Raw genomic sequence first — 72089 nt, forward strand, 5'->3', positions numbered from 1 at the left:
TGGATAAATGGACCTTTTTTATTTCTTGGTAGAATGGATAAATGAAACATGAGGTATCGAGGTATCTCAAGTTTGAGGAAGTGACATTTGGGGTATTTTAAGTTTGAAAAGCAACTCTTTTGAGGTGTCTTATTGGATTAGTCCTACCCCAAAATGAATAAAATTTTAAATTTATCCTCTCAACCCCTCCCACCCTTAATCTTCCCTTCACCTCCACTTCCAACACTGACCCCATCCAGCACCACCGCCGCCTCACCCCATAGTTGACCAATCGATACCACCTAGTAGTAGTTAAAGGTTAGGAGGAAAGACTACTTGCATGAAGGTAAGATCGAAGAGTCCAACTCCAACAAGGGCGAACTCACCCTTAGAGAAGAATGCTAGAGTTTTATAGGTGAAGGGCAAGTACCTTCATCTTTGTCGATGGCAATGACTGTGTTTTGGGCCTTTTGACCCCTAAGATAATATGTTGAAGGAGAAATTTAAAAAGATGCTTCACTCGCTACCGTTGTGTATTGACCGATTAATTTGTGTGAGTTCCTCTTGGTGGTCGAAGATGAAGGATTAAGGGACAAAATGGTTAACAAAAATAAGTCTAGCACAGAAAATGAATGTGGGGACTGTTTTGTTTAGTCTGTTTTTTCGGAGAGGATTTCCCACTACACCAGTGGGAGAAGAAATCTACACGCCACATCAATAACGATGTGGAAAACTGTATAATCATGTAATTTTTCCTTATTGGTAACTCATAAGGCGATTAAACAGCTTCTAGCCTAATATGGGTAGTATTTGGGGAACCAAATCTTCTCCAGCGTACCAGCCCCTCCAGAGCGCATCTGATGGCTTGGCGCATCCAACGTGTTGGGTTGGATGGGTGATGAGGGGCTGGTGCGCTGGAGAGAATCCGGGTCCAGTATTTGGAGCCCCGGTCATGTGGCTCCCGAGCATGGTTTGAGGTATCGGATCGGATCGATCGATTTGGCTGGATCAGATTGGTATCAGCTAAGACCAATCCCGATACCGATTCGATCTAGCTGTACGAACAGGGATAAAAATATTTTAAAAAAATAGTTTTTTTTTTATTAGAAAACAAGAATAAAAGTGTCATATTTGCCCGAGTTTGGGCGATCCCGATCTGATCCAATCCGATGCAGCCCATTCCGAGATCTCGAACCATGCTCCCGAGTCATGAGTTCATGATTCATGACCGAGTCCAGATACCGATATATCGAATATTCCAAATATTGCATTTTTCTGCAATATTTCGGGTCCATCTCGGGGTATTTGGCCATATTTAGCAAACTTCATGACACTTATTTAAGCTAATAAACACATTTAAACCATAAAATTGTAAAAATGTGAATTCAAATTGGTGTTTTGGCTTGCACTTGATTGACATATGCACCTTAATGTATAAATAGTTAAATACATAGATTAATGAAATCCAACTTAAGTTACAAATTACAAGTGCTAAACTGCTAATAGTAGTTCGTGCTCCCGGATCAATCCCACTCATGCCTCGAGTCGACGCCATGTCTCTGTTGAATGACATATGACATTGTTTCGTATCTCGGTCATGTCGAGATTCACGAAATATCGCGATATATCGCCGATATTTCGCGAGATTTTATACCATGCCAGTGACACGAATCCGACAGCAACTAAAGCCAAATGAAGAAGACCTAGACACGCTTTAGTATCTTTCACTTTGCGACGCATCAATATATACAAGCTTTCTGCTTCCATTATTGAGAAAGAGAGAAAGAAAAGCCGAGAATCGATTCTCCACACTGCCTGCCTCTCTATCGTTTACAGTGGCTTGCCCCTAGTCTCCCTACCTTCTTCCCCGCTCACTTCCATACGTTACTTTTACGCCATTTCCATTCCATCCCTTCTAATAGCGAGAGCTCTGAAACTGAAAGTTCTTGTATGAACGCAAGATAATATGTACTCCAAATCTTCCTTTGTCCCTCCATTTTTTAGATTTTCGCGGAAATCGCCAATGATATTATAGAGTAAACCAATGTTCTTGCAGCTCATTTCTCTTTAAGCAAATAATTATATTCTGAGTACTGCTGTGATTTTTCTGTTCATTTGTCGATCGGTCATACTACTGTTACTCTGAGGGTCGAAAGGTTGACGAAGAACATGGCGATTCGTTCTTCAAGCTCCAGATTGTCACTTTTGGCCAATTTTTCGAGTGAGTTTGGTTCGACGGAACAATGGAACGGAAACTGGACCGTGGAGGTTAGATTACTGGGGAGAAGCCGAAATGGCATGAAGCCGCCGGTTTTGTTGATTTCATCTAAAGGCAAGAGCAAGATATGTTTCCCACGGAGAGACCGAAATAGGTTCGTAGTCAGCAGCATGTCGGAGATGCAGAGTGTGCCGGAGTCCGGTGATCCTGGGGTTACGGTTTTGCAACAGGGCGTGAATACGTCTTTAGGGAAGGACTCTAGGGTTCCTCAGACTAGCTTTTCTCTCGACACTGACAATGGAGGTGATGGGAAGTACTCCTTGGGTAGTACTAATGGTAACGGGAAAACTCCCTCTGGAGGTGGAGGAGGAGGAGCAGGAGGAAGTGGTGCTGGTGGTGGCGATGGCCATGGAGAGGATGATCATGAAGAAGAGGAGTTTGGGCCAGTGATGAAGTTTGAGGAAGTGATGAAAGAGGCTGAAGCTCGTGGGGTTAGTCTTCCTTCGGACATGTTACAAGCCGCTAAGACCGTGGGGATCCGCAAAGTTCTTCTTGACAGATACTTCGATTTGCAGGTGTAGATACTAATCAAATAATTTCGATACAATCGACTGTTGCATATATACACTTTTTGTTACTCTCTGTTTAATTATGTTTTATTCAATTGATTGCAGGGGTCATTTTGGCCTGTAGGCTTCGCCATGAGATCCTGCTCATTGCTTCGGAACCGAATGCTTGCTGATCCAGCTTTCCTTTTCAAAGTTGGAACAGAGGTTTGTTGGGGTTTATATGTGGTTCAGCTGTTACCGTGAAGTTTATTTCAATGTTAATGATGGAAGATGATGGAAGAATGGTTATCTCTGGTATTAGCAGAGTTTTGTGGTTCCATGAACAACTTTTGGATCACTCATGTAATCAATCTGCACCATTTAATTATTGGCCAACATTTTTCTCTGGCTATATTCCTTTAAATCATTAATTTTACTGACCTGATGTTGCAATCCTTAAAAAAATGAGGGGCCTATATCTAATGAATGGAGAAGCTGTTTAAGAACCATAAACAATTCCTGAGGAAGGTAGTCTATATGTAGGAGTGGAGGTACCTCCATTATTTATCCTGCCAGGAGTTGCCACATTTCTAGATCTAAAGCTGTTACTATTGATTTGTCGTGATGCAGATAGTCATCGACTCTTGTTGTGCAACATTTGCTGAAGTTCAAAAGCGAGGCAAGGATTTCTGGTCAGAGTTTGAGTTGTTCGTTGCAGATCTTTTAGTTGGCACGGTTGTGAACATTGCTTTAGTTGCTATGCTAGCACCCTATGCCCGTTTCGGGCAACCAACAGCGTCAAAAGGCTTCCTTGGATCCTTGCAAGCTGCTAATGCAGCCCTCCCTAGTAGGTTAGTATTCCATGCAAAGAGAAATTCATTCTGTTGGATTCCCAATAAAGAAAATTTGGATCTATGCTTTCAACTTTAACCATACCAGAGTAAATCCTTAGCTTTTACGCTTATATTTTATTGAAGGTGACATGCACTAAACAGTTGTGTTCTCTTTGTTCTTTTAGCTTGCCGCTTTGGATAATAGTCACAGTTAAACCCGTCTCATGTTTTTACCTTTTGTAGTGTTTTTGAAGCTGAAAGGCCAGGATGTAGATTTACAGTACAGCAAAGGATAGCAACATATTTTTGTAAGGTAATACATTTTCTTTGTTTGTATGAACTTGAATAATCAAATACTTCATCTCTTGGAACCTAACTTCAAGTGAAAAGCTTAAATTTTTAGTAATACTATATTAGTTCTCGAAGAGCAAATTTAGCTTCTCAGTAGCACCATGTTCTCTCTCTGTCCTCTCTAACTTTTTAGATTCACAAGTTGTTATATGGAAGTACTTAATATTCCTTTCCCATGAGCTATGGTTGATTTGCATATTCTGGATTCAGGGTGTGCTGTATGGATCAGTTGGGTTTGGTTGTGGTCTTATTGGACAAGGCATTGCAAATTTGATTATGACTGCAAAACGGTATATTTCTACCTGTCGCATCCTGTGTTTATTTGTATATTATTACTATTTGTTTGTGCCTGTTTATGAAAATATGGTAATGTGGCATTCAATCAGTGTAAGGGTTTATCTTTCGTTATTGTAACTTCACTTATGTATATACTAGTAAGATGAACATTTACTTTGGATTTCTTTAATATATGTTGTTAGGGTGTTAAGAACTGTATTGTACTGTCACAGGGGTATTGTTGAGATTAATGGTACTTTATTATGATTATTATGGTCAGAGGCATGTTTGTAATTGTGTACCTCCTTGGTAACTTGCAAAAATATATGTGAAAGAGATCAAGTAGGGTATCCAGTCTCCCTAGTGATCCGTCTCTTCTCTTCTTTCTTCCTTTTGCCTGTGACTCTTCTTTTTCTTATATCTATTTGCTGTTAGTATTGTTTCTGACTTTCTGATTTAGTAACAAGGATGAAGCCAAGATTTCTGCCAGGGGCATCATAGGTGAATGAGTAATGATATATGGTGCACAATTAAAATGGCACATAATAGGATCCATTTGTCAGATTAATAATAAATACAACTTACACAAATAATTATCTATTCTTTTAATGTACAAAAAATTGCAAATTATAAATGTAATGACTTCTTATCAATGTTTGATTTCATCTCGAAGTCATGGCATGTTTAGATAGATGTGGATTGTTCCATGTGTTAAAGCATAGTTGGAAAACCAGGTTTTGACTCGGGTGACTTGCTTGAGTCGAGTAGAAAAATGGGAGTGTGACAATATAAAAGAAGAAGAACCAGCCCTACACAAGGATCAATGGAAGAGAGAAGGCGGCGGCGAGTACTACTAGTAGTAGGGGTTTTTATTAATACACAAAATATAAGAAATATAGTGCTGCCCTTACTTACAATATCAACCCATAATCGACAAATATAACCCTACTAAGTAAAAGAATACCAAGAGTACCCCTATGGTACTACTTAAAACTCCCACCAAGCTTGGAAAATCCATCAAGAAAAGTAGGCTGAAACAAGGCTTTGGTGAACATATCACCCAATTGATTCCAAGAACCAACAAACGGGGTAACAGTCAAGGAAAGAAATATCTTGTCTGGTCACAATAAGAGAAGATGCTTATCTGTAAGCTCCTCACCATCATTCGCCTCATAATTCTGATGTGGATCCATTGGTGTATCAGCAGGTTTGCAGACAGAAGATCAAGCACATACTTCCTTTGAGAGAGACTAATGCCTGTACAACTCCTTACAACCTCAAAACCCATAAAATAGCTGAGGGTACCCAAATCTTTCATCTGAAAACACTGCCGTAGATAGGATTTGACCTCATAAATACTAGAATAGTCACCACCAGAAATAATGATAGCATCCACATTTATAACCAGCACTACCATTGTAGGAATCACATCGACAAACAGATACTGAACGATATGAGTAACATTGGGTAAGCCCACACTGAGTAACAACTGCGTTGTTTATCAAACCAAGCTTGAGAAGATTGCTTCAGACCATTAATTGCTTTATTAAGTTTGCATATTTTACTAGCACTCTCCCCCTGAGCAACATACCCAAGAGGTTGCTCCATGTATACGTCCTCAAGCAAGTCATCATAGAGAAGGGAATTTTTAATATTGAGCTTATGTAATGGCCAGTCAAGATTAACGACGAGAGAAATAAGAACTCGAACGTAATTTAGCCAAGCAACATGTGAAAAATTCTCAAAATAATCGACACTGTAAGTCTGAGTAAACCCTTTCCCTACCAATCGGGCCTTGAGCCACTCAACAGATTCATCAGGGTTGTACTTGATAGTATACACCCAACGACACTGCACTAACTCCTTACCTTGAGGGAGATCAACTAAGGTTCTTGTCTTCCGAGGGACTAGAGCATCTTTGTCCACATTCATAGCGGACTTCCATTTTGGATGAGACAACGCCTCATGATGGGTTTTTGGTACAAATTGCAAATAATGACAAAGTGAAGCTATGAAGTAAGGATGGAAGATGTGACACAGAAAGAAAGTTATCAATAGGATAAGTAACCAGAGCATTGTTGTCAAGGCGTTGCGTAGGGCATCCTAGCGCCTTGAGAACTAGTGTCGCCTTGCGTCTAGGTCCCCTCCAACGCCTTGGGTCATCTAGACACCGTGACAACTATGAACCTGAGACAGTTGGGTGCAGGGGCGAGAGTACCATTGTGTAAAGCGACTAACAAGTCATCAGGTGCAGAGGAATAAGCAGTTGGAGAATATGAAAAAGAAACTATAATAGGATCAAGAGGAGTTTGGAAAAATGACGATGGCCAAATCATGACCCTCAGCAGAAAAAGACTATGTACTCTCAAAGAAGGTAAGATCGGTACTCACAAACTGTTGAGGGGTAAAAAAAAATTTTGGGGAACTGGAGAGGTCCGGCTTTTCGCCGACTAATTCCCCTAGGGCTTGTGCACGACCCCGCAACACACACGAACCGGGAGATACTGGGGCCCCTATGTTCACCAGGGAGTTTCCTCTCAGGCGGGTGGCCCCAAGGGGGTAGGCGGAGTCGAACTCAGCAGAAAAAGACGGTGTACTCTTAAAGAAGGTAAGATTGGCACTCACAAACTGTTGAGGGGTAATTAGGTCATGACAACAATAACCCTTTTGAGCGTGCAAATATCCAAGAAAGCACACTTGACAACTCATGGAGATAATTTATCCATACCCGGTCATAAAATATGAACAAAACAAGTGTTATTGAGAATAGAGGAAGACATGTGATTAATTAACAAGTGATTAATGCAGCATCCCCCCAAATACTTTTAGGAACATTCATATGAAACAACAAGGAACAAAACATGGAACAAGCAATCTCTAACAAGTATATATTTTTCCGTTCAACGACACCATTCTGCTGAGGAGTATAATTGCAAGTTGTTTGATGTAAAATACTATGCTCAAAGTACTAAGAACAAATGACACGTTGAGTATATTCCAAAGCATTATTCGAGCGAAAAATTTTAAGAAGCACTAATTGAGTTTTTATTTCATTATAAATAAAGATTTAAAGACAGATAAAAACTCTGAACGATCTTTCAATAAATACTACCAAGTTAAGTGGGAATCATCTATGAAAGTAACAAAAAACATAACCCAGACTGACTCTAGACATGACAAGGACCCCCAATACTGAAGTGAACTAAAGAAAACAAAGATTGACTTCTAGAAACATTCCGTATAGGAAAGGAAGTACGGTAATGTTGTCCTAACTCACAGGCTTTACAATTGATATTGGAGATAGACTTGCACTCGGGAACTATTTTTTGAAGCTTAGAGAGAGACATGCCCTAAGCTTAGAGAGAGACATGCCCTAACCAATAATGCCAATCCAAAGGAGAGACACCACCAAAAGCAGTCCATGTAGCAGCAGAAACTAAATAACTATCAAGATAATATAAGCCACCCCTCTCATGCCCTCCACCAATCTTCTTCCCAGTCTGAATTTCCTGGAAGGCACAATAAGAAGGATAAAAAGAGTTAGAGCAATTTTGAGATTTTACCAGAAAATTTTCCTTTTATGTGGTTTTTTTCTTGAAACCAGAAAAAGTGATAATAAAAAAATAAAATTTATATTTTAAATATTTGAAGGTGCCCTTTCAGTGGGAAATTCACTTTTTGGAAGCGTATAAACAAACTTGTAATCAAATTACACTTTAAGGGGCTCTAAATGTATCATTGTCCCTGGGTTTAGGAGCATTGAAGGAAAATGAAGGAAAAATTATGAAGGTGTCTGGTGGAAAAGAGTTTCTGAGTGGGGTAAAAGAACTTGGGATCGTCGATCTCTTCCTTAAGGATTGGGATGAGTCGATGTCGGTCGATGGTGTGAAAACACTTCCTGATGTTGAACTCCAAAAACCAGGAGAGGTTCCCCACTCTTCTTTGATCCATCTTAGGGCCGAGTGGCAGCCTTGACCTGAGCGGAAGTGCGATGTGTCTGGAAACTTGGGATCGTAAATGGATTCGGGGCATTCTGATTGCCTCTTTCATGATCTTTTCTATAGGTAGAACCGTAGAACTACTGTGAGCGGTCTAAACTTCGACCCTTATTTCTTTCTTCATATTGTAAAGGGGAGCAAAGCCCATTTTTTGCTGCCTCTATTGATAGATCAAGGGCCCTCCTGCCATCGTTTCAGTGACTCATAGGGCTTCCCTCAGTTCAGACTGGTGTCGCCACCTCTCCCAGGACCGGAATGATTATCCCTGCCCGATGGGTCAACATCCATCCCTAAAAATTATGAAGGTCTTCTAGTGTCTGATCTACATCACGGATTGTAGTTAGGTAGAAAGTGAGAGCTCCTAAGGATCTTTGTCTCTTTCGTCTTTGTTCCTAGAGGTGGAAGGCAACTCTTCCTATACCTCATCTAGGTTTCAAACAAGGCATATGTGGGAGAGAGAGCAAAATGAGCTTTTCCCTGAAAAAGGATTTGATTGAGCTGGTTAATACTGTAAGTCTGTAACTTACAGTATAGCAGGGGTTGGTAATATTCTTTCTTATCATTTTTGATGCATTTGCTATGTATAGGGGGCAAGGAAAAAGGCCCTTCTGATGTTCAATACCCTTTCTTGTTACTAGCCAAATATGGCAAATTAAAAGAATTCCTTGATGTCGGATGCAACTGGAACTGTGGAAGTCTAGGTATATAATAATACAAAGATAATTGCTCTTAAATCCCCCCCCCCCCCCCCAAGAAAAAATAATTTTTTTGTGTTAAAATATACGCAGTCCAACTCAATATGCTTGTACTAAATGGTAAAAGAAGTCTATCAAGTCTGCTGTGTTCCTAGGAAAGCCTGGTCATCTGACCCAGAGAGCATGATCTGACAAAAAATTGGATTTCAAGTACTTATATAATATTTAATGATAAATTGGTGATCGAACCAATGGAAACTTTCATTACAGTCAAGAGAATCTATTGGCTTGCATAATGGCCCAGTCCTTTCTCCTTCTGATTCATAATACAAATGAAAGCCCCTTCTTTGCTTGCCAGAGCAGTGCCTGAGCTGCAACATTACCACCCCCTCGCCTGCATATAGTTGGCTAGGCGAAGAAAGAAGTGTAAGAAATGGTTTTTGAAGTTGAACTGGGTATCAAACTGAATTAGTTGGGCTGATTTTAGGTCCTCACCAGCAGGTCAATACAGTTAAGCCTAGATATAACCCCTTGTTCCTGTTTGTCTCTTACACTTGCCTGGGTTGGCATTGTTCCAAAACAGCTAGCAAGCTTGTGTCCAGTTAAATCTATTTCTTATGCCAGCCACTTCCAAAGCTAATCTAAGTATCCAACCGACAGTGGGATGATTCTCTGGATACTTTGCAGCCAGCTTACTTGGTCCAGTTCATTGACTATAGTTAGGTAACCCATGCAGAAATACTTCATACCTGTCAATGCCAGAGGAAACAAAAGATTTGAAGTTCTGCTAAGAAGCTATGCCAATAGAATATGTAGATAAAAGGGAGCATCTGGGAATTGGGGGCGCAGGACTTAATGCTAGTATGGAGCAACATATTGGGGCATATCTCATATACAGAGAAGATAAAGACTCACCATCAAATAGGCCCTACAAATGAGATGCCATAAATAGTATTTTCAGATAATTTTCAGCATGACTGTAGATTAACATTGAAGTTTTAATTATTCTTTCCTATGTCCTAGTAAAAGCCATGGTTGTATTCACCCGATTATTCTGATTGTTGGCCATGGCAACCTCTAGGTGGGCCCTGTGCTGGGCCCATCTAGGATCAATATCTTATGAACAAATCATAGTTATCATGGCGTCTAGGTAACCAAAGGCGTTGTAGGGGGTCCAGACGGAAGGTGACCAAGGTGCCTGAATGCATAGTCGATGCTTTGACAACTATGGAACAAATAATCTCTTGTATCTAATTTGAGAAAGCAATTTGGTTTCACAGATCATAAGAATTGCAACAAATACTGATTGTTAAAACCCCTAATACATGTGTACAGTGCATATTAACTCATATGTACATTTAACTTTTTCTTTTGGGGAAGCTTGAGCAACTCTGATATTCCTTTTTTTGGAAAATTACTCCCATAGAATCTCTGATATACTTTTTCTTGAGATGATTCCTTTCTGTATCTTTGATTTATGCAAACAGGAGCATAAGGAAATCTGAAGATGATATACCTGTGCCACCTCTCTTGAAAAGTGCTGCTCTTTGGGGTATGTTTTAACTCCAACTTTCATGATTCTATGTCTGGTTATACTTGTTGCACTCTGAAATTTGTTTTGTTGTCAATTAGTTGATGTGGACCTTATTGTCTGTAAGGTTGCAATGACTATTTCTGAAGTCATTTGTTCTTATGAGCTTTAGGTTCAGCTGTAAATTAAAAGTCATGCTGTGGATGCCTTCATTCGTTTGCTGCTTGTCTAACATCAACTTTCTTTATGTATTTTCTTGATGAAATCTTATCCTACAAATTTGGGGTTGGCTAAGTGAACCTGTTATGCTGCTTCCTGTGTCTTTTCTTGCAACTCTGACTGAACTTCTCTTTGGTGCTTCTTATCCTATTAACTTTCAACTTGCACCATGCCAATCCTTCTGACTGGTGTAGCCCTTGACCGTTGATGCTTATGAGCAGGGATCACGACTCTTATTTTTCTAAAACTTTTTGAGCATTGTGCCTCCAAAACTTGGTTGTTAGTTGTTACTGTTCACCTTTTCTTTTGGCAGTTACTACTTTGGATACTAATGTTGTGTTCCTTTTCTTTTCTTTTTTTTTTTAGGGGGGGGGGGTTGGAGGCTGGGGGAGGGGGAGGGCTAGATTCTAGTGTCTGATCATTAAATGGGTTGCATATTTGTGGCCTTTATTACTGCTATATGTGGTATCACCCCTTAAGTATGAAAAAACCATTGTTTTGTATGACGTAGGCATTATTTACGGATCAAAGCTGCACCTGAAGAGGCTCAACTGCTTAGTCATTGGTTCAACCATTCAATGGCTCAACAAGTTTGATAGAATTTGGAAGCCCAATTCACTCAAATGCCTATCCCAGCTGGTTCCTATTGCCTAAATCATAAGTAGGGCGAGGGTTAATGGGACTTCATTAGTCATCCACTCACCACTTTGACAACCTTGTCTCTTGGTTCTCACTGATGCGTTCATTGTTTTCCATTTTGATATATTCACCTCAGCAACATAATGCCTACTTTGCCTATCTCTTGCCTCTTTATTGCCCAACTTATGCTCTTTAAGGGACAACTGGTCTTCCGCCCCCAACCACCCTCTCCTCCCCTCACCTCAGCAACATAATGCCTACTTTGGGAGGGATGAGTAATCTTAAAAGGGCTTACTACAAATGCTGTAAATGTCCTTACAAAAATTGTTAGCTATATCCTAGACTAACAGAGTATACGTATAAAAGAACCTAGTTGGTGGGTTTCACATGTATTAATACTGTTTCTGCAGGAAATTTTCAGTTGGAGTTGTAAAATGAAACCACCTCTTTAACCTTCATAACCCCTGGATAAGCTGATTGGATTTAATTACCAAGAGCTCTGTTGTTCTGCTCCATCCATACTGATTTAAGTTTAGGGAATGGTCTACGAAGTCACTCTCCACCTGTCAAGATGCACTGTTACTTGACTCTTAGCTGTGAAAGAGGATTCTGAATTTCCGGACAAAGCTGCAAAGGTTCCAATATGGATGTATAGAATTACCCATCTATCTGTCCTTAGCAAAGTGCTTATTGTCAGGTGATGATAGGCCAGCTCATGCATCTCAACCATTTCTTCCTTGTAGTGAGTATTCGAGGTTGTAGTGGATCATATGCTGTTGCCTCAGTTATAACTAAAGGTCTAATTGGGTTTACAACGCCACCATGCACATAAATTGATGTTGTAAGTGCTAAGTGTTCCCACTTACTGAGCCTGAGTAATTCATTTTAGCAACTTGATAGTGGAATATTTGATTTTTTAACCTGAAATTTGACCATGGGTATCTGTTAGTTCTTTGGGGGAGCATTAACTGCTCTCCATCTGTTCTGCTCCACTAATTGGTTTCTCTTTAAACATTCAGGTGTTTTTCTTGGTGTTTCTTCTAATACCCGCTACCAGATTTTAAATGGCTTGGAACACCTTGTTGAAGTATCACCTTTGGCAAAGAAAGTCCCACCTGTTGCGATGGCATTCACCATCGGAGTGCGATTCGCTAACAATGTTTATGGCGGTATGCAGTTCATAGACTGGGCCAGATGGAGTGGGGTGCAATAATAAGTCATTTTATAGCTCTATTAAATTAATGCATTTACATAATTAAAAAAAAATGGAGAAATAAAAACTTCAGCATGCAGATCTGCAATTATTCGCACAAAAGCCTGTGTTAGTTCTTTTGAGGCCAACCACTGACATCATGAGGAGGGGTTTCTTATCAAACCAGAGATATGCCATCCAATTTTGTACTTGAGGTTGTTGTATCTTTATTTGGGGCTTCTTTTTCTCTTTACTAATCTGTATGAATGGTCAACGGTAAGAGTTGGCTAAATATTTGTTCTGCTATTGTTCGCAAGAATTTAAATTACTTAATGGCCCTTTATCATTAGGACCACTGGTACAGTGGGGAATTCTGGGGCAATACTTAGCTAAATTCGTGATTTCCAGTTTGTTTTGATTGGATTGTCGTTTACCATTATGACCCTCCCCAGACCCCACAATGGCAGGAGCCTCATGCACTGGGTGTGCCCTTTGTAGTCTAAGTAGGATGGCAAATATCTTTTTAAATTGGAGTTGGCTAAGGGGAATGTGGTCTTAGCCTCTATTCCTCTTAAGGGATCTGGTGGGTAAAGGTGTATGGCAGGTAAAGCTTCCTCTTTAGGGTTAGCAGAGGAGGTTTTACCATTGGTTAAATGGTTAAGGTAGGTGCAGCCTTCCAGGGTTCTCCTTGGTTTTAATTTTTCGGTTGTTTCAATTGGAACAGTGGATAAAGATTGAGAACATTGATATGCAACATTTCTAGGTTGTCTTACAAACTTGAGCATTCTAGGAACGTATATTTTTCCTCATTTCTGAGCGCGTGGAACCAACCGAAATAGTAAAAGTAAAGTGGTCGTAAGCAATTAAAATAGAAAAAAAAAATTCAAATTACACGAACTAACACAGTTGTAATTTGGTTTAGTCATGTAGATGTCATTATGTCAAATGAAAGATCGTGTGCACTGCTGTGACATTGACCAAGAAAGTCTTAACCATAATTTCCTGGGCTTACTGTAAATGAGCTAAATAAGCAGATCTCCCTTTTGACTTGAATTTACCTTATGAAGTGTGTACGGGCGTTCTCTATTGTTTGAAAATCAAATCACCAATTTCAAGTTGGCATTGGGATGAATCTATTATTATTATTATTATTATTGCCATTGGGTCTACTAATGTCCTTGGTCCCTATGTTGGAGATCGGTATCAGGGCCTATATTGGATACAAATCCAAAACGGCCAAACCGATCTAATCATAAAAAATTGCAAACCAATCCAGCCCAATAAGGATAGATACCTGGGCAATACAGACTTATACTTGGTCGATACAGACCAATATCAAACTGATCCGGGCTGATACAACCCCATATTGGCCAATACTAGGCTAATCTGGACCGATACAGGGTTTGATACTAAAAAGTGACATTTTTACGGCTTTCCAACTGATCCCAACTAATACGGACCAATATAGATCAGTATCGGTGCCGATTTGTATAACCATGGGGTAAATATTTGTTCTGGATAATTCGAGTTATTCCATTTTGCTTTAGTTAAAGAATCCTTTTCCATTTATAGGTTTGGTAGTCTAGTGGAATAGGTAGCATCTTTTGAATTGAAGTGGCAACGGTGAGTTGGGTAGTTATATGGATCAAAGAAAATCGAGACATGTAGAGAGCAGTACGAATCGGAATTGCTTAGCCACCACAAAACAAGCCCATGCCAAGTTGGAGTATGCACTCTAGTAGGGCAAAACCACAAACAGATCACACTATTGCCAACAATTCCCATTCAGTAATCCCTAATACTGTTAAGAGCTAATGAACCTGGATGTTCCCAGTCACTAATTGCAATACCAACCGTCCATGTCAACAAAATCTACAGTTGATGCTGTTGGTGTTACTGGAAGAATTTGAAATAGTTAAAAGCAGCTCAACCAGTGTATTTTTGTGATCCATTCCTCATCCAATGGCCACCAGCACTTGAATTCGATCCAGCAAACTGAGTATTCTTCAAAAGGGTGGCTGTCATTTGAGTTCAATCAATGGAAAGAGACTGCTTCAGTGAGTGGACACAACCATCTTTTGGCATCCACAACCTCGAACAAGATCAGCATGACCAGAACTTGTGTACATGGGTACCACAGTTTCCATAAAAAAGGAAAAGGCAAAAGAAAAGAAATACATGGCTTTTGCCGTGCCACACAACAGTTACCTTCAGACCCATAATTCTTCAAACTCCCCTACAATAATAATTCCACAAAACTACTAATACCTGTTAGATGGGCAACACCACCGACATACCATATTCGTATTTCCAAAACTTCGATGAAAGCTGAATACTCAAATCTTCACCAGGTTGCCCCAGGTTGTAGAGGAGAAACACTAGCTGCAATTGAATGGACTTGCCAACATTAGTATAAATACATATACAGCAGACAAATACTAAGATTACACAAACTTGAATTAAATGATAACACAAAACTTAGAAATGCAGTTAGATACCTACGAAAATTCCTTTACCAGAGGGCCAAAGGAAACTGCTTCAATTCTCAATAAATTATTTCCCTTCCAATGTTTTACAGGAAACCTCCTTAATTCTCAATCATCCATTTGACAAACACCACATTTTAACTCATTAGAAGACAGGGAAATTTGAATTAAAGAAAAAAGTACGGGTCTTCGGAGGTATCTGATATAGGAGGCAGACAGGGGGGCTTCCCCCCCCCCCCCCCACCTTTCTTTGGGTTGGGGGAGGGGGTCTCGTTGGGACCATGATTCGTAATTTCAAGATCAGATCGGCCGAGACCAATCCAATACACATGTATGAAAATGGGTAAAAAACAGCTTTTATGAAAAAAACGGGAACAGATGTGTAATATTTGGCCCAATTCTGGGGTGATTACCTATCTGATACACTGATCTGATCCCAATACTGAGATTATGAACCATGGTTGGGACTAAAGGACTACTATGGGTCTCTTACTCAAACAAGTGAATAACCAGCCATTGACTGCAAAACAATGGCGACATACTCACGACATTACAGTAAAACAAAAAAAAATATATATATATGCAACTCCAGTGCAACAGGAGAGAGAATTCACATCAAAACATGATTTCATCATTAAATGCTCAATACCCTGAAATTTGAAATCTGGAATGGGAAAAAATGAAGTTTACTCAACATATCATATCAACAATTCAAATGAGAAAGATGACATCATTGACTCTATATGGTTTCCATTTATATTCAATCCAAAATATATTTAAGTGGAATGGGCTCACAAGTCAGCTAGGCCTCTTAACGTACATTAATCAAAAAAGAAATCCCAAACCAATACATTTTAAAAATAAGGCCGCCCTTGAAATTAAATTACATCTTGATTGACTTTGCTGGTATCATCCATGTTAAGAGGTCTCTCTTCTCCATTCTGAGCCAAGAACACAATCATGAAGTGTTTTCTTCAATGTGTCTAAGTCCCCCCCCAGGTGTGTGCATGTATGAGAGAGTGAGTGAGTGGAAGGGCATAGCTGAGAGTGCAGCTTCCAACCATTGTATTACTGCTTTCGGTGTCCTGTGAGTGTGTGTGTGTGTGTGAGAGAGAGAGAGAGAGAGAGAGAGAGAGAGGTGAATGGTGTATCACCAACTTGGCACCTTGGTAAAACTGCTCTAAACATCCTCTTTAGGTTCCAAGGAAGAATCATCGTTCTCTTCCCAAGGGATCTGCAGCTGCTAGAATTAAGGTTTTCTATCTGAGACCCACAATTTGGGGCACCTTCTAGAGATGGGGATTTTCACCTGGAACTTGCTACTGAATGAAACTGGAGATGGGCAGTGAAGACAATCGGAAAGATCTAAATCCAAAGAGAGGACTTGCTGTGTATATATTATTATTATTATTATAAAGATTTATCAATGATAAATCGGATAAGGATACAGATAGAGTATAGAACACGACAATGACAAAGGGAGTCAGGCCCAACAGAACCCAAAAGAGGGACTACTCGGTCTCTATGGGGTCCACATAGAATTACATAAAGAATCCCCTACTGACCCCAGCCTTAGCAAGACGATCAGGTAAGGAGTTTTCTGAATGTAAACGGCAGGGGAAAGAAACATTTTCTTGGGAACACAGCTAACTAACCTTCCTTGGGAGGTGGAGGTAGCACCATAGTTGTCAAGGCGTCGCCTAGGCGACCTCTGCCTTATTGCAAGGCGCCTTGCACTGGTTTTTATTGGTATCGAACCCGGTTTGGCCCTTGTTAATGCCAAATATCATTAAAGTAAATGTATCATTTACTTAAGATATTATTCATAAATAAGCAAATACCATCTATTTGAATCCAATAAAATAGTTAAAAAATCAAATTCCAAAAGGATAAAAAATCAACCCCCCAATTCAAGAACAAAAACTAAATTTTCGACAATAGGTAAAATTTTCAATTTTCTAATGCTAGGGGTTTTTCTCAAATATAAAAATTCTATAAATCTTAATATGGTAAAACATTGCTAAAAACCATAAATGTGGTAAAATATTCATTTGTTTTGATATCTAAAAAAATATTTTCATTCAAAGCAATTTTGACAACATCCGCGCATACCAAATAAGGTTTGACCGTAACATAACTTCTTCAATATAAATCAGATTTAAGCAATTTTGGATTTGTTGGAAATCTGGTTTTGTACTCTACCTAATACTAAAAGCCTCATGTAAAAATAAAATCATCTGACTAGTCAAACTTCTTAGAGAACAGGAACATTTCTCTAAATCAAGAACAATTTAATTACTTATCGATAAGATCATATTTCTAAGAACAGTATAAACCAAATGTGAGACTAGTATAAACCAAATGTATGTTTGATTGTTTCAAACTTCCAATAGCTTGCTTCTTCCGTTCTGTGGTCTTCTAGCTCTATGTTGATTTTTGATGACTTGATGTGGCTTAATATTGATTTTTGATGACTTGATGTGACTTAATGTTGATTTTTTATGACTTGAGGAAGCTTAATGTTGATTTTTGATTACTTGAGGAGGCTTAATGTTGATTTTTGATGACTTGAGAAGGCTTAACGTTGATTTTTGATGATATAAGATAAATATTGTAGCATACTAAAATATTATAGCATACTAAATAATGTTAGAAAAGGGAAAATAAAAAATAACATTTGGGGGCGCCTTGTCGCCTAAATGCTTAGACACCCCTCCAACGCCTTGGGTCGCTTTGCCGCCTTGACAACTATGGGTAGCACCAGGGACCACCTTCAGCACTCTAAATCCAGTCAATAACCAGTCTAGAGTCACAATGTATAACAGAGTTTGATTCAGTTGCCCTGGCCTGGCTGAAACGTAAAGACCTCTTTGGAGACCTAAGCCAAGATGCACTCAGTCCAACCCCGATTTCTGGTCTAAAGGGGGCTGGCAGTTGATATAAGATGTAACCTTTTAGTTTATTTCATCATATTTGGGTGGGTAGATTACGTAGGAGTTCTTTTGGTAGCTTCTTTATTTGAGACATTGCCTAGTTTGTTTAGTTTCCATTTTTGAGTTAGTTTCTATAATATATTAGAAAAGTTTTCTTTATATTGATGTATTATGTTGGAGATTACAAATGAGAATGAATTGAAAGAAAATTTAGAGTTGCTTGCTGAGGTGTTGTGTGGTTTGTTAGCCAGTGGTGTGTCCCCCCCCCCCCCTCCTCTCTTCTTCTTCCCAAGGTGCGACCTCTCCTCTCTCCCTGTTTCTTCCTTTCTCCATTCTTCTTCCCAAGCTTCTCCTCTCTGTTGTATTATTACTCCATCAACCCCCGGTCTGCAACTAGCGATATTACCTGTCCCAAAGTTTGTTTAAAACTCTCCAGGGGGAAGTCAGTTTGATCTGAAACTTGGGGCATAAACCCTCCTTTCTTGGGCAATCAGAACCCTTGAGGACCAGCCCTGAAGGTGCTCTCTGTTGTGCGAACCAAACTGTTACCAGAATCTGGTCCTCCTTCCGCAGTGACTATTACAATTGACAACCGTGGATCTAATGGCGGTTGAATCACTCAAGAGTGTTGGATTTCAGAGAAGAGTGGGTTGGTAACTTACCTTTGGAGTTTCAAATCCATCAGAGATTGCTTGAGACCAGGTCTGGCTGTACTGCCTCCCTCTTTTTTATTGAGGAAGGAGAAAGGTAGTTTGTTAATTATATAACAGGGCCTGACTTTACAAATTTACATATAACCCCTGCTTTCTGAACTTTTACTTAAGATATCCCTAGCCTGATTCTATAACCAGAATTGCTTTAATCTTTAATTTTAATTCCAGATTTGTCCAAACTACTGTTTCATTATTCAAGAAAGGTCCTTATCTATTCTGAAATTTACAGAATTGCAACTGTTTTTGCTTACTCTTTCCTTAAAGGACTTTGAATCTCAGATTATTTACAGTTTTACCACTAACTTGCTCGATTGTGTTAATATTAGTTCGGGTGGACCCATAAGCAATCTGGATTGGGTTGTTTGGAACTCCAGGTTGCACCAATTTGTATCAGAGCTAAATTTCCTCCTACCTACCCTACATTATGGTGGCCAACAGTGAAGTTATTCAACAGCTCAATTCCCACAAGGAAGAAACCCGAACTGACATCACCAGTCTTATAGACCGGGTTAACAAACTCACCACCAGTGTAGATGGCCTAAACTCCAGAGTTACTTCTCTTCAAACCATGATGACGCCATTCCTGGCTTCTACTGACAAGTTGTCCACTTCAGATAAGGGAAAGGGTCCCATCCACTCTGGAACTCTTGCAACTCCGCAAAACAGGGTTCCTTTCATGCCCCATCACTACCGCCACCACATTATACACCACCATCACCACTCATTTTACACCACCACCACCATATGGAACTGGATGACATGATGATTCTTATGGAGCTGACAAAGGAGGTTGGACGTCCTAGATTTTTACAGGGATAATAACCGGAGCAGTACCTTGACTAGGCACATAGTTTGGAAATGTTTTTCAAATGGTACGGGTTGACTGAGGCTAGGTAGTTACTTTTTGCAGAGGCTAAATTGAAGTACATGACTCAGAGTCTGGTGGATCAAGTACCAGAAATAGAAACGGATCCAAGGCATCAGAGTAGTCACTATTTGGGCTGAGATGGGTGAAGATATGAACCAGAGGTTCCTACCGATTGACTATAAGAAACAAACATACCTCAAGTTTGCACAGCTGAGACAAGACAACACGACAGTTGAGGAGTACGTGGCAAAATTTTGTTACTTAGCCACTCAATCCGACTTTGAGTGGGACATAGAGCTATTGGTGGCTCAATTTCACTATGTCTTGCATACGCAAATCAGTGTTGCATTAGCAACCAGTCGACTGCCTAACATGGAGGATGCAATATAGGTGGTGTATCAAGTTGAAGAAAGTCTGAGTTTGTTGTTATCAGGTTGAAGAAAGTCTGAAGAGGACTTAAACTTGAAAGACTTCTACATACACTTTCTCCTGGGTTGATAGCACGAGCAAACAACCTTCTCAACTGGAGAAGTCGTTTAGCAGCCACAAGCTAGTGGTTCTTCCATGGCATCCTCACGGCCGAACTGCCCGTATTCTCCACCTCGGCATAGTTCCGACAGACCTCCTGTGATGCCAAAGGTTGCCATTCAGTGTAATATGTGTAAGGGGTATGGACATATTACTGCTCAGTGTCCCAACTGTTTGGAAGTTTGCATTAATAAGGACACTTTTATACTTATTACCTCGAAAGAGAAACCGACTCTTGAGACAATTAATTTGGACGCAGAGCATGAGCCAAGTGAAGTCAACGGCGATGATAGTAATGAGGAGCAACAACTTTTTTATGTTCTTTGTCCTGTTTTGAACACTCACAAGGTCTCTAAGGATGAAGATTGATGTTGTAGCACAATCTTCCAGACCCACTTGAAGTGCGAAGGTTAATTATGCAGCTTGGTGATTGACGGGGGTAGTTGCACTAATTAGGGGTGTCAACGGGCCAGGCTGGGCTGGGCTTGCACTAAACCCTAACCCAACCCTAGGAGCCTTAACCTAAACCCAAGCCCAGCCCGGCCCTGCCAGGGCCAACCATACCCTCAACCCAACCCAACCTTGGCAGGGTTTTCCCAACCTCGGCCCGGCCCTGTTGGCCTTGAATATCTTTGCCCATGAGCTTGTGGAAATAACAAAGCCCACTCAGTCTACCCACTTAACAAAGCCCAAGCTATAAAAAAACATAATATTTCAAAAACAGGTTGTTACTAGACTTGAACCTTCGACCAATTGGTCATGGTAAAAGAATTTTAACCGTTGTACCAAGAGCCTCTCTTTGTATATTTTTTAAATGTATAGTATATAATACAGGGTCAGGCTGGCCCTGCCAGGGTCGAGGCCTCAACCCAGACCCAACCTGGCCCTGCCAGGGCAAATAAAAACTAAACCCAGCCCGACCCTATATTAAACACAGGCCCGGCCTGGCCCTGTTTGGGCTCATGTCGGGTTCGGGTGGACCGGGTTTTTTTGACACCCCTAGCATTAATGTCATCTCTGAAGACGTTCATAAGCTTGGATTGCAAATAAAGCCACATCCAAATCCCTACAAAGTAGCACGGGTGTTTTTCCACCAATCCCAAAGAATACTGGTAGGTATTTGCTCACATACTCTATTGGTGAGTTAGTGGATATAGTACAATGTGACGACCTCCCTTTGTAGGTGTATCACATTCTTCTTAATAGACCATGGATACTTGATAAGAAGGCACAACATTGTGGGTATGTGAATACCTACTCTTCCAAGCACAACAACAATGAACTGGAGTCTCTTCACCTTAAGGATATTCCCAAAATTAAGCTCAAGAAGGTAGCAAGATCCTTCCTCCTCCAACATGGTGATTCAAATGGCCTCTTTGGTGCCCATACAAACTCGTTGGAATTGAGTTCTTCTCATAGCAGGCGAGCTGATGCAGTTACCCTAGCCTGGTAGGAACAGAATGACCCTCTTTGGAGACCTAAGCAAAGACACACCAGATCCAACCCTGTTTTCTGGTCTAAAGGGGCTGGTAGTTGATATAAGATGTAATATTTCAGTTTATTTCATCACATGGTGAGTAGATAACGTAGGAAGTTTTTTTTTTAATGGTAGCTTCTTTATATGAGACATTGCCTAGTTTGTTTATTTTCCATTTTTGAGTTGGTTTCTATTATTATGTTAGAAGTTTTCTTTATATTGATGTACTACATTGGAGATTATATATGAGAATGAAAATCGAAAGAAGGTTTGAGTTGCTTTCTATGGTGTTGCATAGCTTGTTAGCCAGTGGTGTGTTTTCCCTCCATTCTCTCTTCTGCTTCCCAAGGTCAACCTCTCCTGTATCCCAGTTTCTTCCTTTCCCCATTATTATTATTATTATTCCCTTCTTTACTTGTTCTACCTTCTCCTTATTTCTTCTTCCGAAGCTTTTCTTCCCTGTCATATTACCGCTCCATCCACCACTGTTCTGCAACTCATGATAGTACCAGCCAGTCCCAAAGTTTGTTTCAACCTCTCCCGTGGAAGTCGGTATGATCTGAAACTTGGGGCATAAACTCTCCTTCCTTGGACGATCAGAACCCTAAAGGACCAGGCCTGAAGGTTCTCTCTGTTGTGCGAACTAAACTGCTACCAGAATCTGGTCCTCCTCCTTCCGCCAACGACTACAACCAATTATTGTGGATCTAACGGGGGTTGAATCACCCGACAATATGTTGGATTTCAGAGAATAGTGTGTTAGTAACTTTGGGAGTTTCAAATCTATCAGAGATTGCTTGAGACAAGGTGATGGGGACATCATGCCGCACCACTACCGGAGACCATAGTTGTCATGGCGTCGCCATAGCGTCCTGGCGCCGGAGAGGGCTGCATGGCGACCTACGCCATGGCGACCCTCTTTGATTTCTTCTTCCGACTCTCTTTCCTCTTCGATTTCTTCTTCCCGTCTTCGATTTCTTCTTCCCTCTTCGATTTCTTCTTTCCCTCTTCAATTTCTTTCGATTTCTTCTTCGATTTCTTCTTCCTGTCTTCTTTCCCTCTTCGATTTCTTTCGATTTCTTCTTTCCCTCTTCGATTTCTTCTTCGATTTCTGAATTTTCTTCTTAAAACTTGAGAAACAATAGAGAAAAAATAAAACATGGCTTGAGTATACATCTATTAACACATTAAAAATAGAGAAAAAAAAAATAAAACATGGTCGACATGCTCGCCATGGCAACGCCATGGCGGGCGACATGTCGATATATCGACGTGACACCCCTCCACCGACTTGATCGCCGTGACGCCGTGACAACTATGCCGGAGACCCTTGTGCAAGCAGCACTACCAGAGGCACAGGAGACTACCACGGAGCCAGTTACTATGGTTCGATGATGCTTTTAGAGGCTACAGGCTAGCACGGGGCTGTTTAGACTCCTAGGGTTATTTTGGTCTTTTATCTTAGTACTTATATTAAATAAGTGAAGGGTGTTTTAGCACTTTTATTTATTTATTTCTGCAGTTTTTTTGTTTCAGTCTTGTAACTTAAGGGTAGTTTAGGCATATGACTATTTTAGTTTCTATTCAAGTGTATTGAAACTTTGTTTGCAAGCAACGAATGAAAAAAGAAAAGATTTGAAAGCAGTTCTGCGATTATCTCCCCCTCCTCCTTGCGGTTTCTCTTCCTCTCAAAGGTGCGATCTCTCTCTCCCTCTTATCTCTTCCTCTTCCTTTCTCTTCCCTTTCCCCCACGTCTCCCTTTTTCTCTTCTTTCTTGTTCCCCAGCTATTGTGGTACTTCTCTCCCCCACTCCCTGCTGCTGTCGTGGTTCCTTTCTTCCCCTCCCTGCTGCTGCTGCCAAAACCCCCATCCCTTCCTGTCCCTGTGCAACAGAGATAACCCAACCACCATCTCCACCACTCCCCTTCCATTCCCACAGTCGTAGTCCCCTTTTCCCTTCCCTGTCCTTGTAACTGAAGCATCCCCAGCCCCATTAAAAATTATTCCCTCCATTCCCCTCCTTCTCTGTTAGCCAAAACCCTTTGTTTCCCCTTCCTAAACCAGTCCCTAACCATCCCTACCCCATTTCCAGACTTCTCCTTGAAACCTTAACCCCAACCTAGCCCCTACAATCCACCCTTTCTTTAAACCCAGAAACAGAATTTTATTTTGATAATGTTTGCATGACTTCTGACTAATTTCAGACCTGAAACAGTATTTATTTTACGCTAGTTGTGCTGTTTTGGTATTGTGTATGTTTCTAATGCTTATTATCAATGGCTTCTTATCTTATATGGACTGCCATGCATGCCTACTGAACCCTTGAATGTAATGCCATGAATTTACTTGCCTAGCCTTGTGGAATTAACCATATAGGTTGCTAGAATTGATTCCTAAGACCTATTGGTGTTCATTCATGTGATTTCTATTGATGATTGCCATTAGTAAATTCTGTTCTTTTATGTCTGATGTTGAATGTGGCGTTGTCCGAATCCCAGCCCTTGCATTAAGTCCCCACTAGAGTGTTACACCTGTAATCCTGTCCTATTGTGGGATTCCCTAGCTTCTAGGGTTTGTCCTGCATCACAAGGTCTGGGTACTGCCTCCCTCTTCTTTATCGAGAGGAAGAAGAAAGGTAGTTTGTTAATTATATAACACAGCCTGACTTTACAAGTTTACAGATAACCCCTGCTTTCTGAACTTTACTTTAAGTTATCCCTAATCTGATTTTAATTCCAGATTTGTCCAAACTACTGTTTCCTTATTCAAGAAAGGTCCTTGCATATTCTGAATTTTACAGAATTGACAATGTTTTTGTTTACTCTTCCTTGACGGACTTTGAATCTCAGATTATTTACAGTTTTGCCATTAACTTGCTCGATTGAGTTGATATTAGTTCGGGTGGGCCCATAAACGATCCGGACGGGGTTCTTTGGAACCCCGAGTTGCACCAATTTAAGCCAACCTATAGAAAGAGAAATTTCCAAACCAGGAGCAGCCACCTTAATCTCAACTGTGATAGAATCAACAATACCAATAGGCCTAGAGAATACAAGAAAATATGCCCCTCATCCCTAATGACCCCACCTATACCTGCTGGTCCAGGGTTACCCAGGAAGCAGCAACCAAAATTTATAATGTAAGAACTCCCTCCCAAATAGACAACTAGGAGGAACTGATTCCACAGTAGGATCCCTATTTATCAACACCAGTAAGTTACAACATATAAATCAGCAATAGAAAAAATAGTAACACCTAACACCAAGGTGTTTCAACACAAAGGACTCTTGAGAATCTGAAACAGTACTTAAGGGTGAGATCTAACCACCAAAGAAACCAACAGTACTCATCTCTGGTCTATCACATGACATTGAACAAACAGAATTTCTGGAAAAAAGGTAATAAAAGAATTAGTAACTTAGTAACCCTGATGTAACTGAGACTTCCATTGAGTGTAGGTCTCTTAGGAGTGGACCACCCTTCAAAACCTCCGGCCAAACTAATGATGGGATGCTGAGATATGATAGAATCCCAGAATTAAAAAGTAGCTCAAAATTAGTAACAAAGAAACCCTGGAAGGGGATGGTCTTCCAGTCGGAGTAGATCTTCTAGGTTGAAATAAGTCCTCAAAATCCAAGCCTATTCCGATGGCTGGATGATGAAAAATATGGAGTTGCTAAATTAGAAAGTTAGGCTTCAAAGTGGTAACTCACTGAGCCCAGCTTATTCAGCCATCAGATGGAGCAGCAATTGCCAAAGAAGGAAGGCCTTTGGAAGGGCTTCAATCGGCCAAAAGAAGGGCTGGTTCTGGTGGTTGGATCTGCACTGTCTTGGGCTTGAAATTCTCTGCAGGAATCACCAACTCAATATGTAGCCGCAGGGTCTGATCTTTAATCACCAACTAGTAATCGATACTGTAACAGAAGGGAGAAGGCTATCTCCGCCAAGGGATTCTCACCCAAAGATCTCACCTCATTGCCTCGCACAGATTCTCATTGCGCAAAGCAAGAAAATTCTTCATTCATAAAATCGTGGGTTGAGCATTAAGGCTCTTACAAATATATAGAGTTTATCAGCAATAACAGAGACTAGAAAGAAAACTGAGAAGAATCCCACGCATGTTATGGGATATCTTGTACAATATGTAGTTAATAATAAAAGGAAAGAAAACAACTTAAATCTAAGTGACTGAAATCTGATTGTTGAAGTATGTGTCGAGCTCCGAGGGTTAGTGTATCTCGATTAGAATACTCGTAGTTCTAATCGAGATACCTAGCTCCTAGGTGTCTCACATAATGGTTGTAATTGTGTAATAGTCAGTACTAGTCCTAGTTCTAATTTGTAATTGTGAAAGTGATTTTCAAAACCAGAGGAAGTAAAAAAATCAAAGCTCAGCCATCACTTTCAAAACCATGAATGAGATTTCCAAAGGTATGCCGTACTTCTCCAACCTTGGAAGAAGTGAGAAACAGAAGAGAAGGAAACAAAAAACTAAAACAAAAAAACTTCAGCCTTTTTTTTTTCCCAAAACCAGAGAAAGTGAGAAATTTCAAAGCTTAGCTTTTAGCCGTCCTCTTCAAAAACCAAAAAGAAGAATTGAAATCTCAAAATTTAGCTTTTAGCCGTCCTTTTCCAAAACCAAAAAGAAGAATTCCCTTTTCTCTAACCAAAAAGACCAAGTCTCTCCAAAGAGCTTCCACCCGGCCTCTTTTATAGATTATAATTTTTAAAGATTTTTTTTTAATATTTAAAAGCTTTAACCCTTATACAACACCTCATGGTTTGAGAAACCAATAAGTGGATCCATGTAACCATAAATAAAATATTATGGTCCAATTAGATTCTCAGATTTAAGGATCCTTAGGTGGGTCCATGTCATTCGGATCTGCATTTTGCAAGTTTTAGAACCTGAATTTTGCCACCCCCCAGGTGATGATGACAACAAGACGAGAATTGGCAAAGTTTCTTCCTCAGGAAAGGCTAGACCAACTAACCAAACCCACCATGGCCCCGATTAGGTTCGGATAAGTTTTTTTATGCAAAATGTTCAATACTAGCCAAGGGTGCAGTAGCATTAATCAAAATGGCTGTCGAGAATTCCCCCCCGCACCAAATTAAGATTAATCACTTTGAGCATAATTAAAATTTTCTTTTTGACCCAAACTGGACCAAAATTTGCACCTTTGGATAGTACCCGAAAAGACGAATCCAACGGTATGTTGTACATCAAAATCCGACACCCGAGTATGAAACAACGCCCAAAACTAGCAAAATACTGATCCAAATGACATGGACCCACCTAAGGATCCATAAATCTAAGAATCTGATTGGACCACAATATTTTATGTATGCTTACATGGATCCATGGGCGCTTACATGGATCCGTATATTGGTTTCTTAAACCATGAGGTGTTGGATAGTAGCCAAAGCTTTTTAAATATCTAAAAAAATCTTTAAAAAATCTAATTTATAATAGAGGCTGGGTGGAAGCTCTCTAAAAGGACTTCTCTTTTTTGGTTTTGAGTTCTTAAAAGATCTTCAAAAAAAATTCCAACAAATCCAAGATTGCTTAAATCTGGTTTATATAGAAGGAGTCATATACCGGTCAAACTTAATTTGGTGTGTGCGAATGCTATCAAAATCGCTCTAAATGAAATTATTTTTTTTAGCATCAAAACAAATGAATATTTTACCGCACTTTTTATTTTGAGCAATGTTTTACCATATTAAGATTTATGGAATTTTTAGATTTGAGAAAAACCCCAGCATTAGAAAATTGAAAATTGCACCTACCACCGAAAATCCAATTTTGTTCTTGGACTGGGGGTTGATTTTTTTCCTTTCGGAATTTGACTTTTTAACTGTTTTTATTGGATTCAAATAGGGGGTATTTGTTTATTTATGAATAATATCTTAAGTAAATGATAATTTACTTAAATGATATTATTAGGCATAAATAAGTGTCTGTCTTGGTTTCTGGCATAAATAAGTATTTGTATAACAAGGTTTGCATAGATAGGTGTCTGTATACCAAGATTTCCCACCGAGATGACCAAAACCACCAAGTTCTCACCTCTCGATCGAGATCTCGCTCAAGTTGGGGTAAAATATCATCTCGACCTCCATCTCATGTTAAGGCATTGAAAAACAAGATTTTTGTCGAGATCTCGTGAGTTTTAGTACTCTAAGTCCATCACAATCAACTCAATCACCTCTGTAAAGGATCTCACCCATTCTCTAAACATTCTATTATAGTGAATGAGGATTTCTGGGAGACCTTTTCAGCTTCCAGATATCCAAGATCATAGTTGTCAAGGCGTTGCCTAGGCATCCAGGCACCTTACTCTCGCCTTGATTTCTAGTGTCACCTTGTTGGAGCCGTCTTGCCTTTTTACCCCCTTGGTCGCCTTGGTTCGCCTAGGCGCCTTGACAACTAAGTCCAAGATAGAGCTTGGGTTGAAAAGAATGTTGACCCAGATGATTGGAAGCTTTTGTTGCAGGGAGAAAAGCTCTATTTGAACAAAGTACTAGAGCTCATGATGCAGGAGCATTCAGATGAACCAATCAAGTGGTTTGGATATGCTCCACAGAGTATCGGTTAGTTTTGATCATTGGGAACATCGAATTATAGGAAATTGGGTTATTTTCATCATTGCTTTTTGAGGATACCTTTGGATGCATAAAACTTCTCTGCTTTGTATGATATCGGTGCCATTTGAATGGTTATTGACTTACCTACCAAATGAAACCAAGATCTCACAAGAAAGTTATGACCAACTTACTAATGGAGTTAATCCATAACAGGAATTATTAACTTGGAGTTCTATTTATTTAGGAAAGGAGTTGAGCACACTCAAGGGAGTTCCTATATTGTAACAACATTCATATTAGGAGTCAACTATTAAGGGAGTCTTTTTTACAGTTGTTTCAGGATTTCGTCTTACAATCAAAGTCAAAGCTCATTTTGGGATGGGTAGTCTTATACATAGGGTAGTAAACTACTTTTAGGAAAGGAGATGGTCATTTCCATCTTTCCATGGGGTGTGACGATCATTACGCGCATCCGTGTCTATGCGCAAGGGCGGCATGCACTGCATGACCGAATGGCGTTCTTTCTGTCATAATAATAATAATTGGTATAAGTGTAACAAACAATGGTCAAGCTTTCCTAAACCCAATCTTAAACATATTTAGAACTTGGATTATAACCCAACTGTTGAGTTATGTTACCCGATATTATAAGGGTAGTTTTGGTATTTTTCTGTATTTTTCTTCTTTTATTTCCCTATAGCTATCATGGTTAGCTATAAAGAGTTATTAATGTAATTTCATTGCTTTTATGAAAGTTATAAATACAAGGGCTGAATAATCACATCGATTATTCTAGCCATTCCCTCAATACTGTTTTGTTAACAAGGTATCAGAGCAGGCAGGGGTCACGGTATCGAGTCCCCCTGGGAGCGGGCAGGTGTTCAAAAACTATTTATCCACCCATGTCCCCCCTTTGGATAGTCCGCCGTGTTAGAGCTCCTGTATGATATACATATTGTTTCTCCCTTTCCTACAAAGTCTGCATTTTAGAGGAAGCGGTTCCAACATGGTATTAGAGCCAAATATTCTCTGATCTAGGTTTTCAAAACCCACCACCCTCCCTACGAATTTTTCTCTTCTTCTCTTCTTCTCTCTTTTTTGGTTCTCCTTCTCCCATCAGGGCAGCACTAATGAGGTGATCATTATGATCTAGCTGCTGCCCTCCACCCTACCTCTTTTTTTATGCCCCCTATTTTGGATCAATAGGTGCTGAGACTTGTCTGCGATTTGGAGATTTCATCTTTTTTTTGAAGAACAAACCTCTACAGATATTTTGGCTGCTTCTTCCGTTATGGGATCTTCATCAGCAACTGTTCTCAACATCTGTTCTCTTTAGCCGATTGATTGAAGATCCCCACCCCTTATCGATCTCTCTTCTCAGGGTTTTCTTCAAAACCCTGACACTAATCGATATCTAGGTTGGGTTGCTTGTTTCTGCTGCAACTACTTGGCATCCTTGCTGCCTTCATTCAGCTTCAATCCCAGCCTTCACATCTGGGATTTTTTGCTCCAATTCAGCCATCTTCTATTGGGGTTGCATTCCCCCCTTCTCGGTTTCAGATTTTTGGAGTTCTTTGGCTCGTTGCACCTTTTTTATCCTTTGTTGAAGGACTTGGTTGCCTGCTGCGATGACTGGATCTGATTCTTCTTCAACCTCTTCTGGGCTTGATGGCAAGCCCCAGACAGAATTTCTTCCCCTTGCTGCACCTATCAAACTTGATGGCTCCAACTACCTGAAGTGGTCTAGGTCTACCTATTTGACAATAGCTGGTCGTGGCCTTACTGGCCATATTCTTGGGACAACAAAAAAGCCAAAAGATGAGGGTTCTCAGCTTGACAAATGGTTGTCTAATGATGCAATGGTTATGTCCTACTTGATCCATTCTATGCAAGGGGACATCTCCGACAATTTCTCCTTCTGGACACAGCCCTTACTATATGGCATGGTGCCAAAGAGACTTATGGTCGCACTGGGAATGATTCACAGGTCTATGAGATTCGCAAGAAAGCTAATGCGACTACTCAACCGGAGCTCTCCGTCTCCAAATACTATGCTGCCCTCAGAAACCTGTGGCAGCAATTGGATCATTACTCCGACTATTAGCCCTCTACTGCTACTGATCTAGCTGCCTATCGCTAAAACGTTGACAAAATACGTGTCTATGATTTTTTGGCTGGCCTAAATATGGAGTTTGACCCTATTCAGGTGCAAGTGCTTGGCCAATCTCCTTTTCCCACACTAGAGCAGGCCTTTGCCTTGGTTCATAATGAGGAATCTCGTCGAGCTGCTATGTTGCATTCATCTGCTGTTGATCGCTCTGCCTTGCAGGCTGCTTCCAGTGCTCCTTCTATTACCACTACTGATGGTGGTACTGCTGCCCCCAAAGGGCCTGTCAAGTGTGAACACTGCAACAAGCTATATCATACTAAGGCTCAATGTTGGAAGCTCCATGGGAAGCCTGCTGATTTTGAAGAAAAGAAAGGCCGTGGGAAGTCTAAACCCAAGGCTCATCTAGCTGATTCTCCCACCACTGCTGCTGCTGCCCCTTCCTCTAACATTGGGCTTACTCAAGATGAGCTCCTAGCTTTCCGTCGCATGCTCCAGGCCTCTTCCGTTGCCCCTACTACGGCATCTGCACCTGCTGCCCATCCTGGTTCTCACTTTACCTCAGATATTCCAGTCCGTAGTCTGTGTGCATCGGCTGTATCCAGTCCTTGGATTATAGACTTCGGTGCCACTGACCACATGACTGGCTCCTCCCATATGTTTCGCCTTTACTCTCCATCTTCTGGCAAAGACAGTGTTCGAGTGGCTAATGGTTCCCATTCTCCTATTAATGGAAAGGGTTCCATATGCTGCTCTCCTACCCTTTCCTTAAAATCTGTTTTGCATGTTCCCTCCTTTTTTACCAACCTCCTCTCTATTAGTAGTCTTACTAGAGATCTGAACTGCAAACTAACATTTTTCCCTTCTCATTGTGTCATACAGGATCTGGAGACGGGACGCACGATTGGGGGTGGTAAGATGCAAGGTGGACTCTACTTACTTGACATAGGTCCGCCTTCTACTTTGCATTATGCTTCCTCTTCAGATCATCATTTACAGTCCACCTCGTCACATGAACTTCATCTCTGGCACTGTCGGCTTGGTCACCCATCCCTTAGTACTTTAGCTCTTTTGCTTCCCACTTTATCAAGCAATGTAATAGGAATGAGTTTTTACGTGAGGCTTGTGTTTTGGCCAAACAGACTCGTTCCAGTTATTCTTCATTAAATAAAAGAAGTGAGTCTCCTTTTGCTTTGGTTCATTCTGATGTGTGGGGCCCTGCCCATTGTACTTCCCAAGGTACTAAAACTCGAGTCTCGGTACCAACTCGACTCTTGGAAAACCGAGACGAGTCGAGATCTCGCTGAGTTGGTGCATTTTTTTTTTTCAACTCGAAGCCTCAACTTTGGGTCAACCCGAGATATGGAATCGAGATCCGAGATCTCGCCGAGATATGGACCCGAGAGCCGAGATATGTTGAGTTTTGTCCAATTAGGTAAGGTATTTAAGTGGTAGGTGGGTTAAAATAATGGGTCGAAACCGAGATCCGAGAACTCGCCGAGATATTGCACTTTTGAGACTCGTAGGCAGTCTCGTCTCGGCTTTTCCAAAAATCAAGAAACTCAGAGATCTCGCGAGTTCTCGAACTATGGTACTTCCATTTCTGGTCATAGATGGTTTGTCTCCTTTATTGATTGTTATACTCGTGCCACCTAGGTATACATGATGAGCCATAAAAATGAAGTCTTCCGCTGTTTTCAATTTTTTTCATCGTATGGTTCAGACCAATTCAATGCCACCTTGAAAATTTTACGAAGTGATAATGGCAGAGAATTCATGGAGGGTCAATTCCAACTTTATTTGGCTGAACATGGTATTGTCCATCATACCAGTTGTGTTGACACACCTACCCAAAATTGGGTTGCCGAAAGGAAAAATCGACATCTCCTTGAGGTGGCCCAGGCCATTATGTTTACACAGTAGGTTCCTTCCCAATACTAGAGTGATGCCATTCTTACCGCTGCTTATCTCATCAACCGTGCACCTACCCGTGTGTTTAACGGTTGTTCCCCAGTTGACCTCTTCCAGGGTTCCTCCTCCTTTATGGTTCCCCCCCGAAGTTTTTGGTTGTGTCTGCTATATTCGCAATCATCATCCTCATGGGAAATTTGATCCACGGAGCATTTGGTGTATTTTTCTGGGCTACTCTGCGACCCAAAAAGGATACAAGTGTTATCATCCCCCCACTAGACATACTTTTGTCTCCATGGATATTGTCTTCCATGAGTCCTTGGCGTATTATTCTCAGACACCTCTTCAGGGGGAGCAGGATCCAAGTTTTGAAGATGTGTCTGCTATTCTTCCGGCTCCTATTCAGGGGGAGCCCTCTGTAACTTCAGCCCCTACAGTGGGTCCTCATCAGGGGGAGCATAGACCAGTCAGTCAAATCCTTGTTGATAAAGTCTATACCCGAGAGCACAAAGGACAAGTAGAGACTACCACCACCACCATACCACCTCTACAATCGTCTACACTTGATCCAGATTCAGATCCTGCTACATCATCTGGTAAGGATCCTTCTCTTGACTTACCTATTGCTGTTCGTAAAGGCGTTAGGTCATGTACCCAACACCCCATCTCCAATGTTTTTTCCTATGATACTTTATCTCCTTCCTATCGTGCATTTGTTTCTTCTCTTTCCTCTGTTTCTCAGAAATGGCAGGAGCAATTGTAGATCCAAAGCGGAAAGCAGCCATGATGGAAGAAATGATGACCTTATTTAAAAATGAGACATGGGAGCTAGTTGTTCTTCCTTCGGGTAAGAAACCAGTCGGGTGCAACTGGGTATTTGTTGTCAAGCAGAAACCAGATGGAACAGTGGATAGATATAAAGACAGGCTTGTGGCCAAGTGCTTTACTCAGACTTATGGGATCAACTACCAGGAGACATTGGCCCCAGTTGCGAAGTTGAACACTGTCCGGGTCTTACTGTCTTGTGCTGTCAACCTTGGCTGGGACCTACAGCAATTGGATGTCAAAAATGCATTCCTTCATAGAGAGTTGGAAGAGGAGGTTTACATGGAAGTTCCTCTAGGTTTTTCTTCTGACAAGACCCATGGGAAAGTTTGTAGGCTAAAACAAGCACTATATGGGTTGAAGCAATCTCCACGGGCATGGTTTGGTAGGTTTCATAAAGCCATGGTCTCCTGTGGATACAAACAGAGTAATGCTGATCACACTCTGTTCATCAAGCGAAAGGGAGAAAAGGTCACTCTTCTTATAGTTTATGTTGATGACATAATTGTGACTGGTATTGATGCAGATGAAGTTTCTCACCTGAAGACTTTCTTAGGACGAGAATTTGGCATAAAAGATCTAGGACAGCTAAGATATTTTCTTGGGATTGAAGTTGCCCATTCTCCCAAAGGCATCGTTCTCTCCCAAAGAAAGTATGTTCTAGATTTACTATCAGAGACTGGTTTGCTTGGTTGTCATCCTTGTGAACCTCCTTTGGAAGCTATTACTCGTCTGCAAGAGAAGGATGGTGATCCTATTGATAAGGGTAGATATCAATGATTAGTGGGAAAACTGATTTATCTCTCCCACACCAAACCAGATATTGTTGTTGCAGTAGTAAGCCAATTCATGCATGATCCTTATTCCACTCAAATGGCTGTTGTTCTTCGTATTCTCCATTAATTGAAATCAGCTCCAGAAAAAGGGATCCTTTTGTCTCCTCATGACCATCTTCGCATTGAGGCTTACACAGATGCTGACTGGGGTGGTAATCCTGACAGGAAGTCTACTTCAGGCTATTGTACTTTTGTTGGAGGAAATCTGGTCACATGGCGGAGTAAAAAACAAAATGTTGTGACAAGATCTAGTGTTGAAGCTGAATTCCGTGCTATGACCCAGGGCATATGTGACTTATTGTGGCTTCAGAGTTTACTCCTAGATATCCGTGGTTTTGTTCATCTTCCAATGATGTTGTACTGTGACAACAAAGCAGCAATTAGCATTGCCCACAATCCAGTGCAGCATGACCGTACCAAGCATGTGGAGATCGACAGACACTTCATCAAGGAGAAGTTAGAGAGTAGGAAGATTTGTATCCCTTTGTGAAGTCTGGATCAACTAGCTGATGTCTTCACCAAAGGGTTGAGTGGGAAGTTGTTTCATCCTAGTCTAGTCAAGTTGGGCATGTGTGATATCTATGCCCCAACTTGAGAGGGAGTGTTGAGTTATGTTACCCGATATTATAAGGGTAGTTTTGGTATTTTCTGTATTTTTCTCCTTTTATTTCCCTATAGCTATCATGGTCGGCTATACATGGTTATTAATGTAATTTCATTGCTTTTATGAAAGTTATAAATACAAGGGCTGAATAATCACATCGATTATTCTAGCCATTCCCTCAATACTGTTTTGTTAACACCAACAAACCCAACCCAACCCTACCCAATTATTACCATACTGAACCCATTGCAATTTGTAGTAGCAAGATATCAAGTCAAAATGAATTGAGCTCATTGTTGTCATTAACCCAATAAGTCACTCCTCAACAATAAAAAAAAATATACCATTACATATAGAATGTCCTTACAACTAAGAGGATCAAAATGAGCAAATTAAAGATTGGATGGGAGAGAAATTTTTCTTCAGAAGTTGAGGCTCTGAATGGCAACATTTCTGTGTTTTTTGAGCAAACCCAACCCAACCCTACCCAATTATTACCATACTGAACCCATTGCAATTTGCAGTAGCAAAATATCAAGTCAAAATGAATTGAGTTCATTGCTGTCATTAACCCAGTAAGTCACTTCTCAACACTAAATAAAAAATACCATTACATATAGAATGTCCTTACAGCTGAGAGGATCAAAATGGGCAAATTAAGGACTGGATGGGAGAGAGATTTTTCTTCAGAAGAGTTCTGTATGGCAACGTTTCTGTGTTTTTAGAGCGCTTCTGAATCCGGCATAGTTTTAGGTGTTCCTGTGCTTTTTGAGTGTTTCTGGGTTCTAAAATGTTATATAGTACCACTAAAAAAAAAAGTGTTTCTATAACTAAGAAGAAACAGAAACCTGTATGGGTCGCACTTAACAGAATCGTTTCTGTTGTTTACCAAAAATTACGTAAAATGACACCTAGTTAAGCACAAAAAAAATGCAAAAATGTCTATATTGTTTTGACTCCACTTGCCATTCTCATTTTGTGAACTTGCCATTTTTCTAATTATTGAACCAAACAAACAGATCAACCATAATTCAGGTACTGCACTTACCAAAAAAGACAGAAGTCATGTTCTACCTTTCGTTTTCTTTTCAATTGATATTTCATTTTACTAAGCATAGAGGTCACACGTCCATGTCACACCATACTCATGGAAAATTTCGGTAGAGTTTGTAGTACATAGTAGGGCATACAGAATAGCCATAACAATCCTCCCAGTGGCTTAAAGTTTTTACAAATATATAGTGGAATTCGAACAATTCAAATCCCAAAACTGAAATCTCAATAATGAATTAAATGAAACCCAATAAAACTATTTTATTTATAAAGTAGAAACCAAAGAAATAATAAAACAGAACAGCAACAAAAACAGTTCAATCAACAATATTGTGTAAAGGAGCAATGAAAACAAAAATACAAATAAGAATAAGAACAGAACTTCCAAACCAGAAACCATTACCCGCATCTCATAAACCAATCTTGATAAGAACCCAAATCCCTACAAAACCATTTGAAATTAAAATAAAAAAAAACCCCACCTATGGGTTTTGATAGGAGGATAGATAAACAGAGAGGGCGAACTTCTCCTTTATAAATCCTTTAGAGGAATTTGAATAGCTCAAATTCATAGATAAATTCTCAAAAACACACCATGTGACACCCAAATAAACAGTTTATAGATTAAACCAACAAACAACGACAACAATAGTTCAACTCCAATAGCTTATGTAAAGGAGGAAGTACATGAAAATATAAATAATGAGACAAAAAAGAGGGTACCAACCCAGCAACCACTACTCAAAAACCAATTTTGGTAATAACAATAATAAAAAAGACCAACTTATCGGTTTTGATGAGAGGACGGAATCCATGGTGGAGTTTGAACAATTCAAATTCCCAAATTGAAATCATAAGAACAAATTATTATTTGATGCCCAGATAAAACAATTTAATCTAAGAACCCAAATCCCTAAAAAACAATTTGGACTTCAATAACACATTATGTAACACTGATGTAGATCAAAACATGAAGAAGAAGAGGCCAAAACATTGTTCACGTGAATAGTGTCACAGCCCCTTAATTGGGTTAGTGAGAATATTATTAGAAGATTCTCTTGGCCCAAGATCAGATTGCATGGTGCTTTAAGCATAGGGATTTCGGAGTAGTTTAGTTTCTATTTTAGCATAGATCTATTTTCTATTTTGTTAATTATTTGTTTCTATTTTAGTTGCTTAGCTGAGTTAGAGTTTCTATTCTAGTTACTTTCTATTTTGATCCATTACTTGTAAAGCAAGTCTCAGCCATACAAGAGACTGCAATTTTATTTCTTTCTATTTTTGTGATGCAGATCCTAGCCTCCTCGAATTGAAGAAGCCACCCTAAACCTAGGGTTTTAGTAGGAGCCTTAGTTTAGTTTATTTCCATACTTAGTTTTTATTTTGTGGTTTTAATTGAATCGGGTTAAATTAGTTGCATCCAATTGGTCTAATTTAAGTGAAGTGATCCTATTGGTTAAGAGGTTCTTATATCCTATTGGCTAGTAGGGAATCTTCTTTATTTTAAGTAGTTTTTAAGTCATTAGGGGTAGATGAGTATTGTCTTTTAAGTTTTTAATTTGTTTTAAAATTGGTCCACCTCTCCACGATTTAAGTTGTAATAGATTTAGGAATAGGCCTTTTGGCCCCTTATTTAATAAGAATCGTGGGAGAGGCTCCCCCACCAAGTTTATGTTTAAAAATTTTGTTTCCTGCTATTAGCTTTGGCTGTTCTTCTCAGAGAACTGCCTTGTGTGTAATATCGAGGCCGCCTTGTGAGTAATATCAAGGTGAGGGCTGGTGGACTCCGGCGATTCCTTGCATCTTGTAGATCGGGAGGTCCTTCTTCTTCTTCAATCAAGTTTCTCCAAGCTGCCATTGAAGAACCTGCAAATTCAGTAAGTTAATTTACTGTTTTATTATTTCCCCTCCTCCTCCTAACCTTCCAACCTAACCATAATCGATTCACAATCCCTTGCTCCATTAAAACCCAAACCCAAAACCCTAAAATTCAATTCTCCCCAAAATTGCAGAATTGAATTTTAGGGTTTAGATGAGTTTTGAAGTTCTGCAATTTTGGGCAGAATTGAATTTTAGGGTTTTGGGTTTGGGTTTTAATGGAGTAAGGGATTGTGAATCGATTAGGATTAGGTTGGAAGGTTAGGAGAAGGAGGGGAAATAATAAAACAGTAAATTAACTTACTGAATTTGCAGGTTCTTCAATGGCAGCTTGGAGAAACTTGATTGAAGAAAAAGAAGGACCTCCCGATCTACAAGAAGCAAGGAGTCGCCGAAGTCCACCAGCCCTCACCTTGATATTACTCACAAGGCAGCCTCGACGATATTACACACAAGGCAGTTCTCTGAGAAGAATAGTAGCAGCAGCCAAAGCTAACAGCAGGAAACGAAATTTTTAAACATAAACTTGGTGGGGGAGCCTCTCCCACGATTCTTATTAAATAAGGGGCCAAAAGGCCTATTCCTAAATCTATTACAACTTAAATCTCCCACTTAAATCGTGGAGAGGTGGACCAATTTTAAAACAAATTAAAAACTTAAAAGAAAAGACTCATCTACCCCTAATGACTTAAAAACTACTTAAAATAAAGAAGATTCCCTACTAGCCAATAGGATATAAGAACCTCTTAGCCAATAAGATCACTTCACTTAAATTAGACCAATTGAACCAATTGGATGCAACCAATTTAACCCGGTTCAATTAAAAACACAAAATAAAAACTAAGTATGGAAATAAACTAAACTAAACTAAGGCTCCTACTAAAACCCTAGGTTTAGGGTGGCTTCTTCAATTTGAGAAGGCTAGGATCTGCATCAACTCTCCCCGACTTAGAAACATTCATCTCCGATGAATGGGTGAAATCCATGCAACACTTTGGCAACTTGGGGCTGAGCTTGTTGACATCATGTATGGGAGTCCAAGTACCATGCTTATGTGAAGAAACTCGTCCACGAACCTTGTGATGAGGAGGAGGAAGCAAAATGTGGGCAGCAGCTTCAACACTTCCCTAGCAGAATTCTGTTGAGGTTAGAACAGTGGGAATATAGTCTTCAAGTCGTGGGGCTTTCTCTTCGAAGAACCAAGGGGGCATCACAAAGTCAATGTGTTCAACCTCCATAGGGTCTTCAATATTGATGACCTTCTCATTCAGCCCCACTTCTTCAAGAACAGCAACTTGCTTGTCATTGTCTCCCTGTGAAATGTTCCCAATTACCTCGTCACAATCAACCACATCATCCATGAGAACTGGAGCAATCGTATGGACACCTCGAGTACCACCATCTATATCTTAAAGGTAACATTCTAAGTCTTCATCACTATCAGGGGGTAGTGCATATATACCTTGCTCATCATGCCCTTCAGGGGTTTCCTCTGCCTTGGCATCCACATTAACAGGTCTATGCTTTTGCGGGCATTCATTGGCATAGTGCCCAAGCTCATTGCAATGGAAACACTTGTGAGGTGCATTGCTGTCCATGAGAGCTTTACCTTTATGATCAGCACGTGGAGGTAATGTAGTCCTAGAATAGGAAATAATCCTACTAGGAGCCAAGTAAAAACAAGGTCTGGTCAAGCCTGCTGTTTGGGGCTGATTAGGGCAAAATTAGGGTTTAGAATGGGAATTTGGGAATGGGGTTTATATGGTTTTATTCTGCAGGTTTACGGGTCATTATGATATAAAAATATCTGGATTTGAAACAGTTTTGAATTCCTGCAGAAATTAGGGTTAGGGTTTCGGGTTTTGTAAATAAGAAAACAAATAAATCTAGGTTTTTAATGGGATTTAAGGGCTGGAACCAAGGTCGAGTGTTCAGATGTATGGGAGGGAAATTCGATCCTGATATGGGGGGGTTTTGCTGGTCAGAAGAGGGAAACCTGGAAATTTAGGGTTTTGGGGTTTGTGAGGAGCAATGGGGAATTAGGGTTTAGACTAATCAGATTAGCCTCAAAGCTGGATCGAGTGTGAGGGTTATGGTAAGGATGTCATGCCTGAAATTGGAGGGGATTTGGGTAAAAGGGTAGGGCTGGGCAGAACTTAGATGTTCTAGGGTATATGAGAAAAGACAGAAATTAAAGGGAGATCGAATGAGGGAGGGAAGGAAACTAAAAACAGAAATTTAAATCTCAACTTACTATAGGATTCCACCGGCAGTAAATTGAGGGATGAAGGATGAAATCTCCTTCAAAGAAAGACCCTCCCAGCCGTCACGGCGTAAGGAGTCGCAGGATTCCACCCACCCTTCCACCTTGATAAGCCCACAAGGATGCAAACACTCTTGGAGAGCAAGGAGCAGCAAGCAGCCACGAAGAACACTTTTTTTTAAATTCAAATCTGTTGTGGGGGAGCCTCCCACGATTCTACTATTTATAATAATAAAGGGGGGCCAAAGGCCTTACAAATAATCAATCTAAAGCAAGTCCTAGTCAGACTAGGAATGGGCAGTCCTAATCTGAGTCCTAATAATAAAGCATAAAACAGAAATAGACCTATACTCTGAATGGGAGTATAAGTTAAAACAACAAACAATTAAAATACCTATCCCTCTAAAATCGTGGAGGGGAACTAAGAGAAATAAAACATAATAAAAAGACTGTTTTGCCCTTCCTAAAAAGACTAAAAAAACTTTAAAAGGCTCCAACGAAATTCAGCCTAGTCAAGGCTGCTCTTCTTCTTCCTTCAGGGTTTCTTCTTCTTCTTCTTCCTTCTTGGAGCTGCATCAGGAGGGGCTGTAGAGCGGGAAGAATTACCAACAGAGTAGCCTGATCGAGTAGAACCAACAGTAGAATTTCTAGCTCGATTGTGACCAGTGGTAGTAGACTTGAATGCTGTAAAAGTTTTGATATTAACCTCAGTAGAGGAATCAAATCTTCTATTTCCAGCCAATAATTCTTCAGCCTTCAATGCCTTCTCGAAACAGTCCTTGATGTCCAGAACATCAACAACTCCAATAGCCCTAACAATATCAAATTTCAATCCCAACCGAAATCGTGATAACATCTGAGTAGCACTCTCTCTAGCATCAGTACGAGAAGAAAGAGAATCTAACTGCTGCATATACTCGGATACAGTCATAGTCCCTTGCCGAAGGGAATTGAGTTGATCTTGCATCTGAGCTCTGTAATGTCGAGGCAAATATTTCTCCTTCAAGTCATACTTCATGTCCTCCCAGTTAATAGGTGCATCACCTACGCGCTCCAAGTCTATCTTTGTCTTTCGTCACCATTCTTGAGCAGGGCCAATCAGTTTGGTACGTGCCAATCTCATCTTTCGATCTTCAGGCAAGTCATACCAGTCAAAATAATCATCTAGGGCAGCAAGCCAGTCATAGAATACCTGTGGTTCACCATTCCCATTATACTCTTTTAGCTCTAGCTTGACCTTCTGTGTATCGTACCTCCTGTTAGTAGCTTCATCTCCAGTGAAGTAGGATCTCATGTATTCCTCAAAGGTAGGTCTTCGAGGTGCTTCAGTAGTTCTGTCCCTATCTTCTCTGTAGTCATCTCTGTCATACCTACGTCGATCCCTGTAATCTCTGCCATGTCTAGAATGATCTCTGTGGTCCCTCTGACGTCTGGGATGACCTCTATGATTTTCATCCCTTCCCAGAGTTCCATGTACTTCAGAATGAACTTAGAATCTGTCTTCCTCTACATATAGAGGGTTGTTGACAAGAGGCACAGCTTGCCTTTGTTCTACAATCTGTAACCGATCACTGATCTTATGGAGCATGTCAGGAGCATGTCCAGGATTGCAGCCATGGGATCAGGTGGAGGTGGTAGTGTTGGATCAACAACAGGGTTGCCATGTTCTTCCATGGCTCTGATAGCAATTTATGTAGTCCTAGATAGGTAGGAGACCTACTAGGAGCCAAACAACAGGATCAAATAACAAAAGGGGCTGCTAGTTCGAATGGACAGCACTAGGATTTAGGTCAATTCCTAGGGTTTGGGTTGGATATTGGGAAAGGGGTTTATAGGGTATTAATGGGCAGGTCTAGGGGGTCAATATGGTATAAAAAGGTTAGGGTTTAGATGAGTTTTGAAGTTCTGCAATTTTGGGCAGAATTGAATTTTAGGGTTTTGGGTTTGGGTTTTAATGGAGCAAGGGATTGTGAATCGATTAGGGTTAGGTTGGAAGGTTAGGAGGAGGAGGGGAAATAATAAAACAGTAAATTAACTTATTGAATTTGCAGGTTCTTCAATGGCAGCTTGGAGAAACTTGATTGAAGAAGAAGAAAGACTTCCCGATCTACAAGAAGCAAGGAGTCGTCGGAGTCCACCAGCCCTCACCTTGATATTACTCACAAGGCAGCCTCGATATTACACACAAGGCAGTTCTCTGAGAAGAACAGCAGCAGCAGCCAAAGCTAACAGTAGGAAACGAAATTTTTAAACATAAACTTGGTGGGGGAGCCTCTCCCACGATTCTTATTAAATAAGGGGCCAAAAGGCCTATTCCTAAATCTATTACAACTTAAATCTCCCACTTAAATCGTGGAGAGGTGGACCAATTTTAATACAAATTAAAAACTTAAAAGACAATACTCATCTACCCCTAATGACTTAAAAACAACTTAAACTACTTAAAATAAAGAAGATTCCCTACTAGCCAATAGGATATAAGAACCTCTTAACCAATAGGATCACTTCACTTAAATTAGACCAATTGGATGCAACTAATTTAACCCGATTCAATTAAAAACACAAAATAAAAACTAAGTATGGAAATAAACTAAACTAAACTAAGGCTCCTACTAAAACCCTAGGTTTAGGGTGGCTTCTTCAATTCGAGGAGGCTAGGATCTGCATCATTTTGACTCATCCCCCTAAGTCTATTTATATATTGTAACCTGGCCATAGAGGCACCCCACGATTTAATGAAGTCGATTATTATTGCTTGAGCAAAGTTTTCACTTGTCCATGTGTGTGACATTAAGGGCTGGGAGGCCTGGCTGAGAGAGCCAAAACCCTGGGGCTGAGAGAGCCGAATCTCCTTATCCTTTTATCTTCTTCTCCAATCGATCCCCTGCTACTGTTATTGCTGTGAGACTGCAAACTATTGCCGCTGCTACTTCTGTGAGACTCCAAAATCATCCCAAACATCTACAAGTTCTGCTGTTGCTGCTCGCAGACAAGGAAGATCACCTCCCACACCTGCCAGCTGCAACTTTCAAGTTCTCTGCTGCTGCAATCAAAGGAACTGAACCCAGCAGCCTTTACCCCCATCGAAGGTGATAATTGGAGGGCTGAAGTAGACCTATAGGAGGCTCACTTGATCCCTGGTTTGGAATCCAGACTCCAGCTGGTTAGCCAGATCTCATCAAACCTTCTATTTCAAGTCTGCCCCATATCTCTGCAACCATTGACCAGATCAGGCTGTGGTTTGGAGAGGTTTCTTATTGCTGTCAGACCTTCCTTTGATCCCAGTTTGACCACCTGTTGCTGGTTGGTTTGGTCTGTAGTACTCACCTTCTAATTTGGCAACCAATCTCTATCTCTGTATCTGACCATTAGAATTGGACCAAACTTGCAGCAAAGCTTCACCCCATCAGGGCTGAAACTCGATTCCTTTTGGAGCCCATTCCCAGTGCTGGTTTGCAAGTTATTCCATACCTTAATTTTGAGTTATCTTCATAACTCCACATTCAGCCATCAGCATTGGCTGTAATTTGGAGCAAAGGACCTGATTAGCATCATCTCCACTCAACCTAAGTTTGGTAGCCATCTGTTGGCCGGTTTAATCTTTACCTCCTAAAAGTCACTAATTCTGGTTTTATTGCTAATTTGGTGTTCTGATGCAACCTGTCATCGATCCTACTGTAGAGTGGTTCTTACTTGCACTCTCAGACTCTCAGTTGCAGTCACAAAACACAGCAGGAATATGGTTCGGTTGGGTGTAGAAGACAGTGAGAAGAAGAGGATAGGAAAATAGACAGTAAGGGTAATAGAAAGGGGGTTGTGACACTGTTCACGTGAACAGTAACATGAACAGTGTTTTGGCCTAATACCCAAATAAAACTATTTAATCTAGAAACTCAAGAAGAAACAAACTTCCATGATGGTTCATAAACCCTAAATCCAAGTAAGAAAACGACAGGACTCATGGAGGAGCAGAGGTTGCAGGAGAGTCCTTCACGGAGGAGCAGAGTCAAAGATAGGCAAGGCCGAGTTGCAAAGATCAAACACAAAAATGAGAGGTTTAATTGCAGGTCGATCGGTGTTCTTGCGAAGATGAGAGGCGTCCTTGTGAGATTTTAGGGCTCATTTTACCTCATGTTATGTTTAGATGGAAAATTCTATCATTGCCCCACGTTCACTTAAGACAGAGGTTTGTTTTACTGAAAATTCGTAGAAGTGATTCTCAAATGGGGCTAAAAAGTATACCAAGTGCCCGGTTCATTTAAAAAAATAACAGAAAATCAAACCGCACATACCATACAGTTTTCACTCCATTTCTGTTCCAAAAAAAGGGAAAAACACTAGAATCGATTTTTCAGAACATTACCAAGCCTAAAACTCCAATATGTATAAGCTTCCCAAATATGGTGTCTCAATAAATCTATGCTCAATAACTGTATAATAGTGAAACCGACAATATGAAATGAGAGTTTCTCAACAAAGTAACTACTCCACACCATTAAGTAAAAAGTTGAAGCTAACACTTATATGCCCTCAACTACGATATAAATGTTGCTATCTGCTATTAAGCAATTGGAAATCATATCAATAGCAACATCTTTACAGACCACAATTCTCCCCAAAACCAATTAACATGGAAATCCAATCAAGAGACTATTGACAGCAAAAAACAAAAAAGAAACCCAGAGAATCCATCTGTATCTTCCCTAGAATAATATCATCAGTGGAATGAATAAATATACAAAGATTAAGGAAATTAAGTAACATTAAGTCACTAACCTTTGCAATGCCAGGAAGTGTTGAGACTGCAGAAATTAAATCATATCTTTGTCGACATCATGAATTTTGCCTTCCTCTCGGCGGGCTTTAAAATTTGGAAGGAGCACATTAAACTATCATCAACACTCATCATTGCACCAGCATTATCAAATTCACCACAGTAATTTGGGGCTGAGAATATTGTAACAAGTTGCCTATCAGCAAAGAATTCATAACCATCCTCCACAACCTGGATAGAGGATATATCAGTATACAGCATCTCAGATAACAAAGCCAAACCAGTAAAGTATCAAAATGTCAATAACCTGATGGGCACGACAGACAAGGTCTAGATCATGCTTCATTAAAAATTCTGCCACTTTATCAGGGCCAAAAGTGTATGAAACTCCTCTGTCATTCATTCCCCAGCCTTTAACCTCTCTGCCTGGATCAGACCAGAGTAAATCACAGAGCAAACCAGTGTCTGGAACATCAGTTGGCCTTGTTAAGTTTTTTATTTGGTCCAAGTTTGTGAGTTCAGGGGAAAGGCCACCATGCATGCACAATATCTTGTCATCTATAAGAGCCGCTACAGGAAGGCAGTTAAAACAATCTGTAAAGGCTTTCCAAAGTCTCACATTAAACCGTCGCTTACATTCATCATAAAATCCATATATCCTATTAATAGAAGCGCACTCATGATTTCCCCTTAAAAGAAAGAAGTTCTCAGGGTATTTAATCTTATAAGCAAGCAAGAGGCATATGGTTTCCAAACTCTGCTTCCCACGATCTACATAATCACCTAAGAATAAATAATTGGCTTGTGGAGGTAAACCTCCATACTCAAAAAGCCTTAAAAGGTCACCATATTGGCCATGGATGTCACCTGAAAATCAGAACCAACACAAGATTAGAAACTACCAGTCCATTGGCCAAACATCAGATTTCCAACAGAAAGAATATATAGGGACAAGTGAATCATGTTCTTCAAAACTCTTTGTTTATAAGTCCTACTATGAAATTATGGTCAAAGCCTCTGGCAGGTAAGTGTAAGGTATTTGCATCTTTTTTTTTTTAATGTGTTGACCACACATTAAGTTTAGAAGAACCACCAAAGGAACTAAAGAAACATTTAAGTATAAAATAGGCAATTATGGAAGTGTCAATCAGTAATTGTTTTGCATGATTTTGGTGTCATTTGATAGCTTATTGAATTATCTATTTTATGCAACCAAAATCTTGCACTTTCGTGCAATATTTGGACAGTTATGACCAACTTTCAAAAGGAGTATCAATCAGCAGTGGGTATTCTTTTTTAAAGAGTATAATCAAATTATGAGTCTTGTTGATGCAGTTAAGAGATTCCAACCATGTTAGATGTATTAAAAGTGAATATAGTAGAGTAATAACAAGGGATGAGGCCATTAAGGAGAGCTGGAAAGGGTATTTGTACAGCCTTCTAAATGAAGACATTACGAGTAATAGTGGCCTGGAAGACTGCATTACTCATCATGACACCACATGGCATAGATATACACGAAAAGGGTGTTTGAATTTAAAGAAGATTTAAGAAAGATGAACGTAGGCAAGACACCAAGCCCGAATGAGGTCCCAATAGAAGTATGGAAGAACTTAGGATTATGTGGTTTATCTTGGTTAACCAAGCTGTTTAACAAGATTATGAGCACAAGGAAAATGTCAAATGAATGGAAGAGAAGCATTGTGATTCCGATGTAAAAAAATAAATGTGATATTCAGAGCTGCAATAACTATAGAGGCATAAACTAATGAGTCATACTATGACATTATGGGAGAGGGTAATTGAAACCCACCTAAGACGAGAATCTACTTTTTCAGAGAACCAATTTGGCTTTAGACTTGGTGATCCATGACAGAAGCTATTTACTTAGGAGACTCATGAAAAGATTTAGAGAGTGCAAGAAGGATCTCCATGTGGTCTTTATTAACCTAGAAAAAACGTAAGAGTCCCTAGAGAACTAATTTGGCATGTACTAGAGAAGAGAAGTGTTTCAAGTAAATATGTGAACAATATTAAAGATATGTATGATGGCATGGTAACTAGTGTGAGAACCGGGGGGTCAAGGTAGTGAATTTCTAATTTCAATTGGGTTACATAAAAGATCAGCTTTAAGCCCTTATTTGTTTGCGCTTATCATGGATGATTTACCTAGGCACATTCAAGATGAGAATCCTTGGTGTATGCTTTTTGCTAATGATATTTTTTTGATGGAAAAGTCAAAAACAAGGATTAACGCTAAGTTGGAGTTATGGAGATCAACCTTGGAATCAAAAGGTTTAAGATAAGTAAAACGAAGATGGAATATATGGTGTTAGCTTTAGTTACACTAGGACGGAAAATGAGATGGTGAAAATTGATGTGAGAGAGATTCCGTAAAGTGATTATTTTAGATATTTTAAGCTCAATCATATATAAAGAAGGTGATATAAAGTATGAAGTTTCTCAATTCTCATAGAATTAAAATAGGATGGATGAAGTGGAGAGGTACGTCTGGAGTGTTGTGTAATCAGCGTATTCCTCTAAAGCTTAAAAGGAAACTTTTATAGGACATCCATAGGATCGGCTATGATGTATGGTACAAAATGTTTGGCAGTTAAGAAATGTCATAAAAATAAACTAAGTGTAGCAGAGATGAGGATGTTGAGATGGGATGTATGGCAAAACTAAGAAGGATAATGTAAGGAATGACCACACTATAGGTGATTTGGGAGTAGCCCTAATACATGATAAGCTATGAAAAATGACCCTATGAGAAGTGGTGAGGAAAGATATGCATACCTTAGGCCTTGTATCAAGTATGACCTTGAATAAAGCTGATTGGAGGGCAAAGATCCATGTAGCCGACCCATTTAGTTTGGATAAGGCTGAGTTGTTGTGCATATATGTATACACCCCCTCTCAATCAATTAGGCAACTCTTGAGTAAAGAAATTTGAGTTTTTTTTCAAGAATTATGGTATTGTTGAGTTAAGAAAACGAGAATATCGTTCCAGAACTGATCTCCCTCCTCCTAGTTCTGTTCATCTTTCTTTTCAAGTGTGATCTTTCCTCCCTCTTCTTTCTACCATTCCCCTTCTTCCTACTTTTGATTATTCCTCGTACTAATCTACAGTTTCCTATATCCTTCCAAGTTTCAGGTTGCCATTATCTAGAACATCAATTGCTGCATTGCATCTTGTTCTTAATCTACCCTATTCTGATTTCAATTTTCTATTTCGTTTACTAGTTCCGTTCTAGTTTAGTTGTTGTTTTCAAAACCCTAAAACAAATCGATTTTCAAGAGTCCTTCAAGCTTACTTCTAAATCTCTGCTTTTTGGTTAGTTGTTAATTTTCTTGCCAATCAGGTTTTATTCCTCACCTCCAATCCTGTCACAAGATGATCTCCCACTGGTTCTCATTGGTTCGGGGTTAGCATTGTATTATTTGGTACAATCCCGGCTGGAGGCTTAGACATGACTCTTGGGAGGTCTACAAGATGTAGGTGGTAGTCCAATGGGCTCAAAACAAGCTTTGGGTAGTTATGTTATAGGTTGGGGGCCTTTGTTTTCTTGAGTTCCATAGTAACGGGTCTACTTTATAAGCCCATAAAGTGAGGGTGAAGTTTGTACATGAGATTAAGAGTTAAGTGCTTGAGTTAGATTAGGGTACTTGATGACTTTAAGAGTTAGATTTGTGAGTCAATTTACTTTAAATCAGTTGAAGAGAGTGATTAGGTGACCTTTTATGAGTCAATTTATGTGTGTGTGTATGTGTACACCCCCCCCCCAAAAAAAAGATCAATTAGACATGTTCTGAGTACAGAATTCGAGTTTTTTCAAGAGTTTTGATGTAGTTCAATTGCACAAATGGGATCGGTATTCCAGAACTGACCTATTTTAAGTACCAACGCAGGAACCAAGCATCAAAATAGGTTTATGCTTCCTTAAAACAGGCTTGCGGTTCCTTAAGAACCAGTCTTGGCTCAACTGAACCAGGTTCTGGTTCAGGCAAAGCCGTATAGCTTGGGTGATAATTGATCCACTCAAAATCATAGTTATCAAGGTGTCACCTAAGCACAGCCTAGGTGTCCAAGCTCTTTCTTGGAATCCAAGGCAACAACACGCCTCGTTGACACTTCATGAACTTACATTGATTTATGTTTATTGCTTTGTTTTTCAATAAATATGCTTACATTATATCCTAAAATTTGTTTATTATATGCTGATTTTCTCATATTAGATCATTACTAGCATAATTATATCATATTGCATTGATATGGCTGTATGTTGCATATAAGCGTAATTGTATAAATTAATAATTTATATGCTGCACACCTAGGACGCCTAGACAACGCTTAGGCAAGCGCCTTGTCGACTAGGCGCCCCTCCGACGCCTTGGGCCGCCTACTCGCCTTGACAACTATGCTCAAAACCAACCGTGGGGCTAGTAGATTAGGACTCTACTTATTTATTTTATCTTCTTTTCTAGTAATTAGTAAAAGACGGTTTTTAATTAATTAAGATAGAATCCTGGTCTACATAGGCCACCTATTTCCACCTTGGAAGGGAGGGCGTTTCCTATCTGTTTTTACTTCTTTTATTTCCTATTGTAAGTATGTTTCAGTCTGGGCAGCTTATATATAAACAATGTAAGGCTCCACAACCCCCCTCCCCCAAAACAATTTATTGACCAATGAGATTGGCTTTTCTTGCCACCTATATTCTGTGAGATTCTGAATGGCTATTGTGTGATGCAAACAAGCCTTGGTGAGATACTAAGGCTAGTTGGTGGGATTCCAACTTAGTTCCAGGTGTGAACTTGGTCCATATCCTTCTACCGTCCTTCTATTCTTCTTCCTTCTCATTAAAAAATCCAAAAAATCAGGTTAGTAGCAGAATTCTTCTAAGTCCATACATGCTATATCAATACTTCATAGATTTCAGATCTACTTACATATACAGCAACCACACTTTATGTTTAATGGATCCATGGTTCCAACTTTTGATTTTGTTGCAGTTTTCATAAATCCTACTTCAAGTTGGATTCTTAGTTCTATCTTATTTTGAAGATCAGACTTTGTTTATTGTTTCAAATTGATACCCTATTCCTATTACTGATTTCTGATTGCTATTCTGATCTTTTGTTAACTATTGGATTGGACCTTTAAAACTCTGATTTCAATTCAAGAATCCTACTGTCAATGGGATAATCCTCTCAACTCCATATATGAACATCAGATCTCAGTCACATTTTTAGGAGTTATTACTACGCATTAGAGTGAACTTCGACGAATTTTTGTTTGAAAGTTATTAATTTCTCCTGAAATCTGGTTCTTTACTTCAGTGTGGTTTTGGATAATTCTGGATTTCTGAAACCAATCATATTGGGCACCTAGGAACCATCATCCTCCCTCTTCTCTTCAATTATCACCCTTCTTCCTACTTTTGATTATTACTTCTACTAATTTGCAGTTTCCTTATTTCCTTCCAAGTTTCAGGTTGCCAAATTTGTGGCCTAATCTGACCATTAGATTGTGAAATATTCCAACTCTCCTATGTGCTAAAATTCTGTCCCTGTTCTGTTATTATCGATTTCTAAGTGATCATGGTTGTAGTTCTTGCTTCTAGATTCTTTCTAGAACCCTGAACTGCATTACTTGTTTTGGGCTTATTTTATACAGTATTCCTCTATTTATTTAGGAAAGGAATAAAACACTCAGGGAAGTATTTAATGTAACTAGGAAGTATTCTAAATCATTAAAAAAAAATAATTCAATCTCGGTAGAGAATTATGGGTCTGGTTGTTGTTTACATAAAGCATTGTAAACACCATCTTTTATAGCACCCCCCAAAAAAAATTCATTTAAGTGCAATGGTTTAGCTTTGTTTATGGTCAAGGGAACAGTTCTCTTTCCAATATTGAGATAATCAAACACAAGCTTTTTCATGGTGAGCAAGTTTCTATCTCTTTCTCTTTCTTTTTTACTCTGGTTATGGTTATAACCACCGGTTTAATAAATTAACTTCATCAGTTTTGTTGTCAATCTTGCATTTCCTTTTATATTTCTCACAATCAAAGTTTTGAATAAAGTCTAAAAAAGACATGCATTGGGTTACTGGAGTGCTAGTGCAAACCCTCATTTTTAAAATCCTACACACCAGATCCCATTTTTAAACCCCAATTTTCAAAAATGGAATATAGAGCCATTTATTTCTGACCATTGCATCAACACTACAGGAAATTCTAAAAGCTCCCATTCTTTCTCTTCTGTTTACCCTTAATGTGTTTTCAGTGTCTCTCATAGATCAAATTAACTCCAGCTTTCCACCCACAAAAAATAGGGCTTAAAGGGGGGAAATCAATTTGGTCCAAAGGCCTTTCCCTTTGTTCCAAAACCTGTCAAAAGGAATGACAGCATGCTCTCAGTAAAGGAATTTAGAATGGATCTTAGAATATGATCTGAAAGGGCTCTCTCAATAAAATGAAGGTTATAGAAAAGACAGTCAGGAATATCATTATGAAAAAAAAAAGTCACATGTCGCTAAATATCCACTTTACCACTTTTCATGGATCAGTATGGATCAACCACTGTTCGCCAATTTTCATACAAAAACTTTGTCCTCCCAATGTAATTCTGCTTCCAATCAGTGTTAGGCAATGTAGAGAATAACTTACAGCCTTGCCAAACACAACCTTCTTCCCTACACCAGCATGAGCGTGTGTGCATGCTCTCGCAAATATGCATTTGTATACTTCACATGAACAAAGAGAATATGAAATTCTTGGATTTTTTATGGCTAAGAGTTCAAAACGCAGAGATTAGAGGAATTTCAGAGGCCAAGTGTCTCAGAAGCTGCATGTATGGGAAACTTCTACAGTGACACAGATCAAGTCTGTCCTTGCTTTCTAAACCCTCCCCCCCCAAAAAAAAAGGTCCTCGTACATATAAGAGAGATACCACTCATGTAATTTACTAATTATTGATGAATGAGAAAACACACACACAACAAACTAAAAAATATCCTGAGTTGTAACAGTTGCAGCATCAACGACCTGAGTTTATCTTGAGGCAACCTAATTGAAAAACTAACCTCGTACAAAAACCCTATCTTGCAATCTCTAAAAATGCATCGCATGCCCATCAAAACCTAATTCTTCAATCAAACTGTAATATCTATTGGGAAAACAGTCTGAAGTGTGTACATTTTCTAGTGATTGATTCATTAATGCAAGAACCTACACAAAGGTCGAGGCACCGGCATTGCACTCCACAGAACCACATTAATGTTTAGTCTCATTAATTGTTATTCCCAATCCTATTCAGACAGATAACCTGACCTGAAAAAATCAACTAATTGAGAAAAGCATCACAAAGGTCCAAACTCAAACTCAAGTTGAAAGACCCAAAAAAAAAAAACGAAGTCCTTCCTTTATTTCCTTTCAGAATGCCTCAAAGCTTCAAACTCAAGTTGAAAGACCGAGCGACGAAAACAGAAAAGCAGTGGAGAGAAGAGCGTACCACATATCTTAATCGGAGCTTCAAGCTCTAACAGATTAGGTTGAATGAGGAATATTTCTCTGGAAGCAGCACAAAGCTGGCGGATCTCGGCCTCTGAGAGCTGAACCTGCTTTCCAGGTCTGGCAGATCGGACCTCTAAAAGACGATTAATGATATCATCGAGAACGGCAGGGTCGATTCCCTGCCCTTGTAAGGCCATAGATCTCCTCCTTCAAAGTTCAAACCCTAAATTTCAATCACCAGAGCGCGGCAGAAACCCTAGAATCCGAAAACCCCCCGGAAATAATTTTTAGGGATAAAAGAAAAACGAAACCCTTTCTACGCCTTCTATTTGAAAAAAATAAAGTAAAAGAGAGAGAGAGAGAAACTTAAAGAGCTCCCTATCTACTATTTATTTCGAATTCTCCCTCTGCAGAGGGAGAGAGAACCAGAAGGCGCGAAATCGCGAACAGAAATAATGTCAATAAATGTCATTTTTCTAACAAAGAATTAATAATAAATCAAATAAATATGATTATGAGTTTACGAAGTGGGTGCCAAATGCCCCAATGGAGTATGGACAATCGGGGGACAAAACAAAGGGAGCTGCACTTTTCTCGTTTACAAAAACAAAAATGGGACTGCAACTCCAATACGGCGCCGCCAGGTGTCTCTAAGCTCTATAAGATTAATTTTTTGGTAAACAGATCTATAGGATAATCAATGACTTAAGAAAGGTAATAGTGTTATTATTTTTCCAATAATATTTCCTCTCTTCGATGGGTACAAGATCCTTTGGTCGGTAAACAAAAAATAAATAAATTGGGCCCTTTAAGGCTCTTCCCCAACCCACAAAAAGAAATAATTTTGGGCCCTCTGTTGTGATAGTGAAAAGTGTAGTTCTCAAAAGCGAGGGGATTGCTCTCAAGTTGTGTGGCTCTCGCCCCAGGGCGGGGCCAATGGAAGCATGCACGAGGCATTCAATAGGGGTAGATTTCTCATTCTTTGGGGGTTGGGTAGTCATTGCACTCTTCAATGTTTCGGGGTAGGCACTACGTGATTGGGTAGCCTTCATTTACCTTTCTGAAAAATCACAAGATAAGTTTGAATCATCCATCTCTACATATTATGTTTTTTTTTTTATAAAAAAACAAAAAAGAAAAATTACATGATTAGCTACTTTTGGATTTTCATTTACAAAACTGGACAAAATAGTGTCTCTCCCTCCGAATTTTTATCTCCTCCAATTCTAACATCCTTCAATTCCCTCCAATCCCTCACATGGGAGTGAAATGACCACTTACCCACTGCCTTGGGACGAATCAGAATTGGAGGTGATAATGGTCCCTCTCCCTCCCTCACTTACTTTTTTATACATTTTTACCCCTGCCATTGCCTTCTCGCCCAGTCATCGTGGGTAATCACAGGGAAGGGAAGGGAGGGGTGAGTTTGGGTAGCAGAGAATGGCAGTGGCGGGGACAGGGGTGGGTTGCAGGGAATGGAGGATGCTTGGGGAAGAAGGCAATGGGAGGGGTAAAAATGTCTAAAAAAGTAATTTTGGGAAGGAGAGGCACTATTTTGTCCAGTTTTGTAAACCTTAACTTGTTTTTGTCTATTTTTGTTAACTCAAACATAAGGTGGACAATTTTGTAAATGAAAACCCAAAAGTAGCTAATCATATAACTTTCCCAAAATAATCTAAACTGATTGTACCCGTTCAAAGTTGGGGAAGTGTTATGTCATGTCTAGAGTAGCGGTACACATGCATGACATACAAAGGATATATATATATGTGAATACAAAAAGGGGTATTTGGTTAAAGGTAGTGGTTATTGTCTAGGAGTGTACGCTATGCCGATAAAAAACATGCACTTGTAGTCGTCCTTTGGTATAATTACAATGGTAAAAAGGTTATTAGAGAGCGAGAGAGAGAGAGAGAGAGAGAGAGAGAGAGTGTGAGAAGGCTTTAAGGGAGTAGGTACACTCCCAAATCAAAAACATTGTCCTTTGATTGAATTAGACTTTGAAATTTAACACATGACCAATCTAGGTGATGTCATCTCTATCCAATGTTCGGAATGGACATATCATCTATCCATGTGGAATAGATGCCTTGTGACATGGACGAAATTTTGCTGCTACACTTGTAGTAGGAATGTTCCAACTACAAGGCAAACAACCATGGAAATGGGATCTTAAAGGGTATTTTAGAAAATACCAAAATCTAGGAAGTTATTTATGAACCCAAAGGGAAAATGAATTATTCCATTTCCTTGGCTGCCAGCCTTGTAGCAGCAAAATTTTTTCCTTGCGACATTTGAAAAGATAAAAAAGATTTGTGATGATAATAATTTTTCTAATGAAAATTATAGAATACAATTATATTTCATTTTTTCCCCTTTTTATCCCTCCCATTTATAACATGGTAATTGCGAATTGATTAAGAAATTAATATCATAATTTAGAAAGAGAATGCGGTTCTCTGAGAATGGGGTAGGGTACCTTAACACAAAGACTTTTGTGTCATCAATAGAGGAAATTGTGTACTTCAACCATCTCGTTCTTATGTGTGTTTCTACTCGGAAATGCTTTGACCTAGGAATTTTTTTTGTGGGGGAGTATACCGCCCAGTGCCCACACCCAGCCATAGTGGGAGGTAAAATGACTGCACCACATCCTATGAAAGGTGTAAATTCCACCTTTAAGATGCTTCTAAGTGTGCTTTATTGGACCCCACACGTGCAGAGAGGCCATGCTCCCCCTAATGAGAACGTTGCCCCAAAAAATTAAGGGTTTTTTATAATTACCATCCCAAAAACTTTGATATCTACTATTATCCTCCTAAAAACTTTTAAACAACTATTACCCTCCCATGTTGCATACTAATAACTAACTGACCCCTACCGTTACATTTCCATAACAGAGAGGGTTAATCGTGACAATCTGCCATTGTCACGGATTTTTTAAGACTAAAATGCCCTTTTGCGGTGGTAATTGTAAAAAAAAAAACCACCCCATTATAGTCCCTTCTCGTCGTCCTCCTTCTTCTTCTTCCTCCTCTTTGGGTCAACAACAAACAGACAGACCAGGAACCCAATCAGTGAACTCAATAATGCCACCATAATAAACGCACAACGCCATCCAGGTATTCCCCAAAATTCCTGACCAGCCATAACTATTGCCACAGATCAGTGCCTCCTTCTTCTCCTTCTTCTTCTTCCTCCTCTGCAACCCAAAATTCCTGACCCTGTTCTCACTAACTAACAACGAGCCACTGATCTCCATTCGCTTATTACCTAAAGAAAAACCCGTCAAGAACTATAGGAACTCCACTATCGATCAAACACACTCTATGCCAAGAAGTCTCGAATGACCAAATGAAGTGAAGAGCATAACTTATGGACCTAAAAAATTTCTGACATTACTCCTTGACGAGCAGTGAGTAATGGACCAGAAGCTCAATCCATGGCCACGAAAAAGGAGTTCTAAAAAAATGGTAAAATGACTATTAAAATGATCGACGATGAAGATAAACAAAAAAGAGAGATGAAGCTGCGTCCCTCTCTGTAATTAAACCCTGAAAACTCCATCCTTTGCCATCAGAAATGCCGATCAAACATTAAAAATAAATCTAATAGTTCTGAATGAGAAACAAAGTTATAAACGAGGAATTACAAAAGGAGAAAAGACATAAAACAGAAACAGAGCTAAATAAGAGGAAAACATGAACTAGATATCTAAAACCAACTTACTTCATCTTCATGCGATGATGAGTACGTCTCGAAGGCCGAAATTTGGAGTGATGAAAATGGCGAGATCTGAGGATTCTACCACCCATGCATCAATAAACTAACGGTGGAAAGTCGAAGCAGGTAGGATGACGAAGCATCTTTGGTGGATCTAGGGTACCCATGTGAGGCGTAAAAGAATTTCAGGTCAAAGGGATACATTTTGAATTTGAAGAAAGAGAGAAGAAAATATTTAATTCTCAACGTACAGAAGAAACGAAACAAGAAAAACCCCAAAACTAGGCGGAGGAGTGGAGAAAACAAGGTTTGGGGTTGCAGAGGAGGAAGAAGAAGAATGAGAAGGGACGGTGATCAGGTGTTTTTTTTTTTTTACAATTACTACCCCAAAAGGGCATTTTGTTCATAGAATATCCGTGACAATGGCATACTGTCACGACTAACCCTCTCTGTTACGAAAATGTAACGACGGGGTCAGTTAATTATTAATATGCAACAAGGGAGAGTAATAGTTGTTTGAAAATTTTTAGGAGGGTAATAATAGATATCAAAGTTTTTGGGATGGTAATTGTAAAAAACCCAAAAATTAATATAAATTTGACATGTGACTTAGAAAATTATAGGATCTACATGCTTCATGGAATGGGTAGGCTTGGATTCATTGGTATTAAATATATTAAGTAGGGAAAAATTTTCACACCATGTTAATGTATTAGCCCCCTTTTCACATGGATTTTTCCCCCCTACTTTGAACATATGAGTTTTGTTGCAGGAGAAAACTGAAGAGGTGATGCAAGCCATCAGATGTGCCAATCTACACAAAAGAAAGAGGACACAAGAGGTGAATTGAAGCAAGCCCCGATGTAACCCTCCGATGCCTAAATCAGTTTTTAGGACAATTAGTCAAGAAGGACAGACAAGTTCAAGAAGAAATGTAGAACCAAATCAGGTTCGTCAACCGTAGTCGATTCACGTCAATTATTGGTTCTAAAAATGGAGGGTTTAGTTCTATCTGTCTTACTTAGTGTCTTCATCTGACCTTTATAGATGATCGAGAGGGTGTGTTGTGATGTGACATGATGGGGGCTTCCAGTCCTTATGTGACCCAAGATCAGTGGGCTTACGTAAGTATGCCTTAAATATGAAGTGAGTCGTCAGAAGATAATCAACCATTCCAATAGATATTGGATTACCTTAAGCACGTCTTCAATAAATGCTGTCGAAATGCAATGTGACTTGATACATTGAGAAGGGGTATAACGGAGAGGTGGACGATGGAGGTCTGTTCCCCATGTCCCATTTTCCAATGCCGAATGATTGATAACTGCGTCATCTTGACGTCCATGTGAGACATAGGCTTATACTAAATAATGGGCTATTCATTCTGGGTTCCAAAGACTTTTATGAATCAATATCAAACACTGATTCTTATGAACCGACTAAAAAACTTGCCATGTGTCATCCATCTGTTAAACGAACTTGTACTAACATATCAGGTTTCATGTAGATGATACCGTTCTTCGTGCCATTATTTATGTGGCATGGGAGATTCCCCTACACTAGAATTGTGGGGGCAACTCTATCCCTACTTACTAATTCATTATTAAAAAAAAACTTGCTACAAATCCTACCTTTTTTTTTATTGATTGCCCCTCGTTCCCTTTGTGGCCAGCCACCACAAATGTAGTGGGACATTGGCTATTTAAAATTCAAGTAATGAATTATTACATTCTCCATCGAGGAAGAAACAACGAGTAGAAAGTGGACCTTCATTTTGTCAAATGAGAAATTAATATTTGCTTGAACTTATTAAGTAGAGCATGAAATAGATATGCAACGTTTTCACAAACTGAATTATATTTTTTTTGGGTGTAATTTATGTAAGCTAATTGCCCTCACTTAATACAAAATTTTTTTTTTGTGGGTGTTGGAAGTGAGCGAAAATGTTTTTTTTTTTTGGTGGTAAAAGAGCAATAATATTATGATATCGTGTGGATAAGTAGATTAAATCTCATAAATTAATCAGTCTAATCTAATATTTTTGCTAAACTAATCATTTTAATCTAATTCATACATTGTAAAACTTCTTCCTTTCCCCCTTGCAACCCAATTTTTTTTTCTTCAAGCATAATATTTTTCGTCTGGATTTATTTAATTCCATGTCAGAAAATAAAAAAATTGCCACCATTTAACTAAAAATGGGAATTACAGAGAATAAGAGTGGATTCTTTTTGGGACGCATTAATTACCATTGAGAATTATACAACAAATCCCAACCGTCTAAATACCATTCTATGTATAAAACTTAGGACCGAGTAATTTCCCTCCACCCACGGTGAATAAGGCCCATTCACCGGGGGCGGAAGAGGGCGGAATGGGTATTGAGAGGGCATTGTGGAACATACTAAAACTCTAGAAGGGGTTTATGAACCATCCTCTATGGGTGGAGGAAAACTTTGTCCTAAAAGTTATGTGAACCCAAATTTTCATTGGGCTTTTGAGAAGATCGAAGATTGAATCAATTGAGCACCTACCTATTATCTGTTTCCATGGTTGCCCAATTTCTTTTTTTAAAAAAAAAGAAAATGATGTACACACTAGTGGGGTGTGATGGAATCTCACACAATCTCCTTATTGATTGTATTCAATGATTTTACAAAGCAAAAGTAAGTTTAAAAAAAACTCTTTTGATTTTCCTAGTTTTTGTTTCTCATAAGGAGCCTTCCTTCCAAAGATCCATATCCTTGTTGTCCTCATAAAATAATATGAACACATTCTACTCTTTTTCATAAGCAATGTAGTACTGAATATTTCCCACTACTTTGCTTTGAAAAAAGCAACATAGAGGATGTCAATGGATGAAACTATAAAAAGAAAAATCGAATGTGATGCAACAATGATACATCGATGCATGTGTGCAAATTGTGATGCAATAATGATGCATAGTTAGCACAAACAATACAACCATAAAAATAAAAATGTAATAAAACTAAACATGTATTTATTATTAAATAATACCATACATCAATTGGAATGACAATCCCTAGTGGAGTTACCACTATCCTCTCTTAGGAGAGAAGGGATATGATTGCGAGTTAATTAACACCTAGATAAGGATCTAGAACCCATGAATATGACTCCAATGGGGACATAGGTCAATTGAGAGAATGGATACACATCAACTTGCGAATCAAGAAAATGAGTTAGGCACTTAGGTTCACCTGGTTGAACCGGTCTTCTTAGTTTTTTGGTATTTTATGAGATAATAAATATTCTAACATATACACATTACATTGGAAACTAAACATAAGATTAAACATGACTATATGATGAGATAAAAGAATAGAAATTAATGGGAGGGTGAAGGAAACTTACTTCCATACCAGGTTACAAAACTTAGTTAGTACATCACAAATAATATGCATCAAAAGTAAAACTCACTGATATTAACCCTAACAACTGGAATCATCCTTAGTATGATTCTTCCATGAAAATCATGCCAATCATGGATTGAAATAAATCCTAAAAAACATAATGCAATAAACCCTAACCCTAATGCAATAAAAAAAATATAGAGTGGTTAAAGAAAGCACAAGAAAGAAGATTAAATCATAGAAAAATTTGAATCTGATATGCCTAAAATTGACCTGCTTAAGCAAGAGAACACGTGGCAATCAGGCTACAACAAGCCATTTGGATCTCTACCAATTTTCCCGACACACAGAAAGGTTTGGGAAAACTGTCCGTTGGTAGAGAGACTTAGAATCTCTACCACCCACAGGCTAGAAGGCCTAAGTTAGATGTACGCATCCTTTCTCCTACAAATAAAAAGGTGAATCTTAAGGTAAACTCTCTAGACAACATCCAATACTGTTCTATTCACCGTTGTTCTTTTATTGTTCAAACTCTTTATCATGTTGTCCGGATTTTGACTTAAGCATCAGAGATCGAGTCATCAACGGAGTCCAAATCCGTCCCTCTCTTGTGCTCATTCTCTGGATTAATTAAGGTGGTATGCAGGTCTTCCAGTTACACATCATCCATTCAGATTTCAGTGGCAACAAAATCATTAAGATAAATTTTAAGGACTAAATCAAATAAGGTATAGTTACGAAAGATTATTAAATAAAAAAATAAAACTGTAATCGAAAGGTGTAGGAAACCTTGACATAAACCGCAAAACAATGAAGAATATATGAGTTTCAAAGTACATAACCAAACTTGGATGATTAAACCATGTACAAGTAACGAATTCATAATTTAAAGTCACCATACAAACGGATTGAAATTGTAAACGATGACCATACCACCACTGCCTATTTTGATAGTGGCAGTATATCTTGCTTCCAAGAGTAAAAGCTTAGATAAAAGATCAATCAAATAGAATTTAAATAAAGTAAGAAGATAAAAACGTACCTTATTGAAGCAAAAACAAGAATTTGGATGAAGAGTATGCTGGGATCAAGTTGAGAAGCAAGAACAAGTAGCAAAAAACAATATCCAAAGCTCTTCGCAAAGGAGTTCTCTTGTACACTCTAAAAGTCTACGAAAGGTGATTGTGGATGGGAGGCAAAGGCCTTTTTATAGTTTAGGGAGGCTCCATTAGCCTCTTATTAGCTATTTAAGGAATCAAATTTCATTTAAAACCGTTGGATTTTAGATGAGATATTGGTGATTTATTCATTAAGAGTAAAAAAAATGGGTGTGAAGTGTTCAACCAATCAAATTTGAGTCCAAATTGTGTTGCACAATGATTTGTTGATTCATAACCACGATTGGGACCTAAGTTCCCCAAGTCGACTAGGGGTCAAATAGAGCTTAATTTATATATCATGTTTGAGGTGGTGGAAGTCTAGAAATAGTACAATCCTATGAATCAAAATCCTCTACTTCTGCCTGTTTGGTACTGTTGTGTGCGCTCCACACACAAGCAAGACGAAAAATACCGCCTTACCCCTGCCCGAACGGGGGTAAGATGATATTTTTCGCCTTACTTGTGTGTGAGGCGCATGACAGTACCGGGCAGGCAGAAGTAGAGGATCAGGACTCAATCGTAATTGTCTGAGGAAACTTAGATTCCAAGGTTGAGAAGGCTTTGTTCAACATCTGAATTAGGGTTGTCGATGTCGAGAGCCCATCATAGAACAAGCACTTGATGTCAACATAGGGTATTGAACATCAGAAGCCCATGTTTAGGTGTCAAAATTAATTTTTACCCCACACCCTGATGTGGCGTGAGTTGGGTTTGGGTTGGGTACAATTAGGTTCAATCCATTTAAATTCATCAAATTCATTTAAAATGCTTAGATAATCATATTTTCAATATATAAATAAAAATCAAATGATTCAAAAGGCATTTTGTAAATGTTTAACCTAACAGAACCCTCTAAGAACCCCAAGGGGCAGCGCAGTTAGCAAGGGACGAGGCCTAAGGAAGCTGAAGGTCCTGAGTTCAACTCTGCCTCCCTCCTTGGGGCCACCTGCCTAAGAAGAAACTCCCTGGTGAACATGGGGCCCTAGTATCTCCCGGTTCGTGTGTGTTGCGGAGTCGTGCACGAGCCCTGAGGGAATTAGTTGGCCAAAGGTCGGACAGCTCAAGTTCCAAAAAACAAAACCCTCTATGGGTATTTTTATCATTTCCTAAATAATAATTCCACATGGTTCCAAGATTCACGAAAGTCTCTTACGCCATAAATTAGACTTCCACCACTGCTCCAAAGAAACTGTTCATCATTGCTAAATGTGTCTCTGACGTGACAAAATGAGGCGTCTACATTGAATACCCATTCAAGAGTCCATATCAACTTATCTAGCTATCATGTATTGAGATTTTACTACAATCATAGGTAAGGGTTTATGTGCATCTTCATATCTAAACGTTTTAAATATAATCAAAATTCTATGGCTTTGTAGATTTATCTTTTCATTCTTATGTTCAGTTCTCTAAGGCGATATGCTATTGTTTGCTGTTGCAACATCATCTATTTGAGAAAGATCTCAATCATGTGAGCTTAATTTCATGCAGTGGAGAAAAAAGACTACGATGAACAATTAGATGGAGAAGAAAAGATATACAGCAGTTCAAAAATTGATATTGGCAAGCAATTAAGAAAAACTATATCCAATAGTAGTAGATCAATACCCAGCTAAGCTCTTATTGATATATATACTAAGCTCTTATCTTCACCTGCAACTTTCACCATGATTCACAACATGGGCACACGTATATATGCATGGACATGCAAACGCAAGAATGTAAACACAAGGTGGGTGCCCATCCAGATCTTCAACGGCGCGGGCTACCTGTCCTGCTGTGCTGCGGAGACACAAGGCGGCGTGCATTGATTGCCTTACCCCTGCCCGAGTGCCTTGCCCGATAAGGCGTTCATTGCACGCAACCCTGTGTCTGCGCAACACAGGCAGAACAGGGCAACGCGCCGTAGAAGATCTATGTTGCCCAAAATGCTTCTTGAGACACATGGGCATAGTGTGTGGATTGTTAGCTAGGAAGAGATAACCTGCATCCTGAGGTCTAGAATGATATGGGAATCGATCTAAACCCCAGGATGCAGATTACCTTATCCTAACCCAACATGAAACACAAAGAATGCTTTCTTTCTACAGGGATGAAGAGAACTTGATATCCAGATGGGTATTAGTCTGCTATTTATAATGGTTCTTGAGGTCTCCAAGTAGAGAGGTTTGGTGGGCTTGGGTAAAGAGGTGCATAAAGTTTGAATAAAGCCAAGATAAGGTGGTCTGAATCGAATAATTTTTTCATAGTTGACATCTATTTTGTTCTTCCCTTAGCAATGATAGGGTTCGGATTTCCTTTTCCATAGACATTGATGTTGTTGGCTTATTATGACTGTTTTTACGAATTAGACAATGTGACTGACTCTCTTTGGTTAGGAGAGGGTTGCAAGGTGGAACCCATGTTATTGGTGAAGCCTGATCTCAGTCCAGAAAGTGTTGTGGGGAATCTTCGGAGGGTCGTTTCGCCTTCGAAACGTGTCGGAAAAGCCTAAAAGTGCATATTTCATCGCCATAGGTCCTAATTACTGTAGAGCTCGTCGAGACCTTCGAAATGATATGTATATCGACATATCTTAGGTTCAGGTCCGAATTAGATCGGGTGGGTCTGTTGGGCTTCTAGGGGCATTTCTATACTTTTCTAGGTTAGGGTTATCTTATAAAGTGTTCTTATCTTTGTGAGAGTAATGTGAGAGATCTGAGGGTTTGTATTTTTCTTCAGAGAAGTAGTAAAACTAGTTCTACGCCGGTCGTGGATGTAACTTACCTTCTTGGGGGGTGAACCACGTAAAATCTGTGTGTTTGTTCTTCTCTATATCTTCGTTTCTTTTGCAAAATCCCCATTTCTAGGCATTGTTTTTCTAACAGAACAAATTAATTCAAGAAGACAAAAAAAAAAAAAGTAGAATAAAAGAATATTGATTCTATTTTGGAGTGGTGAAAAGTCTAAATACTTTACGGGGAAAAGGTTGGGCACGCTGTCGGTATACCGTAAGCTAGCATCTATTGTGTCAATTTCTCTCTTCTCACTTTGAAATGACTTCCTGCCCCTCCTATATGATGCCTTGTCTCACACCTTCATTGTTGTTGTCAGTTAGTTTATCACACGCAGGCGGTGTGTTTATCCCTCTCCCATACTTTATTTAGTGAAGTTGACGATATACCTTTTTCGAAATCATTTATGATGATTGTTGGAGGAAGAATTTGCAAACACTATTGTCTCTGAGAAATGTCGATACATATGTATGAAACACTCATCAGCTTGGATGCACAATTTTGTTCTTGATGAAATATTCTCCTAACCTCTTCCCTTCAATGATGGTGAAATAAGTACATGTTGTGTCTAGTTTTATGGTCTCTCACTCTCGATCTCCATCACCTTTTGGAATGTATTCTATTCCCTTCGTGATGGACTTGACTTGAAGAGCAGCCAATTTCACCCACCCACACCATTAATTTAAGAATGCTTATATGATTTAAAGAGAGACCACCTCCCCCACTTTAAACCTCCCTGGCCTCCCCCCACCCCCGAAAAAAGGGAAACAATTGCATATCCTAATAGAGAGTAATGTTCACGTGTGGGAAATCTACCATAGCTTGGATGTCTCCAATCTAGGGTGGTGGTGTAGGACCAATTTGTTCCTTAAGGCTTTGTCCGGTTGCATAGGAGTTCGGTTCCTCTGCATGTACCAATAGGTGAACGTACATGTGAGAGCCAACCACCTGTCCTATTTTTGCCATTTACAAGGAGAGGAGGGGTTTTTATGAAAACAAAATTAAAATGTGATTGGCTCTGAGATGTACGTTCAATTCACCTATTGGTACGTTCAGATGATCCATGAGTCCGGATCCTCTACTTCCGCCTGCCCCTACTTCCATGTGTGCCCTACACACAACGGGATGGGCAAAGACCGCCTTACCCCTGCCCGAGCGCCTTGCCCGAGAGGGGGTAAGGCAGTCTTTACGCACCTCGTTGTGTGTAAGGCGCACATGGAAGTAGGGGCAGGTGGAAGTAGAGGATGTCGATTCATGATCCATTCTCGTTGCGAAGGAAATAAAGGAAAGGGAAGGGAAGCAAAATCAAATAAAAAATAGGGAAGCAGTTCTCTGTCCGGGAGTGTGGCCTACGCCATCACTCCCATGTGTCTATCTCTCTCCTCCTTAAAACAAGGGGGCAGAGGTGTCTTTTCACATGGGGAGGAGAGAGATAGACTCATGGGAGTGCTGGCGTAGGCCACACTCCTGGACAGAGAACTTTTTCCCTAAAAAATAAAATAAAAAATTATGTAATTAACAAAATTGTGTTACTAGCTCCAAAACATTACAAATCTAATTAATAAAAATTAAGGAAGTTATTGTATTGCGTAACCAATTCTTTGGTTTTAAGAAGAGAAATAAAATTTTATTCGAAAAATGTGATTACCAGTTTTTAGTTAGAGTTTAGTTAACAATCATGATAATTCTTTTTTAATATATATATATAGATATATATTTTTTTAAAATTGATTTCACTTCCTTTTTCTTCCCTTAGGCACCAGCCTTTACCGGATGAAAGAAATGCAATGCACCTCAATCGGTTTTGGTTACCAATTATATGGGACCGGGAACATGGAATCCCAAGGTTTCCTGCATGTTTTATGTCTAGCATTATTGCTCCATTCATTAAATATGATAAAGGTTAATATTACTTTAGGAAAAGGTTCCTCATGATGCCAGTGTGGGCAAGAATTTGCACGCCACACAAATGGTAGTACAGAGAATAAGAACATTCACTGGGGTTTACATGGGGCAGGACAGTTGAGAATGTGTCAGTGTAGGCCCCACATCTCATTATTTGAAAACGCAAACTGAAATCTACACTCTGGTGTAATGCGTTTCTTCTTCCCTATAATTTTTTTAGGGTTTCGGCCACCTGGGTATTGGTGGATTATGTGCCTGTTTCCAATCCACAGGTTGGCGATCAGTTGAGGATAGACGAGGAATCATGTCTACGAAGAATACTTTTACCAAATTCCCATCTCCTTCATGTCTAAAAAGAATAATTTTACAGGTGACCCACTTATATATCCAAGCTTGGCTGGCTGGATCTTTCATGAGCCATGAAGAGGGCAGATGTGGGGATAGATGAGGAATCATTTGATTTGGCTATATGCATTAAAAAATGATTAAAAAAAAATTAGAGGAATTTTAAGATTTTTACTAGATCATTGCTAAGTGCTTTATTTTATATTCCTTATAAAAGGTTCATTATTCTGATATTTCTGTGTCATATATAAGAGAACTCTCAATCTCTCAAACAAGCTCTGGATGTAAGCTAGACCAACTAGTTCTTTCCACCGACTGCATGAGTACCGATTTCTAGATATCAGCCAGTTAGCATGAGCTGAACCCGAGTCTAGGCCTAAATGACATAAGGGCGGGGCAAGCTTAAATATTAGGGTTGTAAATGGATAATCGAAAATTCGAATTCGATTTGCATCCATATTAGTTCAGAGATATCTGGAAAAAAGTCCGTTTGAAAAAAAATCCGAATACTTAATAATAAAAAATTAAATAAATAATAATCTTAAGGGTTTTTGGAGATTCAATAGGTTCTAGAATATGAGGAAAATAGAATCATAATATAAGAGATATGGATTGAGAGTGAATTGTATCCGCTAGGGGGAGGAAGGTCTGGGTTACACAAGGCAGAAACGTAAACAGATGGTTTAAAATCTGAATTCGATCTGCATCCCGAATCCATCTAAATCTGTTTAGAGGCCGGTATCCGTAACAGGCTAGGAAATATCCGGATCTGAATTGAATCCAATCCATGGACAAACCTGTTAAATATTTATCGAAGGGATTTTCTTATTGAAAGATGTCAAATAATTTGTAACTATACTTTTTTACGTTTTAAAATATGATATACATTTTTTTCCAATGAGATTAATAGTATCATTTCATATGTATATATGAAAAATGTGCATAATAATGACGATTTTTGATAATGATATAGTGATATGTCACATTAAACTTATTTATTGAAAACCCTTTTTACCCCTATCTTAAATAACTTTTGGCTAGGGTTCTGGGTGCAGTTGCACCTGGTGTGGAGGATTGCGATGAGGGCTTTCACCATATTGATAGGGGGTTTTTTAGGTGCTATTCCCGAGTCTGGTGTAGCAGGAGGTGATGATCCTGAAGACGTACTCAAGTGTAGGAAGTAAGGAGGGAGTGTCTTGTGATGATTCTCAGTGATTGGGCGTCCATTTTCACTCAGGCACAAAATATAGTGGCAGGGCTCCAGCTACGCTTTGTTGAACCTTAGAAGGTTGAAGATAGGTGTGGGGTTCTTTGCTTAGCTTTGGCTGCCAATGCTGAGATCAACCTATGGTGTAACACAGTTGTGGGCTATACTTCTTGGGGGTGAGGTGAAGTCCTGCGTTCCCCATTGTTAAAGATAACCTCTTGAAGCAATATTGGAGATGTTCCAGTAGTGTTGAGGTCTTGCTTATGGAGTTTGGCTTTTTCATCTTCTAGCTCACGAATGAAGGTTATTGAAGGAGGTGGGAGGTGGTTTGTCCATCAAGAAACCTATTATTTTTAAGCTTTGGTCTCCTTATCTGAATTTGTTTCAGAATTCTCTCTTCACTACTGTTCCCATCTGGGTGACCTCCCCGGGTTGCCTAGCATTATAGGGAGTGTTATTAGGGCTCCTTTGTTCTCTAATGTCTGGACAAGAGATAAGAGCAGATTATCTCATGCGCGGTTCTGTTGTGTCTTGAATTCAGTTTGTACCAGTTTTTTTGTTTTGTTGTCTTGCTGTGTAAGTAAGAGAGAGAAGTGAGATTTGGGGATTTTCGAGTTAGGTTTGTCTGGGGAGAGTTCTTGTTACGACCTTTGTGTGTTCTTGATAAATCTTCACTAGCTATAATTTTCTTTCATTACATAATGAATTATCTTCAGCTTCACCCATGGATGTAGCACATGACATTGGTTTGTGAACCACATTAATTAAATCTATGTATCATCTTTGTTTGAATTTGTTTTGTTTTTTTGTGTTTCTTGGTGTTTGTATTAACAACCACTCTCAATGTGATTAATAGAGAAAATCTGGATGGGAAAACACTTACGATTTCCAAGGAATTAGCACTATAAGGAGGCTGAAGGCCATTCCGAGATCTTCTTCGGTGGGTGTTAATGGTGTACGTGGGGTTGGAAGGTAAGCCTCCTGGTTCTACTCTAAGCAAGATCCTTCATGGCCTCAGGTGAGTTGAAGCAATCCAGAGCATGTAATAGGGACTGAGAGGGAGATGGAGAAGCTCAGGAGCAGGTTCAGAGGTGGGCCCTAGTTGAGGGCCTAGGGGAAGAATATGCTACGGGCTGAGGCTGAGATGGAAAGGGAAATAACTGTGCATGGCATAGGAACTGCACAGAGTAGAGGTGCTTGCATGGTGTCGATGGCCAGTTTGGGTAATGGCAGCAGATGTCACTCTTTGTATGCCTTGGAAACATTTGGAGAGAAAGACTTAACCGTTTGCACTGATGGGGCTTTGGCTTGTGAAGAAGGCCATGTGATGAGGTCTAAATTGCAGGCTAGGATTAGCAACTATTTAAGGAAGAGTGCATGCAGATTAATTTATAATGATGTAACGAATAGCGGCAACACTAGGTTTGCTTTAATTTGTTCATGTTTTATTTTAATTTTTTTTAGTTTTACTTTATGTAGTGTTTGGTATGCGAAACTGACATCAAATACATTCCAATAATGCATACCCAACACAATCAAAATATTTAAATGATGATGATAATGATATTTTGTCGGACTAGATCTCTCAACTTGCACAATGCACATGATATTCTTGTCAAAAGAGGTTAAGGATATCTCTAAACTTGTATAATATATATATAATTTTTTGACTAAAGGTCAGCAACTGAGATTAGAAAATAAAATAATTTGTTTATAGAATTTACATCCAGGCATACCCAGATTGGAATACAATACATTACATGAAAAGATTAGAGTAAGCCACACCTTCGATCATCATTTGATTTTGTGGTTTCTCTGGTTTTCTTTTGTATATTTCCTTAATTTTCTGATTATTTTAATACATATGATCTTTAAGCGTTAAAAAAAAAAAAAAAAAACCCACACCTTCATCATTGCCATTGATTGGCCAAAACTTCTATCCACCTCAGGTGAAAGTTAAAGACTTGAAAAGTCTTAACAAAATGTATCACTGATTGACAGTTCATCCATTTTGAAATTCAGTTGATGTCTATAAGTATATTTTTATCCTCTCCAGTTCCCCAGTGCCCCTAGCAAGGGAGGATAATGATCATCCTACCCCTGCCCGAACACATGCTCTGCAAGAATGGAATCCACCACATCCAAGCTCGATTAACTAGGCACTGGAGAATTGGGCCGGACAAGAAACCGGAGGAGATAATTTTATATGGTTACTATCCCTCCAAGCTCGACTAACTGGGCACTTCTTCTTGGGTTGAACTTGACAGAGCTTCAATGATGCCTATGGCCCAACATGGCATAGCATTGTCGATCAGTGTAGGCTTTAAATCTTCTTCACGCATTTGTGTACATGTAAGTTTCATCTTCTTCGTGGAGATGATGGAGTTCTTGATCTTCAAGGATGGTAAGGAAGAGGCCCCATTAATGGAGTACTGAAGAAAGCAGAACAGAACATTAATCCATGGAAACTCTATGTGTGTGTGTGTGTGTGTGTGTGTGGAATGAGCTTAATTTCATGCAATGAGAAAAAATAGACTAATTAGAAGAAGAACAATTAGATAGAGAAGAAAAGATAGGAGCTCAAAAATAAATTGTTTTAAAATGGAAAATGGCAGCAATCCCAAAGCTCGATCCTATCTTCACCTGCAACTTTCACAATGAATTACAACATGGGCACACGTATGTATGGACATGCAAAGGCAAGAATGTAAACTTCTTGAGACATGGGCATGGTGTACATGGATTGTTAGCTAGGAAGAGATAACCTGCATCCTGGGATCTAGAATGATATGATGATGAGATTAATCGATCTAAACCCCAGGATGCAGATTACCTGATCCTGATCCAACATGAAACATAAATCAAGAAATCAAGAAATGCTTTCTTTCTGCAGGGAAGAGAGCAGTAGCTTGATGATGTCCAGATGGGTATTAGTCCTCAATTTATAATGCCCTGCCCTGCCCTCCCTTGACAGGGCTTCCTTCAATGATGCCTATGGCCCAACATGGCATAGCATTGTCAGTGTAGACTTTAAATTTGATAGGGTTCAATTCGGACTTCCTTCTCCACAGACATTGATTGATGTTGTTGGCTTCACTGCTTTTATAAATTACACAATTATGTCTGTCTGTCTTAGGGTTACAAGAGCTAGTGATGCCAGGTAGAACAAATTAACAAGTCTAATTAAGAAGTAAATTTGAAAGATTAGTTTTGTTTTGGAGTGGTGGAGGCTCTAACTGAGATCTTTATCCTCTCAAGTTGGGGTGTAATACCCGCACTTTAAAGGGTATTCAACAGTGGCCAATGCACCTATTCACCTTTTTAAAATTCACCAATTCACCTTTGGTCACCATCGAATGGACTTTGTCTAATGCATCGCATTTGAGAGGATAAAATTTCTTACTTTATGGGAAAATGTTCTCTGCATTAAAGGCATAGGATGGGTCCAAACACATGGGGGAGTGGTCAAAATGATCGTCCCACCCCCTGAATGGCCAAAATGACTGCCGTGTCCCACCCCATTTGTCTAGGCGCAGCCTGGACCCCCAGTGCACTCCCGGACAGAGAACATCGCCCCATACTTTGTTTAGTAAACTTTTACGATTAGTGCGACAATTGATGAAATTATTCTCTTTTTGAAAATCATATATGATGTTATTGGAAGAAAAATTCATAAACATTGTTGTTAATATATTTTTTCTCCTTGTGTCTCTGAGAAATGACGATACAAATGTTATGTTTGAAGCACTCATCAGCTCGGAATTTATAGCTTTATGCGCAATTTTGTTCTTGATATGAAATATTCTCGATCCTAACCTTTCCCCTTCAATGAGGGTGATATAATTGAAAGGTAAGTGACATACAGTCCTATGTTGCGCCAATTTAGACATTCTTTCCATCACCTTTTCGAATATATTCTATTCCCTTCGTAATGGATTTGGACTCCCCTTCCTCTTTCAAGAATGCATCTTATATGATTAAGCAGGAGATCGAGAGCCCCATCCCCACTTTAAACCTCCCCTCCCCCAAAAGAAAAGGGTAACAGTTACATTTTCTGATAGAGAGTAACGTTCCACGTGTGAGATATGACCATAGTTTGGATGCCACATCAACTCCAAGGGTGGGCCGGCCGAGAACCTGTCCCCTAATGGTTGAAAGGGAAATAAAGAAAAGGGAAGGGAAGCGAAATCAAATAAAAAATAAGATGAAAATTTTTGTAATTATTACCTAATATATTGTATAATTAAATCAAAAAAAATATTTTAAATCTAGTTCATAAAATTAGGTATTACATTTCGTAACCAAATCCTTGGTTTTAAGAAAAAAATAATAATTCAATTAAAAAATATAAATGATCATATAATTTAAAAAAAAAAACTGATTTCCTTTGCCGTGCCTTCTCTTCCTTTCCCTTTACTTGCAGTGACATTGCATAAGGTGTCTACTTATACGGGAAAGTGACATTGCACAGCTGTTCAGATGGAATCTATTATATGAAAATGTTCCATTTGAACGATTGTGAGTTCTTCACTTACGTTCACGTATGTGAACATTCACCCCCCTCAGCTCTCCAATGCGCTACAATTGATCTTAGTTTCTAATCATGTGGAGGGAACATAGAATATTCCCAAGGTTTCCTACACTTGTAGGTCTAGCATTATTGCTCCATCCGTTAAATATGATTTTTTTTTTCGGAATTATTGATTGAGATTATTTGTTGAACCTATAAGGGATAAAAAATGCCGCTTGATCGCGTGGTTCCTACGCCTAGACATAGGGCCCGGATCCTACTGAAATAAAATATCACATTCATGTTGAAGATCTTGTGTGCTCTCTCATTGGCCCCTGTGGTAATGCAGAGACTACACAACGGATCTAGATTCTTTACTGTCGAGCTGTCCGATAGGACCGTGTTTCTCAGACACGGTACTACGTGCAATGATCGCCTTATCCCCACTCGGGCAAAGCATTTGGGCAGGGATAAGGCAGATATTGTATGCAACATCGTGTCTGGGCAGTACGGTCCTACTGAATAACTCGACAATAGAAGATCCAAATTCCTACGCAACGATCAATAGGTTCACTATGCCTTCGAAACATTATAGGTCCACTATATGACACGTGACAATACATGGGTAAAAGAGGGATCCATATCTATTACAAACACCGATTGGAGAGAATAATTGCTTCGATTCTTCAGAAATTGAGACACACGTCCCATCATCTACTTAGTTTGGAAATAACTGGGGGTGACAGCACTTGGGTAGGTCTTATTCTTGAAGGGTCCAGTAATGAGTGAATCAAGGTATATATCAAACCAAAAAATTGGATAAATATATATAAGCAAAGAAATGAGGATAAAAACTTATTGATACCCTCTCAAACAGTCCAAAATGGTGTCCACCTCCATATATATATTCATAAAAAAGGATCAAAAGTTAGGCTGTGATGGATCACTTCAAAATTCCATCACTCATTTGCTGGTTGCTTTCTCCGACGACCCCATCCATCTTGTTCCTGACAAAAGTAATTTGGCATAATCTTTGGATTCATTTCATACCTCATAGAGTCATAGTGACTTTCAATTTTGGGGGAGGGGGAGGAGAGAAAGGGTGCCATTTAATGGCAATATTAATGTGACTAGTAGAATTGATCGAACTTATGATGACCTCCTGGGGGACATGCACTTCAACTGGCAAGTTTTACCACCAACCACGCAATCGGGCTGTTCATTTTTTTAAGTTCTATTATTAA

At 39.4% G+C, this 72089-nt stretch overlaps 2 protein-coding genes across 3 annotated transcripts; one reads left to right on the forward strand and one right to left on the reverse strand.

The window, feature by feature from the left end:
• Positions 1-2102: 2102 nt before the first annotated feature.
• LOC122648270 (protein RETICULATA, chloroplastic-like) lies at positions 2103-12860 on the forward strand. The gene is made up of 7 exons (XM_043841506.1): positions 2103-2772; positions 2872-2970; positions 3376-3596; positions 3822-3891; positions 4140-4219; positions 10386-10450; positions 12307-12860. Exons 1-7 carry the CDS (start codon positions 2149-2151, stop codon positions 12498-12500), a joined length of 1353 nt encoding a protein of 450 aa, XP_043697441.1. The 5' UTR covers positions 2103-2148; the 3' UTR covers positions 12501-12860.
• A 1603-nt stretch (positions 12861-14463) lies between these two features.
• LOC122672318 (serine/threonine-protein phosphatase PP1) lies at positions 14464-52311 on the reverse strand. 2 transcript variants are annotated; one of them, XM_043869816.1, is made up of 5 exons: positions 51846-52311; positions 44634-45193; positions 44329-44557; positions 30489-30491; positions 20305-20316 (listed from the first exon to the last, which is right to left on the reverse strand). In XM_043869816.1, the coding sequence occupies exons 1-3, from the start codon at positions 52042-52044 to the stop codon at positions 44369-44371; spliced, it is 948 nt and encodes a 315-aa protein (XP_043725751.1). In that variant the 5' UTR covers positions 52045-52311; the 3' UTR covers positions 20305-20316; positions 30489-30491; positions 44329-44368. The 2 variants fall into 2 exon arrangements, with proteins under 2 accessions (XP_043725748.1, XP_043725751.1); XM_043869813.1 differs by lacking the exons at positions 20305-20316; positions 30489-30491 and adding an exon at positions 14464-14861 and having other exon boundaries at positions 51846-52310.
• Between the last annotated feature and the right edge of the window lie 19778 nt (positions 52312-72089).

Source organism: Telopea speciosissima, chromosome 1 (assembly GCF_018873765.1).
Source record: "Telopea speciosissima isolate NSW1024214 ecotype Mountain lineage chromosome 1, Tspe_v1, whole genome shotgun sequence".
In the NCBI taxonomy this organism is placed as follows: domain Eukaryota; kingdom Viridiplantae; phylum Streptophyta; class Magnoliopsida; order Proteales; family Proteaceae; genus Telopea; species Telopea speciosissima.

Excerpts from the sequence above, each read along its gene's own strand:
- LOC122648270 (XM_043841506.1), top strand. The coding sequence starts at position 2,149 with ATGGCGATTCGTTCTTCAAGCTCCAGATTGTCACTTTTGGCCAATTTT. Across the intron at positions 2,971-3,375 it reads TTTTCAAAGTTGGAACAGAG|ATAGTCATCGACTCTTGTTG; the intron begins GTTTGTTGGGGT and ends GTCGTGATGCAG. Across the intron at positions 3,892-4,139 it reads TAGCAACATATTTTTGTAAG|GGTGTGCTGTATGGATCAGT; the intron begins GTAATACATTTT and ends TTCTGGATTCAG.
- LOC122672318 (XM_043869813.1), bottom strand. The coding sequence starts at position 52,044 with ATGGCCTTACAAGGGCAGGGAATCGACCCTGCCGTTCTCGATGATATC. Across the intron at positions 45,194-51,845 it reads AGCTCCGATTAAGATATGTG|GTGACATCCATGGCCAATAT; the intron begins GTACGCTCTTCT and ends TCTGATTTTCAG. Across the intron at positions 44,558-44,633 it reads TTGTCTGTCGTGCCCATCAG|GTTGTGGAGGATGGTTATGA; the intron begins GTTATTGACATT and ends TCCTCTATCCAG.